The 60,948-nt window shown below is 42.0% G+C and overlaps 5 protein-coding genes and 1 long non-coding RNA gene across 6 annotated transcripts; 4 read left to right on the top strand and 2 right to left on the bottom strand.

The window, feature by feature from the left end:
* The first annotated feature begins 1,414 nt into the window (after nt 1-1,414).
* Nucleotides 1,415-2,033, top strand: LOC103721539 (mitochondrial import receptor subunit TOM7-1-like). The gene has a single exon (XM_008811806.4). It carries the CDS (start codon nt 1,491-1,493, stop codon nt 1,707-1,709), a length of 219 nt encoding a protein of 72 aa, XP_008810028.1. The 5' UTR covers nt 1,415-1,490; the 3' UTR covers nt 1,710-2,033.
* A 12,022-nt stretch (nt 2,034-14,055) lies between these two features.
* Nucleotides 14,056-21,672, top strand: LOC103721540. Its single transcript, XM_039117673.1, has 6 exons — nt 14,056-14,589; nt 14,683-14,720; nt 16,038-16,308; nt 16,661-16,947; nt 20,328-20,621; nt 20,963-21,672. Exons 1-6 carry the CDS (start codon nt 14,185-14,187, stop codon nt 21,012-21,014), a joined length of 1,347 nt encoding a protein of 448 aa, XP_038973601.1. The 5' UTR covers nt 14,056-14,184; the 3' UTR covers nt 21,015-21,672.
* A 70-nt stretch (nt 21,673-21,742) lies between these two features.
* Nucleotides 21,743-26,590, top strand: LOC103721542 (GTP-binding protein At2g22870). The gene is made up of 4 exons (XM_008811808.4): nt 21,743-22,680; nt 23,061-23,130; nt 24,771-24,933; nt 26,027-26,590. The coding sequence occupies exons 1-4, from the start codon at nt 22,155-22,157 to the stop codon at nt 26,243-26,245; spliced, it is 978 nt and encodes a 325-aa protein (XP_008810030.1). The 5' UTR covers nt 21,743-22,154; the 3' UTR covers nt 26,246-26,590.
* Nucleotides 26,591-42,196: 15,606 nt separating this feature from the next.
* Nucleotides 42,197-44,613, top strand: LOC120105325. Its single transcript, XR_005507699.1, has 5 exons — nt 42,197-42,552; nt 42,667-42,734; nt 42,815-43,392; nt 43,468-44,088; nt 44,179-44,613. It is a non-coding gene; the product is annotated as an uncharacterized LOC120105325 (long non-coding RNA).
* A 6,157-nt stretch (nt 44,614-50,770) lies between these two features.
* On the bottom strand, nt 50,771-53,128 carry LOC120105320. The gene is made up of 3 exons (XM_039117670.1): nt 52,806-53,128; nt 51,688-52,723; nt 50,771-51,598 (listed from the first exon to the last, which is right to left on the bottom strand). Exons 1-3 carry the CDS (start codon nt 53,126-53,128, stop codon nt 50,771-50,773), a joined length of 2,187 nt encoding a protein of 728 aa, XP_038973598.1.
* Nucleotides 53,129-57,741: 4,613 nt separating this feature from the next.
* Nucleotides 57,742-58,653, bottom strand: LOC103721543 (60S ribosomal protein L37-1-like). The gene is made up of 4 exons (XM_008811809.4): nt 58,520-58,653; nt 58,276-58,411; nt 58,089-58,190; nt 57,742-57,995 (listed from the first exon to the last, which is right to left on the bottom strand). Exons 1-4 carry the CDS (start codon nt 58,520-58,522, stop codon nt 57,946-57,948), a joined length of 291 nt encoding a protein of 96 aa, XP_008810031.1. The 5' UTR covers nt 58,523-58,653; the 3' UTR covers nt 57,742-57,945.
* Nucleotides 58,654-60,948: the final 2,295 nt, after the last annotated feature.

Raw genomic sequence — 60,948 nt, 5'->3', positions numbered from 1 at the left:
GCGTGAAGCCCCGGAACCGGCCAACATCTGGCAGGGGAGCCCCGTGTTTCCCCCTCATGTGGGCCCGATAGTCACGTGCCCTGCGCAGGCGGGCCGTGACATTTATGAACGTGCCTGACCAAAGCATACATTGTTTTACAACGGGTTTTGGATATATCGTTATGAAATGTTGTATTTTGCTATAACCGATATCTCCTTTAAATTGCATACATATTATGCCATGAAGATGATTAGATAAATATGCATGTCAGCTTCTCAAACCCTGCATAAACATGGTTACCGTTATGTTCGATCCGGTAAGATTATGTATGATTACTTACTGAGCCGTGTAGCTCATATCCGTTCATTTATTTTTTTTCTTTCAGATCCTCACCCACTGATAGCTGCCAGAGACACGTTAATTTGGTATCAGGGCTTTTGGGGTAAAGCAAGTATACTTTTGTGTATATAAACTACATAGAAGCTCTGTATTTGGGTACTGACCAGCATGTTGTACTAAGAATGCTTTCACATGAAAAGATTTGGTTGGTTTGACTACCCTATTTCCCAGGTATGAGGCTGCGTGCTATTGTGGGCGGTAGTCGGCAATAGCACGGCCGTGTCACGGATCCGGATCCGGGGCGTGACAGTGGGTGAAGTTCTTTATTTTGCTACCAACCAAGGCATTACTGGGCATTGTAGAATGTGATTCTCTGTCGCCATTGTTCACGTATTGAAATGGGGTGAGCGAATCCCTCGGTTCATAAGGCAGTACGTCTTTGACCTTTTACGGGTATTCCAAGGCTAAAAGATACAACGAGTATGAGCAGAGGCAAATAAGATTATCGACCACATGAATATTGAGAGGACTCGATGGCGAAATATTAACTGTTTCATGAATTATCCTCCGGAGGTGAAGTTTTGCCGTTCAAGGATATTCCGGCCGCACTGGAGCAACCAAACTTGTCTGTCACTTGTCTCGCTGAGAGAGAGAAAGAAAGAGAGGCCCTGTTTGGAATAGAGATGAATGATGTTTATTCCCGTTCATCGTCGGGATAACTGCCAGATTCTCGGAGGCGGGTAGGATAATTTTTTTCATAATATTCGGTCAAAACACAGTTTAACTCGGTTAAAGTATACAAAATAAAAATCCAGCAAAATTGGAGGCGAACCAAGCTGGATTAGATCGTTTCATTTATTACTCATTATTTTGAAAATTTTCTTTAGATCCAGCATTTCCTTATTTCTTTTGCTTTGTATAATCTTTTTACTAGTAATATAGTTGGTTGTGCTCATATGAGAGCAGTGTGGGCCGTTGATGTAGTCAGATTAAATTGCTGACTCTAATTATGAATACCTCGACAAACAAATACTCATGGCGCCACCATGGGTGGTAAGCTTACAGGGCGGTGCCCATAACTTGCCCATTCCTAAGCGGCAGGCTCGATGCTCTCTGGGTTTTAGGCAGAAGACCGATCGAGGGACGAGGGTTTTGGACCTGTTGGTCATCCATGGCGTCTAGGGTTTCTTCGAAGGGAAAGGGCAAGGCGGCGAGGGGATCCAGGGGCTCCGACGGGAGGTCGACGGCGAGGTGCGTGAAAACGTGGAGCACCTGGGCGATGAAGAAGGCGAAGGTGATTACCCACTACGGCTTCATCCCCCTCATTATCATTATCGGCATGAACTCCGAGCCCAAGCCTCAGCTCTCGCAGCTCCTCAGCCCCGTATGAGTTCTAGAAATCCCTCCGATTCCCCGATCGAATCGCTGGGAACATCGGGATCGTTCCAGGGTTGGAGTAGATTAGTCGGAGATAGTTGGTAATGGTAGGTCTATAACTCTATCTTTTGTAATTTGGATCCAAAAGAATTGCGTTTGTAATTTTCTTAGATGGGTTGTGATCGACTGTTGAAAATACTTGAAATTTTATGGTTCTGCTTCTTTTCATGATGATATAATTCAACTTTTAATGGACTGAATGGTTAACGTCCATATTGTACTTTAGTTAAAGTCAGGATTCTTTTCGATCTTTAATCCGTGATGATATTGTCAATCATGATTGGAAGTATCATTTTGTTGGTATCGCAGTTAAATATCAGAACGAGATGTTTGGTTAACGTTTTTCTATTCATTTTTAGGCGTTTTTTTTTGAAGATTATATGGTTGCGTTGCTTTTTTATTTTGAAATAAAATTCTCCTAGTTCTTGACTGAGCACTGGTTGATATGATTGTTACTATTTTCTTCTTCTGGTATTGCTGATGCGTGGATCCGTTTTACTATTTTGAACTTTGAGCCATTCCAGTTGGTATATGGTTTAATTGGGGTTTATTCAACGGAAAATGTTCCTATGAATTAGACTATACAAAACTGCTTGCTAGTTTTCTGATTTCATCTGGTTTGAATCAGTTTCGGCCAAGACATAAGCATTCACATTTGGTTTTCATAATTAGTGATGTTTTTCGAATGAGAGAGGGCTATATCTATCTGTTGCTGTTGGTATGTTTATATATGAAATGTTTCAGCAGGAGCCTGACTATATCAAAGACTTCTACAGTTTGAATTGGGTGATGATGCTAGGGGCCTCTGCACTCAAGTGTTTATTTTCTCCGGGTTTTTTTTCAACAATTTGATGATTTATATGAGGTCCATTCTCTGTATGCCCACAAACTTTGGTCAAGCAAAATGTAGAAACACTGCATCAATTGATTTTGCTATTGTTGGTTTGCTTGCTAGCCATCATGAAATCACTTTTCTGCTACCATTCATTTTGTTATGTTTCAGCAATATGCTCCATACCTTATGGTAATTAAACGTTCAAAGATTGTTTCCTGCCTTGTGAAAAATAGTGCTGCTGTTATCTTCTTAGAAAAGGGTATGGGTGAAAACTGATGTTGGTTTAATTTGGTGGCATCAAATGTTGGGCTGGTCCTTTTGGTGACTTCTTTTTAAGTTCTTGTTTATGAGAGGAATACCTTTCTCTTCTGTAAATTATGGTTTTGCAACTTTCTGTACTTCTTAATATCTTTCTCTTCTATGAATTATGGTTTCTTTTCTTCCCATAGGGGACAATGAGCAAATTTGTTTTCAGTCTGACAGTAAAACATGGTTAGGGGTTCACCAGGTTCTGTTTTCTATTCTACTTGACATGGCATTATGATTAAAATCACCAGCACCCAGATTGAAAACTTTTGTAGTCTCTCTGTTCACTTTGCTGATATCGGGTTGCCTTGTGACAGACATCCTCTACCCATAACTGGTTGTTTGATCAAAGACTGGCTCATTGCATGGTAAACTTCTGTTTGGTAATCATTCTTCTTTATGCTCACCTGTTCTCTAGTTCGAGGAAGAGAGCAACATTAGAAATGTCTTGATAAACCATTTGGCATGAAGACAGAAGTATTGGAATCCCACTTCTGCTGATGTGGTGATGTCTATGAGTTTTACTTGTTTTTTCCATCCATATTTTCATGTTTGTACTGCATATGCAACTAAACCCGACCTGTTTACCCAGAAAAAAGTTAGTTAAGTACTAGGGAAAGATTTTAAATGAAATCATGAGTGTGGAAAACTTTCGAAAGTTAGTTATGACTACTTTTCTTATACCTGGCATGCGAACTAGATGCTGTATCTATGGACATATAAAGAATCAAGTACTATACCATCTCTCACAATTTGGTTCTTGCCTAGTTGCTTCTCTGTTATCATCTTTAATGTTTGTTTGAAGTATGTGGTTCCAGAGCTCTTTTATACCTTTCCTCCATCATTTTGAAGCAACAAGGTACCCTCTGTTAAATTGGGATTTATAGGCACTTCGATGAACCCTTAAAAAAAAATTATGCATCTTCGTTACCATTTCATTGTTTCCAAGATTTTCACATACCACTATGATGAAAAAGAGCCTTGGTGCAATTGGTAAAGTTGCTCCATTGTGATATCTCCAAGGCTATCCTTTTTTATGACACAAAAAGAGGAGAAGAAAGAAAACTATGCAAGTATTTTGAGAGGATGAGAAAGTATAGAAATAAAAAGAAGTTGCTGGTATTCCAGTGAGGGTGCCATGTAACTCATCCTCTGTCTGTGATCTTTTTCTTATCAATTAGTTTCCTGAAAAATGAAATGACCATTTATGACTCTGAGACATGGTCTTTCTGCAAGCTGACCAGCGAGCATATATGTGATAAAGAGCATATGGTCTTTTAGGATGGATACATGACAACGAAAACAAGGTTCTAGTGTAGTAGTAGTAGTGGTATAACTTTGAGATCTCCATGCAAAAAGTCCATTCATCATCCAGTCCTCATATTGGAAAATCTGCATATGATGTTTTTAGTGAGCGGCCATGGAGATGCACTGTTGTAGAAGATAGGTACCTTTGTGGAGTTTTTTTTTTTTTTTTTTTTTTTTGAGAGAGAGAGAGAGAGAGAGAGAGAAGAGGACAAGATTTGAGATCCCCAAGTCACTGGTCGCAACTCTGAGTAATTTTGCCAAGTGAATCTGTTGACATCTTCGTATAGATGCCAATATTAATACACATTTATGACTGAAACAGTGTGAAGCTCTACTCCTAATAGATCAGGTGGCAAGTGGCAAAAGATGCCAATCTTGATACACATATGCTAATGCCCTCTCGCCTTCATCTTTTTTCTTCCTCTTGGCCCGGAGCGCCAGCACCGCCACGCAGCTGCCGGCGGCTGGCCGGGACCACGCCACTGGCACATAGATGATACTCCTCATCTCATCTCCCTCTCAATCTATCCAATTTCTCCCTTCTCTCATCTTCCATCATTTTGTGTATCTAATTGGTGAGAAATCTCTCTCCCCCTCTTTATTGTGATTTTGCCCTCTAATCTAATCAGGTTTGTAGGCAAATAATATGAATTGGTGCCTTCTACTTTCCTCCAAGGTAAGGTAGAAGAGTGCTTACTTTTTTTTTTTTTTCATTCTTGTAATGTGAAGAGCTCATACATTTTAAGTAGTTCTTATTAACGAGGTGTTTTATTTTCAAGCTTCCTCAATGGGTTGTGAGAAGAATAGATAAGCTCAGGAACTAAAGGAGCTCTCAATGGTTCCGCTGCTTAGTCATTTTTGGAACTCTCTGCAAAGCCAAGATGGAGAGGAGACTGGGTGTTAAGAATTTAGAAATGAATACCTTCTTTTTTGCAGAATGGGCCTGGAAGTACCACACTGATCGGTTGCGAGCCTCTTATTTCTATGGAAGATTTTTGGGACCGGGAGTGACGAGGGAGGGGAGCAGCTGCTGGTTATTCACCGATTTGGAGGGGTTTAAACAAATGTTTACAGGCATTCTGGAATTGCACGGCTTTTGAAGTCGGTGATGGGAAACTGGTGAGGTTTTGGGAGGATGCCTCGTTCGGAAGAAGACCCTTAATGTCACTTATTTCCTAGCTTACCTGGCTCCAAAGCAAAACGTCACCGTGGCTTCGCAATAAATTGATATTGAAGCAGTTGGGTTGTGTAGCAACAAGAATAATTGGATAAAAAAAAAAAAATTGCATTCAAACTTTAAACCAAGCACATAGCACCAAACTTTGACATGGTTCAGCCAAAATGCCTACATCCATATGGAAATGAGAGATCCACATATGGAACATTGAGCTAGTAAGTAATCTGAACATGGATGAACTATCGTACTTTAGATCCTTCACCTCCATACTTGAAGAGGGTGGGCTTTCAAAGGTTGAAGACAAGCCTATGTGGAAGCTGACAGCCAACAATTCCTTCACTATAAACTCCCCTTACCAGTTCATAAACTTAGGAGGCCTAATTTGTCCATTCCACAAAGCAAACATTATGGAAATCAGGTTGTCGACTTCGTGGTGTTCGTTGGGAAAGTATTAATCATCTGATGTTCCATAGCCAGTTTCCCAAAGCTATTTGGAAGGAACTCAGAGATCGTCCGGGTGTTACAGGAAGGCCTGGGTCCATGATCTCGTTGAGAACTGAATGGAGATGCAAGAGAATTAAAAGAAAATATAGCATGTCACCGGAAAAAAAAACATCAACTTTGGAAGGAGAGAAATGCAAGGGTGTTTCTCTCTAAGAAATCCTCCTTTGCAACTGTTCTGATGAAGATAATAAAACAGTTCAGCCACTGCAAGGAACTTTCCTATGAGATATCTTTATGGTGCCACATCAGGAGTTTGCATCCAAGCTATATAACCCACAAGCTAACTCAGCCAGCGCCTGTTCTGTTAGGCTTTCAGAGGCGAGTCCAAGTAGCCGGCGCTTCCGATGAACTGATGCTGTAATCGGCATATTCACCTCTTATAGCCTTTGGCCATTGTAACTTCCTTACATTAATACAAGCTGGGGAGGAGCCTTGCCCCTCTCCTTTTCCTTAAAAAAACTTAACAAAGTGTTTTAATTGCTCGATCAATTCAATTTTACAGTACAAGCACTTTAACATAAGATATCTTGGCAGATAGAAAAAGCAAATGGAGGAATTCTTTTTGTCAATGAGGTCTATGCGTTTGTGCCGAAAAAAGGAGGCAGAGATTTGGGCTTGGGGGCACTGGAAGAAATTATATCAGCAATGGAAAGCAGAAAAAATATGGTTATATTTGCTGGCTACCCCAAGCTAATGCAGCATGGAGTTTCTGCAACCAAGGATTCTCCAAAAGGAATGACAACGCCATGGAAAACATTGCAACAACTTTTTGCTCAAAGATGGCATGCCAAGGACAGCTTTGTATGGATACAAGTTGTATGATTTGTATCCCAGTTGTACCGTCCAGATTGTTGGAGAAATGTTGAGGGAGCACAGTGGAACAGCGATGGGCGATGAGTAGAGGCTCAGTAGAACCTTTGCTCTTAAATGCCAAAGAGAATTTGAATCCTAGGCTTCATTGCAACTGTACAGCTTGTATCCACTCTAAATGTCCTGAATTTTGTCCCAGTTGTCAAATGCTTGCTGGGTTCCGTCAGACCACTCCATATTCCATCACTGATTTCTTCACTAACACCATATGATTTATTCAACCAGCAGAAAACGAACAGAATAATACAAACTATAATCAAGGAATCCCAAATTTAGACAAAGCTGATTGGAACATAGAAAAGAATGCCTCTGATGCACTTGGATCATCAGCCTTAACCTTCATCTGTGCTTTTGCTGATGACGAGTTGATAATGCATTCCACAAGGAAGAAAACTGATGATCCATCTAGCTTTTCGGCAATGAAGAAGAACTTGAAATTCAGTGATTGACCACCTGAGGCAAGGCATTGGATAGAGTGGCCTTGCATATGTCGGATAAGAGCCTGAGGTGCTGTCAAGGCTGCAACTCCTTGAGGACTTATGGAGCATTCCTGCAAACTGAAACTATTTCAGTAGATTTCATGTAGCACAAAGGTTGTGAAATATAGGAGACAAACTTTTCTCACAGAAAAAAAAAGAGAACAAAATCCTTCAGTAAAGCATCGTAACTTGAGCGGACCACTCCATCTTGGTTGGTCTGGCACCATCCACCTAAAGTGGAGGTCATCTGCGGAATTCCCACCGAGGTGGTTCAAGAAAATCTTCAAACAACTTCATGTTGCTGGTCACATTATGGCCGTCGTTCATGGTGCAATCAAGGCACAGCTCAAGCAACAGGGTTGGGCGACATATGTGGGTCAGTGAGAGGGGCCAAGGCGGTATTGGCTTGAGCAATCTTATGGTAATGAGCTCAATCACTGGATAAGAAGAGGAAAAAAATAAAAATCATAACTTGGTAAAGGTTGGACAAGGCTGCAATTTACATGAATTAAAAAGAAAGCATGTTCAAAACACTTCAATATGTTCTTCCAGGTTTGATAGTTAATCACATTTTGGATTTTAAGAGAGCAATACAAAAATATATGTAACCATGAAATCAACCAAACTTTTGCATCTCCTTATCAATTTTCTTTCAGTTTTTAAGAAGCCTAAAAGGCTCAAAGCTCAACAATAGTAATGTTGCAGTACAACAATAGTCATGTTCCCTTTGGATACTAGGTCATGTTTCTAGCAATGTTAAAGGATGTGAACCCTCAAAAATTGCAGTAATTCACATGCATACATGCAGAGGATATTTCAGCCTCCAGAGTCTTGATGCTAAAAGCTAAGATGGTAAAAATGAGATTGAAATATAGCAGTTGTGTAATTGACGATTGATGAATTCAACACTATACGAATTACCTAATGGCATAAATCCTCCTATCTTATGATCCAATCATTATCTTACATGGCAGGAACATTGAGTAAGTTCCTTATTTAGTAAGGTTTCTCAGTTTGCTCTCAATTTCTTCATCTAAAGTATCCAGTTCAGTTTTATCACAATTTCATGTTTCATAAAAATATAATCGAGGAAATCATGTATGCATTCACAGAATGTTGGCAATCACTGAGGAGAAACTTATGTAAGCTTAAATTTATTGAATTTTACTATTAAATTCATGTTGCCATTCTATTCTGACTATGCAAGTATTATATGGGCCAAGTGGAAAGAAGCGTTAAGTTCAAGACATTGAAACAGAATCTGCATACAAAAATGCGAGCAATATTTGACAGCGGTAAATTTATCGACAATCTTCAAGAAGTGCTGAAGAAAGAATAAAGATGCAAAATTTCAACAGAATTTGAGTGTATTTCTGTCACAACCCAGGACCTCACCCAAAATGGCTAGTCGGAAGTTATTATTTGGGTTCCTTGATCCTATATAATTACCCAAGATCTACCCAGCGAATAATCGATATGGGACTAAACATACACCCGCATGGGTCCTCACAATTTTAATGTTGAAAAACCGTCCTGTGGGGTTCATACTGTTCTGATGCATTTGCCGGCATTAGTAGGCATATTTCTTTAACTGTTTGATTCGATCTGCACTTGTACAGTCCTCTATTTGTCTGAAGCAGCTGGCATTTGACCCTCTCAAGCTACTTCCTTTTTTTTTTTTTTTTTTTGGTAAAATCGAGCTACTACCTTTTTCTGCATTCCCTGAGCTCTATGATGTTGTAAAGCATTGTCATGAACAAAAACAGCAGTTCACCAAAAAAAAAAAAAAGGAGCAGTTGGGGGTAGTTCAAGACAACCCTCTCACATCAGATTATGGTTCACGATTCAAGTTTGCTGAAGGAGCTTGTGCTTGCGCTTGCTGGGTCATGGGTGAGGTGGATTCCTTTCTATGTGGAGGGTTCAGATGGTATCCGATCTCGAGCACGCAATTACATATCCAACATCTCAACTGCTTCCTGTGCCTCCCTTAAGGAGCCAACCTCCATCTATGCTCCAATAGGACGTTCCGTGAGAAGCGCATCCTAGGGAGTCACGTTAACCATTTTTTTTTTTTTTGGTACATCGGCAGCGCATACTAGTCTTGTGTGAGCACAGTCATCTGAATTAAACGATAAAATATTACATAAAGGTAAAGGAACAGATACAGAGCGGTCCATAGAATATCTCTAGAATGGTGAGCAACAAAGAAAATTAGAGATGGGCACTGGGCCGGGCTGCCCACGGCCCGGCACGGCACGGCACGAAGCGGGCCGTGCCTGGCACGGCCCGAAGCGGGCCGTGCCTGGCACGGCCCGCCAACTACAGTGTCGTGCCGTGCCTGGCACGGCCCATTTGATAGGTCTGTGCTGGGTCACAGGGTACTGGCCCGTGGGCCGTGCCTGGCACGGCCCGCTTCGGGCCTGGGCCGGCACGGCCCGGTCTAGGCCCGCGGGCCAAGCACGGCACGGCCCGCGGGCCAGCACGGCACGGCCCATAAGGGCCTGGGCCGGGCTGGCACGCGGGCCTGGCACGGTCCGGGCCTGGGCCCGGCTCGGCCCGATAAAAATTAATGCTTCATAAATTTTTTTAATAAATTAATAAATATTGAACACTAAGGATTTATGAATATAAAGCCACCTTAATGGTAGGGGGTTTGGCATAGACCCCTACCAGTTTATTAATTTAAATCAAAATGGTACATGAAGGGAGGTTTGGACCTTGGTCTGACCTCCAGAATACAATAAAAATATACAATTATAAAAACTTAAGAAATCTTACTAATCATCAGTGATTCAGTGAATCAGTATTCACTCTTCAGTCTTCACTCTTCAGTCTTCAGTCTTCAGTAGTGTTTGTATCATCATCATCAGAGGATGTTGTATTATGTCCACCTTTATCTTGAAGTCTTGCCTCAGCATCCAGCCAATCCTTGAAGCAGAGAAGCATCTCCACCGTTTCGCCCGTCATCCTACTTCTCTTTTCGTCAAGAACACGTCGACCTGCACTAAAAGCGGATTCCGATGCTACCGTGGACATCGGCACAGCTAAAATATCGCGTGCAATTGCAGACATAATAGGATATTGATTTCTAACACTCTTCCACCAAGATAATACATCTAGATTCTCTATTTGATTTTCATCATATGCAGACTGAAGATCATTTCGTAAATAAAATTCTAGTTCACTACTTAAAGATGAAGAAGATGAAGAGGAACTTGAAGCATGTGTGTGTCTTCTCTGTGCAATGAATGAAAAAATAGATGACGAACGAGAACTACTAGAAGGAGAAATAGAGGTTTGTATTTGTGTTCTAGATCCACGAATTTTTTCATCATATATAGCATAAATATCATAAAGAAGTTGTTTTACCTCATTTTTAGCAGATTCAGAATCTTGATTCATATTTTCAGAGTATGCATCAAGTAAAATTAGCACGCCATTTAATTTAACTCTAGGATCAAATACAGCAGCTAAGTTATGCATAGGACATATCTTGTCCCAATACTCATTCCATTTAGATTCCATTAGGTCAATAATAGGCATTAAAACATCATCATATCTATGTTCTGCAAATTTTTGACTAATTATATATGCTTGTTGTAAAAATGAACATGAAGTAGGGTAATAAATACCAGAAAGAACATTGGTAGCATTATAAAAACTAAGCAAAAAATCTTCCAAAATTTTTCCTTTATTCCAATCAGTTTCAGACAATGTAAAGCCTAATCCACGATCATTAATATATGCACTTAATAAGTTCTTATATGGGTATGCATCATGTATCATGCTATATGTGGAGTTCCAACGAGTAATTACATCAAGTTTAAATTTTTTAAAACGTTTACCATGATTTACGCATAATTCCTTAAATTCTTGAAGTCTTGATCTTGAAGCATGAATAAAAGAAACTGCATTTCTAATTTTTGAAATCACATCTTGAATCATGCCCATGCCAGCTTGAACAGAAAAATTTAAGATATGACATGCACATCTAATATGCAGTAAATTTCCATCTAATATGGGATGCAATGAGTCTTTTAATAATGCAACAGCAGAATTATTATTAGATGCATTATCAAAAGTAATAGACATAATTTTATCATTAATATTATATGAACATGCAGTTTGATAAATTATATTTGAAATTTGTTGCCCAGAATGTGGAAAATTAAAAGTACGAAAAGCAAGAATACGTTTATTTAATTGCCAATCATTATTAATATAATGAGCAGTAATGGCAATAAAACAATTACTACCTACAGATGCCGACCAAATATCAGAAGTTAATGAAATTTTTACATTTAAAGTAGAAAGTGTTTCAATTAAATTTTGTTTCATTGCTAAAAAGTTGGTCATAGCTACTCTTCTAAATGTACGCCTACTAGTTCTTTTGTAAGCAGGTTGTAGGTTTAATTGAACATATTCTTCAAAATTAAAAGATTCACATAAACTAAAAGGTAATTCATCCTTAACTATCCATTTTACAAGTGCTTTTCTTTGATTTTCATGATTATATGCAAAATTACCTACAAGTAATCCCCCTTGTATATTAAGGGTACTTTGAGTTTGAGCATGAGAATCATGCATCCTATGACTCTCTTGATGTCTTTTTAAATGCCCTGTTCCCCCACTACTACTACAACTATAAAGTTTGGCACATTTTTTACATTTAGCTTTCCAGACTCCCTCAACCATAACTCTATCAAATTCATTCCATACAGCACTAGTCCTCTTACGAGAAGAGGTTTGACCTTCACTCGGTTCACCAGTTCTAGAGGAACTAGGAACATAGGGTTGGGGATTAGTTTCTTCTCCCTCAGAAACAGGAGGAATGCCAAACTGACTTTCCTCAAAAGATGACATATCTATGATTAATTCAAAAAATAAAAACTAACCGCAAGGAGGAATTGAGTAGAGGGTCGGAGGGCAGAGGCAGAGCCGAGATTCCGAGCTTCCTCTTGTGCTCTCAACAGAAGCGACCTTCTCTTCTCAACAGGAACCTCCTCTTGTGTAGCACTTGAATAAACTAAAAATTAAATTGCTAGAAGAGCACTTTAGAAGAGAGAAATAATAGCAGTAGAGAAGGAAAGAAGGAGAGATTTGGTGTGGTGAGAATGAGGGAGGAATGGGCTATTTATAGAAGCCCAAAATTTTTTTTCCCAAAATACCCCTCAATTCAGCCGTTATTGGACTGTTGGGAGGGGTAAAAGGATCATTTTCACGAAAATAGCCGTTGAAAACGGCTATTTTCCTCCCCCCTCTCCAGACGGGCCGTGCCTGGCACGGCCCGTCTGGAGCCGTTACGGGCCGTGCCAGGTACGGCCCGTTTGAAGCCGTTGCGGGCCGTGCCTGGCACGGCCCGTTATCGCCCGTTACGGGCCGTGCCTGGCACGGCCCGTGGCGTGCCGTGCCGGGCCCGGCCCACCAATAGAGGGGCCTGGGGCCGGGCCGGGCTGGTGTTCCGTGCTGGACGGGCCGTGCCAGGCACGGCCCGTTTAGTCCTTAGGCCCGGTGGGCCTGGGCCGGGCCGGCCCGTTGCCCAACTCTAAAGAAAATGGGCCGGCCCGGCCCGTTGCCCAACTCTAAAGAAAATGATCCAATTGGCAGCTCTGTCTGCTAGAATATCTCCCCACTAGTCTCATGCTAACCACTTTACTCAGAAAATATTGCCACTATAAAATTCTGGCCAGCCAGGATTGTTTATTTGAAGTATTTCTGGATGTCAAGGTACTAGTTTGCATTATTAAGGGCCCGATGTGCTTCGAAGTTTGTGAGCTTTGCTTGGCCTGCAATTGTTGTGTCCAACTGTGTTTCTTCTACGCAATCAGGTAATCGTGTTGCATGTCTTTATCTGTGGAAAGATATGATAGACAAGCAACTCGGGGCATGGTCCATTGTTCTCATTTTACCCCCAGATTTTCCATATGAAGAACTTTTGTAATGAGGCATCCAAACGAGGTACTCCATTCTCAGTTTCGTCAATCTGTTTATAATAGATGGCATTTTGTTAGATCTATTTACAATAAATGGGCTTTTTAGTGGATCAACGATAAGGGAGTTGAGTTTTATGTGTTTCCGAGCCTTTCGTTCACCCATCATGTTCATCAGCATTTTGCGGTGGTATTCATACCCAAGTTTCACCCTAAAGATCAATTTTTGGACAGTTGATTAATCTTCTAGTCTTGCGTGAAAGTCATTAGCATATTTAAGAGCATGTTTGGTTAGAGGGCATTAGACTTTAGAATAGGAATGGAAATGGGACCCTCCATTCCAATTGTTTGATTGGAGAGATTTCTATTCTGAATTTTGATTTCAGGAGGATGGAAATACATCAATTCCTTTAAATCCAATATGGATTCTTGTATAGTATTCGATTTCTATTTTAATTACGATCATGAATCAAATGCATTGGAGAACATGGCCATTCTGATTTCTACTCCAATATATTCTCATTTTAATTCTAATTCTAATTCACGCTGCGAAAGAAATGCAGCCTAAATTTAAAATCTCATAGCAGTGTCACTATTGGTGGTCAAATATTCCACACATCTAAATCTAGGATATCATGGCTAGCGTAATATGCCAAGCGCCATGAGCCAAATGAGGATTTAATATTTATGACCTGCCATTTTTTGATGACCGTTTATATACGTGATGGTTAATACAAGACGTATGATGGAACCAAAGTTCCCCTGTCTAATTATTTGTGGCCAATATTGTGAATCATAAAAATCCAACGGTTCTACAATTTCGGACCATCAACCGATGATGCGGCGAGAGACTGCCTCTTCCTTTTGCACCGGGAGTCTGGGTGTGATCTTACCCGGTGATAAGAACTGGGAACTCGCTTGCGTTCGCGTGTGCGAGAACGCGACCACAAAGGTCATCGCCCAACTCCCGGCTTGTCTCCTCCGCCCTTCTCTCTGTCACTCGCGGCGAGGGGAGAGCAATGGTGTCCGCCTCTCTTTCCTTCGTGCTCTACTCCTCATCTTTCTATTCGTTCCCGTCCAAATCCCCTTTCGACGCTTCATCGGTTCCATCGATCCCATTCCCTCGCTCCTTGCGAATCGCTGGACCCCTAAATCCCCGGCCATTGCTCTCCTCTCTATCTTCGTCGTTTTCTTCTTCCCGCCGGATAAATTATCCGAAGGCAAGAGTGGTTGCGAAGCTCTCCGCTGCGATCGATGATGATTCCGCTGGAGCGGAGCAGTTCCTGGAGAACAATTCCATCTCGGCTTTCATGAGATTCAGAAGGGGCGATGGGGGCGAAGGCGACGGCGGCGGCGAGCTGCAGACGGCCGTTGTCAGCTATCGGAAGAAGTTTCCGTGGTCATTGCTCGATCCATTTCTCCAGGTAGTTGCCCGGATCTTTCTATCTCTGTCCCCGCTCTTCTTCAGTTTCTTCATCTTCTTTGGTTATTGATTTGTTTTTTCTTCGTCTTTGCAGGTGGATTTGGTATCGACAATCCACATTGCAGACAAAGAGTTAGTTGGCTTGACTTAGATTTTCTTTTGTAGATTATAGAGGTTTTTGCAATTATAAAATATCTTTCTTAGAAATGAACTTAACACTGGATGATGGGTTCCCCTATCTTTACATCACAAGAAGAAAGAAGATTGAAAGAAATAAGAAAACTTAATCCTGATGGTTATGACGAAACATTTATGCCACGGTAAGTTTGCTTTATTGTGACCTAGGTGTCGTGGGTTGGGGTTAAGGCTGTGTATATCTGACCCTCCTCAGACCTCTTAGGTCGCCCTTTTATTTGCAGTTGCATATTTTCTAGAAATTTTGATACTTGAACTAAGAACCCATCTACTTAAAATGGTGTTCTCATTTTTCCCCCATTCGTATGTCAGTTCGTTACATTTTGCACCACTTCATGCTCAATCATTGCAGGTTCTTTGTCTCAGATGTACTGATTTTTACCCTACTCTTCCCAATTTTAACGAACATTCATCCCATCATTTCCCATCTTCAAGGTGTTCATCTCATGAACAGTATTATTGCCAAAAATGACTCATATTGCTGTGTTTTATTGGGGGGGAGATAAATCAAAGTTTTGTCATTTAATCTCCATTTGTTGGTACATAGCAGCGTGATTAGTTGCTTCATCAGTATTTTCTTTTCATTTTTCAGGTCCCCTGGTCAGTTCCTTCACTGGGTTCCTTTAGATTTATTTATTACCCAAATTTCATATGCTATTTGTGCCTTTATATGAAAATGAAATATTCTGGAGTTGCAAAAATTTTCTTGATAGTCTTTGAAGACCTGAAGATATTAAAATCTCTAGATTTATGGTTTTCAGTTTATCCAGATTTTTCACCCATGATGACAAGAAACTAGAGAAGAAAGTTATAGCATTTTGTCCAAGTTGTCAAAGGGACTTGGTATGCCCTTGTGCTTGGAATTGCTACAGGCATACCAACGATATGCTTAATCTTAAGGGAGGCCATATGATGCTTTTGTTAGAATGGTATGCCCAAAAAAGTGCACATGTTTGAGAATTGTGTGAATTATCTTGTAGAAGCTTCCCACAATTTTGAGGTCACCATATTGTCTTTTGCTTGGCCTTCATCTTGTGTACAACAAACTTGACTGCAGGATTCTGAGAACAATTTCACACCCTACAGACTTCAGAATGAGGAGATACCTCTGCCAAAGCCGCTCTAATGAACAAGTTACTCTGTTTGCTGCATTTAAGATTGAACCACTTCTTAGTTTAGATGAGACCTAAGTTGAATATATTCTTTCATCAGCTTCCAACATAATTGAGATTGGGTTGTTACTGACACGTGCAGATACTTTGAGACCCTGCAAAAAGGACTTGAACTTTATGATCGTGTCCTCTATGAGATGGTGACAAGCAGGGATAACCTAGAGAATAGGAGATACTCAGTATCTACTAAAAGGCCAAAAACTTCACGTTCTAAGGGCTTCAATATTCTTGGATTCATTCAAAGGAAGATGGCTCAAATTCTTTCGCTGGATTTCCAATTAGATTGTCTTAATTATGAGGGTGAAAATTGGCATCACGCAGACCTTGACTATGAGACTTTCAAGCTACTTCAGGTGCTTTTCCTCTCTTAGTTTCTCCCTCTTGTTTGTATGTTTCTTCAATTCTTACCCCATCTTCTAGTAAGTGCAGAACTTAAATTCTTTTCATTATTGAGGTCCCCATAAGATTCTGTTTTCTATTTTAGAGAGTTATGGTTGTTTAATTAAAAAATTCTAGCATTCTTGTTACTTCCTTATCACCTGTAAGTCTGTCAGTAACTTAGATAATGCATATTCTTTCTATTATATAAATGTACATATTTATCTCGAAACTGCTATTTGCTGCTTTTGTGAAATTCAATGATGGTTTGGTTGCTAACAACTGAATATCTCAATTCAACTAAAACTTGTCATTGATTTCCTCTAGCATGAAAGAGGCGAAAGCTTTTTCACATTTGCAAAAGACATGACTCTCAAATCGACAAAAGCATTTGTGCAACCAGCATCCATACGAGATGATCTTGGGCCTTGGAGATCAACGCTACTTTGGGCTTCCCGGGTGCTACCCATGCCACTTGTCGGACTTTTTATCATCAGCAGCATTTGTGCACCTTTGGAAAGTCAGACCGCAGAAAAACCTGAGCTAGAAGCACTGTCGAGGCTGGATTTTGGAGCTGCGATGAAGATTTTCCTGGCCAAGCGGCTAACTTCAGAGTGAGTACTTGTCCCCTCTGTACTGTCATACACATACAGATTCATGGCATATTAATGTACACCGTCTTCAATTTGAAATCCACAGTCTTGCTCCATCTGTCAGGCTCTGTTCAAAGCTACCCACAATTGATGTTCTTTATTGTCTATCTTGAAATCTTTGGCAGAGAGGAGGGCAAATTTGCATTTCTTACATGTAAACTAACATTTGTTGCTTGTTAATTTGTTATAGTTTATGTACATATTGCATATAGTATAATTATAGGTGCTCATGCTCATGCCTATACTACCGAGGTCATCACTTTTTTTCTTTCACGTTGATGAAATTTTTCTAAAAATTATATTTACTGTGTACAAACCTTCCACCTAAAGGAAGGATAGTGCCCACAAATAGGTAGCTTGTTCACTTGCAGAAGCAGATCTCATATTTTATGAAAAGATAATATTTTATATCCAAAGAAGAACCGGAAAGACTAATATGATATTAGTCCCATGACATGTACACTACACAAACAAGAAAAGTTGTAATCAACTTGCCAGCAAATTTATAAAAGCGAACTCTCTTCTTTTTTGGTTAAATTACCTCTATCATACCCATTTACAGGAGATTGTGTCGTTGACATGTTTAGATGGACTTTATGTATTGTGGTCGACATGGAATAATTTTGGCTCTCTCCTGGGCAAATATATTGATATTGTGATGGACATGTTCATGTGATGTTGCTCCTGCCATCGTTTCTTGAATTTCTATCTTGATTCTTTCATAACTACCAATTAGAGTTTGGAAGATGGAAAATATGTTATTTCTAAATGCACAATGGTTATATTTATTCCATGATAGCCAACATTGGTAGTATGGTTAGTTGCACACACTAGAACTCGTATTCCCGGGAAGAGTTAGAATGAGGAATGACAATTTGAACATGCACAGAGCTGACCAACTTAGGTGGAAGTGTTTCACCTAGGTCTAACAATTTTAGTATTTTTTCTTTTTCTTCTTCATATCTTTTTTAAACATTTTTTCATATTTCTCAAAGTTGTCAAAGGCTCAAGGCGTTCTCTTGGAACTTAAGCACAAAGCACAAAGGCAGCCTTAACAAAGTAAGGCTATATGTGTGCGGACATGTGATGTACATATCTTTGCACATAAGTGTGTGCATACGTTTACACAAGTATGTTGGCAAGCATGTGCACAGACATGTGTATGCATATTTGCATATGCATATAAGCATTCTCATGGACATACGTACATAATATATTTGGTGGAGCCCAGAAATCGACCACAGCAACATCACATGCACAAAACAAACAATCAAGAAGGTCCTCCTTTTTTTAACATCTAAGTGCTTCAACGGAGTGAATGCAAGGCATGCATTTTGATGGGTGAGGCACTAAGGTTCTTGGGAGTGCCTTCCACTTCTAGGTGCGCCCTTAACAACACTGATATTTCCCCTTTATAGTTATATGAAACCAGTTTCAATTGCTTCAAAGTATTATGGCATAATTCGGAAGTACCAGTACTGCCATCAGCTAATTGAAATGTGCTCTGATATCAATTATTCAAACCTTGGTCACAACACTAGCTGAGAAGTTGCTGTTCTTCTTGTATCATAATTATTCCTGGCCCTTTCCTTGAAAACATTATTATATTCTTTATGAGGTTAAGTTTAGTTTTTTGTATTTGGTAAATTGCAGCAGAGCATGTTGACTGACAGTCATATCAGTTCATGGACCATTTTCTGTCTCCACTTCTTAGCCTGGAAGTAAATTATTTCTCTCAAATGTTAGTGCTGAATGAGGTGGCTTCCTTGGTACCATTATCTGCAAAATGCAAATATTTCTATTCTTGCCACATGTTTACATATGCATGCATCATGCACTATGTACACTGTTGACATGTCCTTGTATGGAAACAAAAGAAAGTCTATGTCTACATTATCAATGCTTGATCTCACATGTCAGTGCTAGCTTGTATAATGAATATAGGTATAGCATTTGATCCAGTATATGCATTCATTATTGTTGTAGCTTAGCACAAGAAAGAGTTTGTGCATCGGTCTTCAAAGTTATCCTTCATAGAGTTTTTATATTCATGTGCCTGAGTATCCTTGCTTTCCATACAGGGGATGCTTTTACTAATTAGGAATTCCCCCCTCTTCTTCTTCTTCGTCTTCTTTTTTGGGCTTTTAGGCTTCGTTTGGTTCAGGAATAATGGGAATAGCAAAAGTCATGCCTCTAGGAATATTTATGATACAAGCTATTCCAATTTCCATTTGGCTATTATTTTTGGAATACTTTTGAATGAGGGTATTTTGTCTGTAGGAAAGCAAAAAGTAGCAGAAATGACACTTTTTTGCCAAAGAATAGCCTATCACATCTCTCCCATGGAATGGCCATGCCTGTCATAAGCAAGTTTGACTGGCATAACTATTCCTTGAACATGCTGTTTGGCGGGCATAAGACTTATTCCAAGCCTTGTGTCTGCTTTATGCCTGAACAAAGTGCTTTGTTAAGGAAATCACTGCAGCTCCTTTTAGAACTCCACATCATTTATCATTAGGAATCCTGATTTTTTCCTCCCCAAAAACATAGGCTGTGAAAGATATCTTTAAAATTTAAACATCAGAGAATAAAGTACAAAGAATCAAAGATGATGCTCCACTGTATGTTAACAAGATGATCAGGAGAAGAGGGGCAACAAGCAGAAAGAAAGTAAAGCACAGAGCAGAAATTTGAAAAATTAAACCAAGAAAGTTGAGTCAATGGACCCAAGTCCTGCATCATGATGGATGCACCTCCAAACTTCATCAATCCTTGATTTTCTTGTTGCACATTTCACTCATACCTAGACTATAAGAGTCATTCTCTATCCACTATGGGCTTCTATATCTTACCTAGAGTCACTCAAGTGGTACACTAAGTTACACATCTAATAAGTGTGATTTGGCAGCTTTTGTTCTAAAAAATCGAACATCATACAGAGCCCAGGTAAACTCTTGATAATATTGGTGCTGAGAATTCCTTTTTCATCCACTGACAATATGCTTCGTCCCCTTAAAATCCCTTCTTTGGCAAAGTTTTCTGCAATAAAAGTTTATCCAATCTGGAAGAAATATGCACGCATCGAGTTATCATAAACTTAATTTTCACAGAGCCCTGAAAGAGAACCTATTGAATGATTTCACTATTGATAGACCGTTGCACTTTTATATCTTATGATTCTGGCAATCGAAGGAACTGAATGCGCATCTTTGACAGCTGTATTTTCCATCTGATATATCAAATGAAAAGCTGATTTTCCACTTGCTAGTACAGTCTGAAATGTTACTGTAGTTTCATGAGAATGTGCTCTAACGTGAAATGTCTGGAGTTTGTTTGTGAAGGTTCACAGCTATAACTGCAGCCCTAGAGGAGAAATCAGTTATAATTGGCGAAAGGAATAGAGCTGCGACTGTGGCATTGCATAGCGCAATAGAGAGTGGGAACAAGAGAGTAGCAGTGCTGTATGGAGGTGGGCATATGCCAGACTTGGGAAGACGATTACGTGAAGAGTTTGACATGGTACCCTGTCGAGTGCAGTGGATAACAGCTTGGTCGATAAGGAATCGAGAGCTTGATAGCAACTCGCTCCCGTTCCTTAGGACATTGGCCAAGCTATCAGGTTGGCCTCTGAACAGGTACGAGACGCTGGCTTTGTTTATCTTCTCATCGGTCCTTGCACTGGATCTCTGGTTTTGGGAGCTCTTCTTTGGCACTGCAGTGAACTGGGCTTCCTGGGCTGCTTCTGAAATCAACCTATTCACAAATTACGTGTGGGATGTGACTATTAGCCACTATTAATGACCTCAAACAACATTATACTCGGCCTTCTTGTAAAGGAAAACCGTAGCTTTTCTTTCCATTTCTTTTACCTGCCTTGGTGTCTCTTCTCTTCTTCAGCAGTCAAGAAGATACTTGTATATGGACATGTAAATACCATTTAGTTGACTGATTGATTTAACATCTCAAAAATTGCTAGGTCAGATATGAGTGGAAGATGGTGCATGGTTGCTGACACAGAGTCTGCCTAGACAAAAGTTGTGTCTGCCATCTAGAGTAGGAGAATGCCTCTCTAAAGCTGTTTCGATTTATAATCATCTTGAGAAGTTTATTTTAGCTGATGCTGCACAGTAAAGGTCACGGACTCACGGTGCTTTGGAGTCAAGACAATACCTATCTAAGTGTTTCAGGCATTGTCAGAGCACCAGCCAAACGGTCTGCCATAGCACTAGTGATGATCAAACTCGACACGACCTTATCAGTTTCTGAATCCTGGATGTCCACAAGCTCCTCCGGCCTAACCTCCAAATTATGCCAGGTTGAGCCCATAGACTCCCTGCGACATGGTTAACATGTTGAGAACTAAGCCCACGAAGATCTAGATCTTGGATAACGCAGCTCAAGAATGGGTTCTTTTCGTCGTAGCTCAATCAGGTACAACCTCAGCCTGCAACCAAGCAGTTAGTTTGGGTTGACACCAACATAAACCGTATCCAACCATTGTTTCCAACTGCATCCTGATTGCTTCATGAAAAATTTCTGGCTGCAAACTCAGTTTTGGAAGAGTATCTAAAAGTTATGCTGCCGTTGTGCTGCTCTTACAATATTTTTATTGTTCTCTGAGAATTTATTTAGTTTAAGCATCAGATGATCATCTACAGGACATTTTTTGATAAGAAGATTTCTTCATCTTTGTTGTTTCAGATTGATCTAGCGTCAAAGCAAAGATTCGAGCATGATTTACTCTTTCCAACACCATCCTAGGTATGGCTGGCATTAGAACCATCGTCATTCGAACACATGGATCACTATTTTGCCATCTCAAAGGTGCATTACGATCTTCTACTGCTTGTTATGGCCTGAACAGTCAATCGCCAAGCTCTCCAGCAACTCAACCAGCTTGACATCCGGAAAAAATTGATTTCCAGCAGCAACAGTTGGGAAAGTCTCAGTTCCCATGTATAACTAAAAATCACACAAGTGCAGCATAGTCGCAACTGGGGGATGATACAACGCCGGGTACGAATCGAAATCGGTCTGTATCCAGGCCACTCAGACCCGAATCCAGTAGTAATTGGGTTTTGGTAGCGGTCCATTCTCTCTCCGCCCGATTTTATCCGCGACTGAGCCCATCTCAGCTCTTGCTTGCCCCGCGGCAACTCAAAACGACGATGCTCCTCCATTGCCGCAACCTCCCCCGCTTCCTCTTCCCTATCTCCTCCTCCAACCCGCCGCCGCCCTCCCTCTACGCGCATCTCCTCCTCTTCCCCAACAAAAGAACCGCCTCTGCCTCCCTCTTCTCCCGCTCCGCCTCCTTCGCTCCCCGATCCCATCTCGCCGTCCCCCTCTCCGTCCCCGTCTCCGCCCCCTCGGAATCCTTTCTCGACACCGACGAGGACCACCAGATCAAGATCCCCCTCGAGAAGCTCTTCGTCCCGCCGGAGGTCGAACTACCCGAGGGGTCGACGGCGGCCTTCGGGAGAGTGCTCAAAGGGTCTAATATCGTGCTCGGCACCTACGCGCACGACGCCCAGGTGACCACCGCCGAGTTTGTAAAGAGCAGCGTCCGTACAGAGGACTGCCCCGCCGACGGCCGCCCCGAGTTCGCCCTCGTCGGCCGCTCCAACGTCGGCAAGTCCTCTCTTCTTAATTCCCTTGTCCGAAGAAAGCGCCTCGCTCTTACCTCCAAGAAGCCCGGTAGGTCGATTGCAACTTTTCTTTCTTCTCGATTCTTTTTTGGTTGTTGGAAATATTTATCTCTGCACCTCGTTCTCGTTTCATTAGGGTTTAGGGTTTGTGAGCATGTAGGAATATCGAAAGAATCTTATCAAAAAAAAAAAACGTACTATTGCCATTTAGCATTTTTTACTTTAATCTACAAGAAATTAACTGGCATCGTGCTCTTTACTGTAATGTTTTTTTGGTTTACATGTTATATGATTATATCCTGTTCTTGAATTTATTGAATGTAGTTTCATCCTGTTATAATGATTGATTTTGCAGCACCGCTGTACTGAAATTCTAATATTTGCATAAAGGTGATATGATTTACACAAGACTGTTATCTGGAATTGCAGGTAAAACTCAATGCATCAATCATTTTAGGATAAATGATAGTTGGTATCTTGTGGATTTGCCTGGATATGGGTAAGATCGAACTCCCAGCTTTGAACTGTTGGTATTCTAATTGTACTACTTATGATTGTACTGATTACATGCTTGGAAAGTTACTCCTTTTTCTCCTGCATGTGTTTTATACCCTGATGTACATCAACCGTTTGACTGCTTATTTAGTTTTCTGATTTAAATTTGAAACTTTGCGAGCCTATCTAGAATATAAATGATTAATCATTTGCTTTTAGCAACTATTTCTTTAGATTGAACTAATGAAGTCTTTTAACCAACGGTCAAGTGATGGAGTGGTTGTTGACTAGGACAAAATAGCAGGCTCCCACATTGAAATACTGGTTGTGTCAAGAGTGTGCTTGGGATTTGTTTTCTTAGTGGAGGCTGGGTCAATCACTTCACTCGGAAAACACTAAAGCACAAACTTTGCCCCAAGACTAATCAATGTCAATGTCATCTTTGATGATTAAAAACATATAGAATTAGCATAAACCACTCTCAGGCAAGTCTTAGGTATCATATCTTCTCGTGCCAAGGATTCTTACACAAGAACAGTAATTGTAATCACAATCTTGCTGATTTCAGTTTGATGCTTATCTTTAACTTTCGTGGCAATGCACAATGGAGTCCTTTGCAAGTTTCTTTTGTGCATTTGTTGATTTATGGAATTTCATTATTCACAATCATTTGCTAATTTCCACTCATCAGCATTATCAGCCTAGCAATGGTCTCCTATTTTTTACCTGTATAGCCGCAAGGTGTGTATGCATGTTAGTTGTCCTTGTTAATGAAAAAATAGGACCAAACTCCCTAGCTCTTAATCTCCTTAACCTAGAGTATCGTATACTGAATGGCAAGTTGCAACAGGTAAAACCTAAGCGCTTTGTTAGAAATCATCTGTGGATCCTTCAATGTGAGAACTGTTGATTTTGTTACTGCTAGAAACAATCCATCAATATAACATCCACCCTCTTATCCTGCAAAAATAGCAAATTAGTTGAAAGTACTAGCAGTTTCTAATATTTTCTAATTGTGACTTCCCTTCTCAAAACTTTCCCAAGGATATATTCCAAATAACATGCTTCTACATACTCAAAATATTAGGCAAGTGCTGTAATCCAGGATGCCTCAAATTTTCGAAGCAATCCAGATCGTCCTCCTCAAAACCTGAGATTCCCTTTCAAAGCAGGATATTTTATTCGTTCCTGATATAGAATTGAAGAACTTTGAAGAAGTTTTCTGTCGTTATAAATTTTGATTCTCCTCTCATCCCATCACGTTGCTGTAAGCCTGAACTATTTCTTTTTATGCATAAGAAATGTTATATGTGATGAATTCCTAGCGTATGTGGGTTGATGCCAAATTGCCAATATATTGCACAGTTGGATAACTGTTTTCTTGGTCGTGAGCCACCTATGACACGATGTTATGTCTGATTGTATGAATGCATAAAAAACTTTATCTAAACCCACAAATTATTGAGTTCTTGGGGTCCAAACTATAGAGGAAAAAAAATCATTCGTACAGCCTTGTCAACTAGTTTACCTGCTCGAACAAAATTGGGATGAGTAACATTTGCAGTTTAAATTCAAGTAGATGGTCTTATATTTGCTAGATTTGTTTTTCAGTTTCTAACTGTTGTCAACATGCTTGCTGAGCAGATATGCTTCTGCGCCACATGAAGTACGGACTAACTGGGAAAAATTTACCAAAGATTACTTCCTCAACCGAGAAACATTGGTGTCTGTGCTTCTTCTTATAGATGCCAGCATCCCTGCAAAAAAGATTGACCTTGAATTCGCCAGTTGGCTCGGCCAAAATCAGGTAAGATTTTTTTTTCTTGATTAGCTTTAATTTTGGGTTAGTGGCAGTTTTTTCTCCCCTCAAGCTCGGCCAAAATCAGGTAAGATTTTTTTTTTCTTGATTAGCTTTAATTTTGGGTCAGTGGCAGTTTTTTCTCCCCTCAAGCATAGTATTGGCAAAAGCTTAGAAATAAGGTTCTTTTTACTCAACACCTGCTTTGCTCTGTCCAAGTTTTGGTTTTCTGCAGCACTGTATAATGACTGTTTTAGCTATTATAATGGTTTGTGATTCACTTCTGCTGCATTATTATAATATTTAGCAGCCTGTAAGCAGTGGCTAATCTGAATATGTTCCTACAATAATGGTACTGTTCGTTCTCACTTTTACAATAGTGTTAATTAGTTGTATTTATTGTTATGTAAAAGTGCATATAATATATATTTTAATACTGATCTGTGATATGCTGTTATAAGCCAACAGACATAGTGGCTTGTGGCAGCCATATGACTAGGATTATATTGAAGAACAAGTTCGAGAGAAGAGATTCTTTATAACAGCCTCTTTGGGGAATAATGGGTGCTGCGTTTGGATGCTGAATAGCTAACCAGGGAAGATAGATTAACCATTTGTAACCACCCCTGAACCAGCCAACCAGCGGTTAAGGTCATCCACTGTTTGGTTGACATTGATGAAATAAAGGTAACCATGTTAAGCAGATGTTGGGGACTTTGACTGAATAATTTTAACCCTTGCTTTTTAGCATGTGTTCAACTGGTTAAACTGATAACCTGCCCTTAACCAGCAGGCAATCAGATATGGCGGTGTATTAATGAGGAACTTGGTAGAAATCATTTGATGTGTGTGTAATGTGAGGAAGTTCAGAGGCAAGGAAGTTTAAAGCTATAGGAGCTTCTGTGGTAGTAGTTGAAGTCCAACTCTGTTAGGGCCGCAATTGATGTTTTCCGAGATTTATGTTTATTATCTTTCACTTTGTAGGACATATGTTTGGTTCAGCTCATAATGTTTCTAGTTTATCTTGCTTGGGTAGATAGTGATATAGCTAACAATCTATTATGAAGATATTTATCTTTCCATCTTGAACTTGTTCTCTCAGATTCCAATGACATTAATTTTCACGAAGTGCGACAAGCGCAGGAAGAAAAAGAATGGTGGTAAAAGACCTGAGGAAAATGTTGAAGACTTTCAAACCTTGATACGGGAATTTTTTCAGGCAGCACCACCATGGATCATGACTAGCAGTGTTACCAACCAAGGTCGGGATGAGATACTATTGCATATAGCTCAGCTCAGGAACTATTGGCTAAAACATTAGAAGATCAAATCACAGCCATAGAAAAAGCATGATTTACTATAGATCTCCCTGTGGGTCCATAATTGGTGATGGATCTGACAACAGAATCCTTGCCATTATGATGCCTGGAGTATCATCAACTTGATCACTACGACTGCTTGACTTGGTTTTCCTAGGGCATCAAGGATCTAGTTGCTGGAAACAAGGTCTGAAGAAACCTTTCATAACACTAACTTGTTATTATCCTGTCTGTATCATCATCATAGAATATTGCACTTTTTGAGCTTTCAATTGGATCTGGCGTTAGCAACCTATTTTGCCTCAGGTAAAGCGCATCATTATATCAAAGCAAAAGCTCTTATCCAATGCTTTCATGTCACAGTAAGAGTAAAATGCATGGCGTTATACTTCAAGATCTTTACCGTGTCTTTTTGGTAAGAGATCCTTCCTGTGTTCCCCTCGGTAGAAAGATGTGCAAAACCCTGCTTGCTTGCACGAGGGTTGTACCTGGCCTTTTGTGGGTTTCATGTGATACAACGTACAGGTGGTGGGGTCTAGCGTTGGTCACTCGCCAACCACACCAAGGGGTTTCTTTTGCTCCTTTGGCGTTGGTCTTTTATGTTGTGCCTTGATTGAAGTGAGGTAACGTCGGGCTGATTTTGGAAATTTGGCACTTGTGAATTCTTCTAACTCCAAGCTTGATTTGGCTAAGAATGGAGGATAATTTTCTTTTCGGACCCTTAGGCAATTGAGGCCAATTGCAGACTACTCAAAGAGATGATTGAGGCAGCAAATGGCTGCTTTGATTCCAATTAAAGAAAGGAAATACAATGAATCTAAGAAGGGCTTGATGTCCCAACCTTAGCCTAATCTAAGGAGGGTTGATATACCCTGCCTTAGCCTAAGTCCCAAATTCCTTGGGACCGAAATTAGGCAATTTGCCTACCCAAGCCTATGCGGCTAAACACACTCTATGGTGGCTAAACAATGTTCTAAAAGTCCCCTCAACTCTCCTCACTTAGGCCTTTATACAGGTCTTTACATTGCATGGGAGGCCGCCATGTGTTGCTGCAGTTCTGATCTTCTCCATAGCTTGATAACTTGATGGCAACCACTGCAAACCTTGCTCTTATGATGGCTAATGAGATGGCATGGTTGCCATTCAGTTGCTGATTGGTTCGGCTGGTGGTTCTTGGCATTGCCTTAGCTATGGCTGTGGCATGCAGATTGGCTGGGGTTGTGGCCTTGCGGTGGTTTCCTGCTGTTGGCTGGAGCTGGCATGGCGAGCTGGCTAGATCCCTTGTGCGCGCGGTCTGCCAGACCGCGCGCGGGCGTCGGCTGGCTAGGTGTCGCCCTTTGCTTTCTTGTAGAGATGGGCACTGGGCCGGGCCGCCCATGGCCCGGCACGGCCCGCTTGCTACAGTAACGGGCCGTGCCTAGCACGGCCCATTAAAGGGGGCCGGGCTGGGTTACCACTTTTTGGCCCGCGGACCGAGCCCGGCACGGCCCATAAGGGCCAGGGCTGGCACGGCCCGCGGGCCAGCCCGGCACGGCCCATAAGGGCCTGGGCCCGGCACGGCCCGCGAACCAGCCCAGAACGGCCCATAAGGGCCTGAACCGGGCCGGGCCAGGCACGGCCCGTCCCCCTTAAAATAAATGAAAATAATTTTTTTTAATAAATTAATAAATATTGAAAACTAAGGATTTATTAATATAAAGCCACCTTAATGGTGGGGGGTTTGGCATAGACCCCTACCAGTTTATTAATTTAAATCAAAATGGTACATGAAGGGAGGTTTGGACCTTGGTCTGACCTCCAGAATACAATAAGAAAGGAGAAAAATAGAGATGACTCACTTTAACAATTAAAAAAATAAAAATGTACAATTATAAAAAATTAAGAAATCTTACTAATCATCAGTGATTCAGTATTCACTATTCAGTAGTGTTTGTATCATCATCATCAGAGGATGTTGTATTATGTCCACCTTTATCTTGAAGTCTCGCCTCAGCATCCAACCAAGCTTTGAAGCAGAGAAGCATCTCAACCATTTCGCCAGTCATCCTACTTCTCTTTTCTTCAAGAACACGCCGACCTGCACTAAAAGCGGATTCCGATGCTACTGTGGACATCGGCATAGCTAAAATATCGCGTGCAATTGCAGACATAACAGGATATTGATTTTTAACACTCTTCCACCAAGATAATACATCTAGACTCTCTATTTGATTTTCATCATATGCAGACTGAAGATCATTTCGTAAATAAAATTCTAGTTCACTACTTAAAGATGAAGAAGTTGAAGATGAACTTGAAGCATGTGTGTGTTTTCTCTGTGCAATGAATGAAAAAATAGATGACGAACGAGAACTACTAGAAGAAGAAATAGAGCTTTGTACGGAGAATCTAGATCCACGAATTTTTTCATCATATATAGCATAAATATCATAAAGAAGTTGTTTTACCTCAATTTTAGCAGGCTCAGGATCTTGAATCATATTTTCACAGTATGCATCAAGTAAAATTAGCACGCCATTCAATTTAACTCTTGGATCAAATACAGCAGCTAAGTTATGCATAGGACATATCTTGTTCCAATACTCATTCCATTTAGATTCCATTTGTTCAATATTAGGCATTAAAACATCATCATATCTATGTTCTGCAAATTTTTGACTAATTATATATGCTTGTTGTAAAAATGAACATGAAGTTGGATAATAAATACCAGAAAGAACATTAGTAGCATTATAAAAACTAAGCAAAAAATCTTCCAAAATTTTTTCTTTATTCCAATCAGTTTCAGTCAATGTAAAGCCTAATCCACGATCATTAATATATGCACTTAATAAGTTTTTATATGGGTATGCATCGTGTATCATGCTATATGTTGAGTTCCAACGAGTAATTACATCAAGTTTAAATTTTTTAAAACTTTTACCATGATTTATACATAGTTCCTTAACTTCTTGAAGTCTTGATCTTGAAGCATGAATAAAAGAAACTGCATTTCTAATTTTTGAAATCACATCTTGAATCATGCCCATGCCAGCTTGAACAGAAAGATTTAAGATATGACATGCACATCTAATATGCAATAAATTTCCATTTAACATGGGATGCAATGAGTCCTTTAATAATGTAACAGCAGAATTATTATTAGATGCATTATCAAAAGTAATAGACATAATTTTATCATTAATATTATATGAACATGCAGTTTGATAAATGGCATTTGAAATTTGTTGCCCAGAATGTGGAAAATCAAAAGCACGAAAAGCAAGAATACGTTTATTTAATTGCCAATCATTATCAATATAATGAGCAGTAATGGCAATAAAACAATTACTACCTACAGATGCTGACCAAATATCAGAAGTTAATGAAATTTTTACATTTAAAGTAGAGAGTGTTTCAATTAAAGTTTGTCTCATTGCTAAAAAGTTAGTCATAGCTACTCTTCTAAATGTACGCCTACTAGTTCTTTTGTAAGCAGGTTGTAGGTTTAATTGAACATATTCTTCAAAATTAAAAGATTCACATAAACTAAAAGGTAATTCATCCTTAACTATCCATTTTACAAGTGCTTTTCTTTGATTTTCATGATTATATGCAAAATTACCTACAAATGATCCCCCTTGTATATTAAGGGTACTTTGAGCATGAGAATCATGCATCCTATGACTCTTTTGATGTCTTTTTAAATGGCCTGTTCCCCCACTACTACTACAACTATAAAGTTTGGCACATTTTTTATATTTTGCTTTCCAGACTCCATCAACCATAATTTTATCAAATTCATTCCATACAGCATTAGTCCTCTTACGAGAAGAGGTTTGATCTTCACTCGGTTCACTAGTTCTAGAGGAACAAGGAACATGGGGTTGGGGATTAGTTTCTTCTCCCTCAGAAACAGGAGGAATGCCAAAATGACTTTCCTCAAAAGATGATATATCTAAATTGATGAATGTAAAAAATAAAAACTAACCACAAGGAGGAATTGAGTAGAGGGTCAGAGGGCAGAGGTAGAGCCGAGATTCTGAGCTTCCTCTTGTTCTCTCAACAGGAGTGACCTTCTCTTCTCAACAGGAACCTCCTCTTGTGTAGCGCTTGAACACTTGCTAAATGTAAACTAAAAATTAAATTGCTAGAAGAGCACTTTAGAAGAGAGAAATAGTAGTAGTAGAGAAGGAGAGAATAGTTGGTTTGGTGTGGTGAGAATAAGGGAGGAAAGGGGTATTTATAGGACTCCAAAATTTTTTTCCCCAAAATATCCCTCAAATTAGCCGTTTTTGGACTGTTGGGAGGGGTATTTTGGGAAAAAACCAAAAAATAGCCGTTGGAAACGGCTATTTTCTTCCCCCTGCCAGACGGGCCGTGCCAGGCACGGCCCGTAACGGGTCCAAACGGGCCGTGCCAGGCACGGCCCGTAACGGGTAGAATTTTTCTGCCAGACGGGCTGTGCCAGGCACGGCCCGTTTGGACCCATTACGGGCCATGCCTGGCACGGCCCGTCTGGCAGCCCGTGATGGGCCGTGCCGGGCCCGGCCCGCCAATCCACGGGCCTAGGGCCGGGCCGGGCTTGGGTTTTTGGCTGAGCAGGCCATGCCAGGCACGGCCCGCTAACGAAGCGGGCCGGGCCAGGCACGGCCCGTTTAGTCCGTGGCCCGGTGGGCCTGGGCCGGGCCGGCCCGATGCCCATGACTACTTTCTTGTCTGGTTCGGACTGGGCGCTGATGTCCTAGGCGCCTGGGCGCTTTCTTTGGGCGCGCCTGGTCGGGCGGGCTGCGTACCTGGTCACGAACCTCGCACGTGTGCCCACTTGTCGCGCGCTTGCTCCATGTGCGCGTGCCTGCCACGCGCTGGCCTGGGCCTATGGCGCCAAGGCCGCGCGCGGGGGGCCGCTTGCCGCGCGTTCCTTCCTTGTGCGCACGCGCTGGCCGAGGCCTGAGGCGCCCTAGCCGCGTGCCTTCTCCAAGTGCGCATGCGTGGTCTGCTGGCCGCGCACCTGGTCCTTGTACTCGCGCTCGGTCTGCCGGTCACACGCCTGCTCCATGCATGTGCGCGCGGGCTGGTGGCTGTGCGCTTGCTGCCTTTATGTGTGTGCGATCTGCCTGCCGCTTGCCTGCTCTTTTCTTGAGCGCGCGCCGGCCAAGGCCTGAATGGCCAAGGCTGCACGCGCTGTGCGGTGACCTGTGGTGTCCGAATGGATCGAGCGCCCATTGCATTGGGCATGGCCGTGCCAAACCCCTGCATGCAGCCTTTGGCCGGACGCGCAGAGCTGGCGCGTGCCGAGCCCAATGCCAATGGATCCGAATGATTTGCGCCAAGCCTATTATGAGGTTCGGCTTGGCTTGGCAATAAAGAGAAATGGCTAACCTCGATAGATATCAAATGGGCAGTTGGCGAGGTTGGTTGAGCACTTGGCAAGGTTGGGCTTGGCTTGGCCTCCGCCTCGGCTCCTTGTTGTTGCTTGTCTTCCATGGTTTGGCCGCCATCAAGGGAGGAATTTGAGGGAACCTCACCAACAGGTTGCAGTGCACCCATCTTGCAGCATATCATTTATTTCGATTTTCTAAATTTCTTCTATGCTGGACTAGCTACGATGCTTTTCAATTTAGTTTCCGACGCTACGATTGTTTTGAGCTCAACTTTCGATATGAAAGGAACCCTTGCGGGCTGCATGCATGATTTTAAAAATTTTCTAAAAGTCAGCAAAAGCAATTAAAAATTAAACTCTTTAATTTTCATGCATGCATGAGATCTGATCTCTACCATAAAAATAAATACCAAGATTTAAATGTTTATGTAAAGCATGAAACTATGATTATATGTCCAACATATAATCCTGAAATTTCAGCAATCCTGAAATTTCAGCAACCATGTTTCAAATCTAATCTTAATTTCTAATGAGATTAAATCTCATACCTGATTCGTTGGAGGTCTTCGATGACTCTTTGATCACGCTCTATAGCCGTACAAGCGTCCGGCCTCTATGGATTGTATACGCGAAGCTCCAAGAAGATCGTCGACTGCGGGAATGCTAGCTCGTGTAGAGGTGCTGCAATGGCTGAATCTTTTTCTTTCGAAGCACTCAACTTTTGATTTTTCTTCGAGAAGATGAAGGATGGAGATGAAGGAGAGGAAGGAGAAGAGGAGGACGGCCCAATCTCAGAATTTTCAGAACCCTTTTGAAAACCCAAGAAGCATATTATGAACTCTAGGCATGGAGGTTCTTTTATAGCCTTGGACCCCCCCACGCCACACCTCTATTTTTGCCAACTTATTTGGCTGATAAAATTTCCAAAAATTCTGAAAAATACGGCACCTAAGAGGAGAATAATCCCTCTTAATTTCGTGGAACACTCATTCTCTAAGAAGGATTACCAAGCGGATAAGGATGAGGTGTCAATCTTCTCCAAGAGATTTTTCTTATCCAAGCTAGACTCCTAAAATTTTGGAATTCTTCTTCTTATCTAATTCTGAATTTTTGGACTCATAATCCTTATCAAATAAGGACTTCTAATTGACTTGGGTCAAGCCCAATCCAATTGGGTCAAGTCCCATCAATTGGGTCGAGCTCAATCTACTTGGGTCGAACCCAATCCAATTAGGTCAAACCTTGATGTAGCACAAATTGAATCCTATTCAATTTGGCTCAACCTAAGCCCAATCATTCAATCAAATTGAGTTCATTAGCAATCTAATTGCTAATTAATCCTTCAATAATTCAATAATTATTTTATTGCAATCTTTGCTTAGGGTAATTTGTCAATCGAATTGACCGATGTACCCCTGGACGGTTCTTAATCGTCTGTTAGCCATTTGATCAACCTGGAAACTTCTATGCGTGTGACCCCATAGGTTCGAACCTAAGCCGGTAGCACAAGAACAACTTTCTGTACTAATCGAAATGATCATCTAGCAATGGTACCTGACGTTCGGATAGGCCGAATGATTGTAAAGCAACATTAAAGAACTCTTGGACTATGGTTATCGTATAATTCATTCCTATGACTCCAAATGCCTAGGATGACTTCAGAATTCATTATCAACTCTTTAATCAGTTCATCCAATATGTGTTTCAACTTTACAAATCCTGTGACTCCTCACAAGGATTACCGTGGCCAAGGTTTTGCTAAATTGAACACAAGGGCTTTATCTCCTGTCACCAGGAGGGGTCAATTCCATCTTGACTCACATACCAACTTCGCAAGTACTTGACTGCACCCAGTAACCTTCTATCACTGAATTAGAAACTCAGATAGTCCGGTACCAAAGTACAGTGAGTTGCTTTCTAGTCACTGTTGTGATCTCAGATCGGAGGGACACATATACACATATCTACTCGGAATATCTCTTGACAGCAGAGCGTTCCGAAACTGCTCACGTTTAGTAAAATGTACTCTTACACTTTATCTGTGTGGCATATCAGTGTCTCTATACTCCTTAGTTAAGAGGACAATCAACAATATGGCACACAACAACCTCTTCTTGATAATGCTATTGTCCTAGTAATAACACATTGTTTGGTCGTGACTAGATTTAAGGACTCATAGACAAATCCTCCTTTATCTTTTAAAAGAGTCCTAAGGACTTCATCACATTACAAGAGTTCAAGAAGATGTACAAAATATATGCGATGAATAATGCCAAATAACCTTTTATTAATTCATTAATTCATATACAATTCAATCATCAACAGGCTGACGATTGACTTTTAGGACACAATTCCTAACAAATTTGTAGGTGGCAGATGCTTTAGAAGTATTATAGCCCTAATAAGACTGAACCTCCAGAAAAGCTTGGCTAGTCATGTACATTCGATCAGTTCCGATACACATTTTGTTGTCTGCATCTATTTGAGTCTCCTTGGCCAAACACTAGTTGTGTGGTAGCTTTGTAATTTCATAGAAAAGATATATATATATATATATATATATATATATATATATATATATATATATATATATATATATATATATATATATATTGCTACAACAGGTAGCTCGTATACTTCTAATATCCATATATTTTTAGTATAAATATATTAAAAAAAATTAAAATACAGCAAATCTCAGAGTGCTCTAGGAAATTCTCTCTTTTCAACCCACAGGCCTCCCCCTTGAGTGGTCGGTTACACGAGGTCATTCAATCTGCAGCCTCATTAGCCATGTGTAAACACATGCTTGGCCTGGAAAACAACATCTTCACTTACCATAGTTCGAATATCCCAAAGCAAAGGGTGGCACCTATCTACACCATTGGTGCTCTCTGGATCCAGCTAATCACCATGGCCAAGTCATCTGCGAGCAAAATCGTGCGGGCCTGCAAAACGTGTCACACTTGACATAGCCCACCCAAGCCACCCTTAGCTCCGCCTCCGAAATAGAGATGTCAAAAATCTAGCACCCACCGGCAACCACCATCCTAGAGTCCGAGTCTTTGATGGCGAAGCCTGCACCACCATTTCTGCCACCGTCTAGCATGTATCCATCAAATTTGACCTTGAGAAAACTCAGGGGTGAGGGCTCCCAGATGAAAAACATCGTCCATAGCACTACAAAAGCAGATGTAGAACCCTAGATGCCCCGAGCTATCAAGGCCTGTCCAATGGACCTGCATGGGTAATCTCCGCTCCACGATGAACCTAGGTGTAGGGTAGCTCTCTCCAAAAGTTCAGACATTCCACCCTGAGCTGCCCCACCTACCATTGTTGGTCCATAGCGAGTAGTCATCACCTGACTCCAAAAATATTACAGCTCAAGTACAAGTTTCGCTGCATGCCGAGCAATCAACGCCTCTCTCCTCATAAGCAGAGACTAGACACCCAATCCTCCCTTACGAATCGGCCGACAGAGCGCCTCCTACGCCGGCAAATGCACCTTATGACCACCGCCATGTGAGCCCTAGAGGAAGTTTCAGAGAAGCCGCTCAATCCTCATCAGCATAGTCTTTGGCATGATAGTGTTGGACATGAGATAAACTGACATGGAGCTCATGACCGACTTTACTAGTGTTAGCCTACCCATCATGGATAACGAGGCCGCTCTCCAACCCTCCAGCCACTTCTATACTGAGACACTCCGACACCTATAGTCTTCTTCCCGTAATGGGGACGCCCAAATAGTTCCACACCCCTCTTGCTCCCTCATGCCAAGGAGCCTTGTGATAATCGGCTTCATCCGCAGCTTTGTCTTTGAACTGAAGCAAATGGTAGACTTGTGAAGGTTTACCATCTACCCTAATGTCTCGCAGTAGTCCTCCAGGACATCTTTGAGGGCTAGCGTGTCCCTCGTCCTCATCCTGACAAGGACGAGACAGCCGTCTACAAATAAAAGATGGGAGATTGGTCGGGCACCGGGGGCTAGCACGTAGGCGTCCAACTTTCACTCCCAACAAGGAGCCCACAGGGCATTAGATATTACATCAACATATATGATGAACAAGTAAAGGGACAAGGGCAACCTTGGCGAAGCCTAATGGTGGAGTGGAAGAAAGGCGACAACATTCCATTGATCATGATGAAAAAGGATGGCCTCTACACATAGCCAAGCACCCAGACTATCCAAGTCTCGTGGAAGCCAAAGCTCTCCAACGCAAACCAGAGGAAGCCCCAACGGACTCTATCGTAGGCTCTCTTCATGTCCAGCTTCACTGCCATGTAGCTTCGTCGCTTCGAGGCACGCTGCATATCCCACATCATCTCTTAGGCAATCAGGACATTGTCGGTGATGCTCCAACTCCCCACGAATGCTCTTTGTTCTTGGCAGATGAGACCGGACATCAAGGGCTTCATCCTGCTCACCATAATTTTCGCCACTACCTTGTAGAGAGTAGTGCAAAGACTGGTGGGCCTGAAGTGATCGGGCTCTGCCATGTCCTGAAGCTTCAGGATGAGGGTGACATAGGTCGTTTTCCAATCATCAGCCATTGACGTAGTGCTAAAAAACAACTGGACAACCTCCACTACTGCCCTCCGAATGATGCACCAGTACTTCCTAAAGAAGAAGAGGAAAAAACCATCCGGCTCCGGGGCTTTATCCTCCACCAGAGCCCAAACAGCCCTCGCACCTCACTTTCTGATACCGCTTGGATCAGGTCTACATTCTCTGTTGTCCCAACTTCGACATCCGACAATGGAAACTGAGCGGCCACCTCTGAGTTACTGTCCTTCGTCCACCTGGATATGAAGAAGTCATTTAGAGCTTGTCTGACTCTACTCTCCTCCTCCACTCTCTACCCAGCCCTATCTTCCATCAGATCATGTTCCTTTGCCTCTTGATAATGGTCGATCGGTGAAAGAATCGAGTATTCTTGTCACTTTTTCTGATCCACCGGACTCTGGACTTCTGTCTCTAAAAGACTTAGCCGATAGCCTCCGATAGCTCACCGCTGCTATCCTCCCTCCCCTCAAGGTCAGCAATGGATGCCTCCACCTCTTCCAACCATTTGAAGATGTCGCCCACCACCTCAGGGTTCCATCTGTGCAGCCTTTGCTTAGTGAACTCCAACTTGTGAGAGACCCTCTACATGGCATCCCCTCGCACCAGGGTTCCCTAGGCCTCTCGAACAATATCCAGGACTGGGGGTACGAAAATCATACCTTCTTAAAGCGGAAAGGGCTACTATGCTTGCAGTTGGAAGCAATAGTGATTGAGAAAGGACAATGATTATAAACTATGCAAGGCAGATGGCGAACCTGATAGACATGGAATCATTGGATTTAACATGCAAGTGCAACGGCCCTGTCGATCCTCTTCCACACCCCAGCATGGCCTGAGCGGTTGTTGTACCAGATGAACCTCAACCTAGAGAACCCGAGATCCACCAACCCATTCATTGTCAAAAAGTCTCGAAACTCCTTTCTCTTTGCCTTATCAGTGTAGACCCTGTCACCTCTCTGCTCACTAAGTTCTTGGATGTAGTTGAAATCGCCAGCGACCATAATCGAGATCCCCTGAGAAACAAGGTTGGTGACCTCACCCAGGAGGGCTCTCCTCATCCTACAGTCAATACTAGCATATACACCAGACAAAATGTAAGGAGCCTCATTTGGTTCCAAAATTACCATTACAACTTGCTGGGGGCAGTTGTGGAACATGCTCACAATGGCGACACCCCGCTTCCATAGAACCATGATACTCCCGACATGCCCTGAAACTCCACAGCAAAGGACTCCTAAGCAGCCAAAAGGCGACACTCAGCTTGGCAGAGGTCATCTCCAGAAAGTCGCATCTCCCACAAGAAGCAAATGTTTGGGCTGTTCACCAGGACTAGTCCTCTAAACAAGGTGTTGGAGGGCTTGGCCTCTCCCCAGCAGTTCCAAATTAGGATTTTCATTTCGCACCGCGGTGCAAGTTTGGCCCCTGCTCCTCACCTCACGGGGCCCCAACAACCTTCACCCCTACATGGGTCGGCCCAACACTAGCCCCTTCTCCCTCAATAGATCTGGAAGCTCCCTCCAACAATGTTGTTCTCACCTTCCTCACCGTCGATTGGTGGTCCAAGGAGCCCGCAACAGCGCCGGAGTTTGGTTGGCTGGCCGCCATCGGCTTCCTTCCCGGCCACCTCCCCACCCGGCCCGGAACTCAGGGGCCTCGCATCCAACCCACCCGGGGCGCCACCTCCTGGCATCATAGTGCCTGAAACAGCCTCGGGAGGCCTCACCGCCGACGCCCCCGGCGGAGTTGTAGAGGAGCCGAGGATCGCCTGGGCCGAGGTTGCCCTCACCGAGGAGGATGCCGAAGTTGAGGCTAATGCAGGGGCAGCCCCCTGCTATCGCACTCCCGAGCATCGGTCGGGCCCGGCCTGTCGCTCGGGCACGCCCGACTCGTCTGCACAGGTGGCCTAACCCGCACTTTCGGGCTGGTCCACATCTGCCTGGCCCAATCCCGACTCAGTTGAACTGGTCGTTGGGCTCCTGGGCCATTTGTTGGACAAGCCCAAGCCTGTGTCCACCATTAACACTTTTAGGCTGGCCTGCACCTCGGCTGGCCTAACGCCACTCGCGTCGTATGTCGAGTCAACCAGGTCGATGAACAGGACGAAACTCGACCCGACTCGGCGATAGCCCTAAGTCACTCCCGACCTTGAGCCCGAGTCGCCTCCCTTGCTGGCCAGGCGATCCTTTGAGGGGAGCGTCGTCATGCTACTTTTACCGGTTTTTGCCAACCGTTCATGTTTGGTGGCGAGCCAGGGGAGCTCGGGTGGTTAGGCAGGGACTGCGAGCCAGGACGACTCGAGCGTTGACTCGGTTGTCTTCCTCGACCATAGTGGCCCCTTCGTTGCTCCCGGCAGCCGGACTCTCGTAGCCGCCAGCTACGAGCCAAAGATCGGCCGCCGGATCTCCTCGCCAGAGCTCGAGTCTGGCTTCCTGTGGTCTCCGCCAGGTGCAGGGGACCATGTCTGCTCCTGCTCCTCCTCCAACATTGGTGCCGGAAACCTACAAATTGCCTCGGCTTGCCCAATCCACTTGCAGTCATAGCAGAAGTCGGGCACATGCTCGTAAACGAAGCCCATAACACCATTGCCTTCTTTTTTATTTGAATGCCCTGAAACAATTGTGTGGTGGCGTCGATGGCCACCTTGACTCTGACGAAGCCCATAACCTTCTGTTATATTGTTATCCCGTCGACAGCAAGTGGCCGGCCTGCCACTGCCGCGAGGTAGTCGGGAGCTGAGGTAGCCAAATCCAGACCATCGTCATCTTCATGGCATCTAGACCCGGCACAAAATCAAGAGCCCACGGCTTCATGGCCAGTAGCTAGCCTACCACCACCCATGGCCAGTAGCTGCTCGAGGACTGCCGTGAAGTGACGCCAGAGGTTCTCCACCTCCAAGATCGAGTGTGTGGCTCCCACCAGCAGCAGCACCACCCACCACCTTAGCTTTGTTCTTCTCTGCTATCGCTGATTGCACACGGATTTGAAAGTGGTCACCGCTGTTGCACTAGGAATAGGTTTTAACCATCCAGACTCTAGAAACGATGTTCTTAGAAGCAATGACGGGGAGCTTGAAAATATTCGTCTGATGGTCTGACAGCCGGATTAGAATGAAGCCTGACATGGTGGCCCAAATCCTCACCTATTAGTGGTTCCGTGAACCCTTCCAAGATAATTTAACTGGAAGAGCTGGACATATAAACATCCTGGTGATCCAAACTCATTTTGGCATGTCCCATTATAATTGTCCACTTCGTACAATAGTTCAGAAATCGCCCTGGTTTGAGTGCGCTGCAGCATGGAGTTTGTCGAAGCCCCAAAGTCTGTACAAAGTGACAACAGTGATCAAAATTCGCGGCAGATCGAATTCATGCTTGTTCAAACAGCTGATTCGCACTTCCGTGTGCACCGCAGGCTCAAAGTCTGCCATGCATCATTTACTCACAAGATCTTCTCGGGGAAATAAGAAATTGTTGCTGCCGACTCTACGTGACCTGTTCTGTTTGAATGCACCATTCCGGCTACATGCCGATCGCACAAAGGCACCAAGGATGCGTTTGGTGTTGCTTAAAAAAAATACTTTCATGACTTTGAAAGCAAAAGGACACTTCCTAACAAAAATAAACGTTTGATAACATCACTGAGATAGTGCAAGAAAAAAAAAATCAACAAAACAAATGCCTTACTTCTAACCAAATGATTCCGAATTCGAAACGTACAGGCGTCGATTAAATTGTGAAGACCGAATGCTCTCTACTTGGACACGGAGTTTGAAAGGACGTATTAGGCTACTGGTAGCCTCGATAGTACCGGATGTGACGTACTCATATAGAGAATTCATGCCAGAGCTCAGAGGGATAACCGAGCCGGACCTACATATGGAGATAGTATAAGTAAAATTGGCTGGAATGCAAGCACGCACAACTTCAAAAATCAAAACCAAACTGCTCCAGCTGGTGATCCGAAGAGAAAGCTACCGAAGTGATAATATGAGTTCGATCAAGGAGCACTGCATTTGACCGCCATTGCAGGCAGGATAAATAATTTACAAATGCCTGAGCAACTTTGGAGTACCAGAATTCTACATTAACAGATACAGAGGGATGTCTTCTACTGAACTACAACACCCAAGACCCCATATATTATTGGGGAAGTTGCTTCGCGGTCCAAAGTTAGACCCCTGTATAACGAATAGTCCCTGTTGACTGTGCTTTTAATAAGCGGTCCATTGACATATGAAATCTCATAAGGAGACCAAAATACCCCTGACCTGTTTCCTCTTCCGTCGTTCCTCGTATGCTATGTGTTCATTTGAACGAGCCCTATTCAAAGTTTACCAATTCCAGCCCTCGTTCGTCCCCAATCTTCGTATCCTAATCCTCTCTTCCGACGGAAAGAATTCCATAAAAATCTCGTCCGATTCCGCTTGATTTTTACGCCCCGGTTTCGAACCCTAGAACTGCAAACCACTTCCCAATGGTACTCGATCTTCCTCTTTTCCCCTGTTAAGCCGTTCCCCTTTTGGAAAAGTAGAACCCTTCCGACCCGATTCTGAGGAGCAAGGAGATATTTTCTATCCCGCCTCGGAGTCGACCTTCGAACCGACTTCGCCCTGTTCGTTTGTAGCGGAAGCTTAGGTGGACATTGGTTTTGCGGGATTAATGGACAGAGAGGTTGTGATAGCACATTTGAGAAATTTGTTGTGAAAAATTTTTTCTATTCCGTCCTAATTGTGTTATTTGTTTTAGTTTTTAGGATGATTTATTTTTCGTTGATATTATTAAAAATATAATTTGTAACTATATTTGTGATGCAGAAATCTAAGATGGCCCCAAAGCAGAGTATCGGCAAAAAATCCTTTGTTGGCCCGAGTACTATGGTTAATGGAAGATATTATTTCACCCACTTTGTAAATTTTATGGTCACCCTAATTCCATTCATGTCTGATGAACAGAAGGAAAGAATACGTGGCACTCCATTTGGGCACATGCTAGGTCTACCGTATATAAAACAGAGTAGGCATGTCTTGGACACATTGCTCTCCCTTTGGGATAATGTTGAGGAGGGTTTTTGGTTTGGTAGGGTTATAGTGCCTTTTGTAGGGACTGATTTCGCACTAATCCTTGGTTTGAGTGCGACGGGTGATGAGGTGCAACTGCATAGGAAGGGGAGGGTTACGTGTGACCTCATCATCCAGTTTTTTGATGGTGACCACCAAAAAGCCAGTAGAGATGCAATTAAAAGTAGATTACAAGTCCTTGTCGGTAAGAGCAGTCGATAAGATGTGGAGGATTTTACAAAATTAGGGGTTCTTTATCTTTTTGGGACTATCCTCTTTCCAACCGTACGCTACTATGTCCCTAAGACATTATGTTCATATGTCGATGATTTAGACTGCTTAGGTTCGTATAGTTGGGGTCTTGCTGTTTTCTCTTTTCTTCGGCAGCAAATACCTAGTCTAGTCGATAGTGTGAAGACTAGAAACGTCACAGGCCAAGGGGTTGGTAGATACATGGATGGCTGCACGGTCGCCTTGGTGGTAAGCATCATAAGATGTTTTTTTTAAATTTCATTGTTACGATATATATATTTAGATGTAATTTGATGTTTACAATGCATTTTTGGCAGGTATGGGCTGTTGAGCATGCTAACAGCATTGTTGGAAGGCACCGGCCACCGTTCATGTATCCACGTCTCGTACGCTAGAACAACACCCCATTTTTCCGCAGGGTGGACGTGATTGCGGATGTTATGAAAAATTTAAAACGATTTGAGGTTTGAATGTTGAATTCTTACATTGGAAATATTTTAACTTGTACGTTAATTTAACTGTTCGAATGCTTTAGGTTATTGAGAAGTTAGAACCAAGAGAGGAGGAGTTGCACCTTCTCTCGCGAGGAAGGCCACAATTACTACGGCCTGATGAGAGGCGTACGGAGACAGAACATCAACAATCCGTGCATGTCGGAACTCAGGTATTAGCAGCTTACTGTGACATAGCATTTACAAACACAAATAAATGCACTTTTGAATTGGCATGCACTTTTCACTTGTCGGCACATAGTTCAAGTCTGCACACATGGATGTATGCCTACAGTTTGTTCAATTCATACACCACATTCATTATTGTGTTGTTTTAGATTCCGTCATCCAGCCAAAGTGATCGACATCCACTGCGAGAAATTCACACACGTATCACAGTGCTTGAGACGTGTTTGCTACAACATGGCTTTAGTTTACCAGACCCTCATCCTATTGGGGATGTCGAGAATACCCGCATAGAACAGCTCGATAAGAGGGTGTCGACAATAGAGAAGGTCCTACGAGATAAGGGCCTTCTGGTTGATGACAAACCTGGTGAGCATGCTACAGTTCCTCCTGAGGTAAGCATGCTTCCTCTGTATAAGGTCTGACAAGTTAACTACCAGTTTTAGTATGAATCGACTTGCTTGATTTAAATAACCTCTTCCTTGGTTACGTGAATGAGCATACTACAGTTGATCCACCTATTCACGACGATGCTCTTCAGAAAGATCATATGCAGCATAGTGCTGATTCGGTGGAGGTATGTAATTTTTTGGTACGTAGTGTTCGCAGTTTTTAGAATGGTAGTATAAATTGTCTTGAAATGCATTTTCTTATCAGGTTATTTCGTCCACTGATGCTGAAGCTACAAAGAAAGCTGGAGCTCAGAGCTCATATTTGTCCTCCTTATGCAAGCGCGTGAAGCTGGGAGCACGCGAGCGCAAGCCATCGGAGAAAGCGAAGGCCATATCACACCAGCCAAAGACTTATAAAAGGGGTAAAAAAAGGGTCAAAGTTGCCCAAATAGGTGAGGTTTGTACGGGAATTACTATTGTTTCCGAGGATTCGCCCGCTCGGTCAACCAACATATTCGACCCACCGACAAGTTCATTAATGAAGCTCCAAAAATCTGCTCCAACATGGGAGGAAACCTCTCCCCCGGGAGCGGTATAGAATTGTTGTCTCGTCCATATGTGTTTATTTATCCATATTGAATTTGCTAAGTCTATACAGTTAAGTTTCCTAACCAAAATATCTGTCGTCACCATTTATTGAACTTAGCATATAGTGTCGTCCACTAAAGTTAACGATGTTCAGAGAGTGGCACTGAAATGTAGCTTTCATGGGAAGGGGACAAGTATACTCCCTATTTGCTATGAAGAAGCTATTAAATTCTTCCTTGAAGAACATGAGTTTGGGTAAGTTAATTATATTAACTGACCGTTTTTCACAATTATCGCATTTAAAGTTGCTTAAACATTTGTATTATGTAGGGATATAATATGGGAGGACGAAGATCGTACCAAACCTGCATGCAGCCCTGATGCCTTAGTGCAGCTCCTGCATGACAAGGCACTACGGAGTGACGTATGCTCCTACAATGAACTACTACTGAAAATTATAATTTGGTACTGAGTGCGTACTTTTTTTATTGCGTACAGGTAATCAATGTGTACTTTCGCATTTTAGAGCTTCTGCCTCGTGCGTATAATGAGATTATTGACAATATGTATTTATATTTGCGCTGCGAGATCCAGGTTTTGAATTACTGCTCATGATGTCTCGTTCTTACATTTTTCCAATTGAAATTCAGCGTGCCAACGGGGCTGTAACAAATAAATTGTATGCAGGCTGCCGTGCTCCAGCATCTACCATTGGATTACCTCTCAATTACCACTGATGTTACCAAAAGAATCATAGAGTCATTGGTGCCCAGTATTCAAACATGGCTTCGGGAATTCAGATGTGCCGATCTTCAAAAGTGTAGATATCTCTTCATTCTGATGAATACGGGATGGCATTGGTATCTACTTTCTCTGGACTTGAAGGACCAGCGTTTCGAATGCTACAACTCCTTGTGAAGTTTCGACGTTGGGGTGGACGCTGTTAGATATGTTCGTATCACTTGTGAAATTTGATATTACTGAGAACCTTCTTTATTAGGCGTATGTTCTTAAAATTTTGCATTCTTCACATTATTGCAGGCATCTTTTGTGAGATCGTGGCTAAACGACTATGTCGGATTTCGTATCCCTGAATTAGCATATTCTGAAATTCGACAATGTGCACAACAACGAAATGATAGTGTTGACTGCGGGGCATACATGCTTATGTTTGCAGAGGGACTTACCCGAGGCAGCACGAGACCATTGCAGGAAGAATTGAAGGATCCATCTTTATACAGGAGCTGGGCTGCAGGGAGTATTCTATTACATTCCGGGAGCGTTGCCAGTGTTAGGTTTAGGTCAATGTACCCTGCGAAGACTTGTATAGAGAAATCGTAGACTATGTGTTGCATCACATGAATGCAAATTAGTTATAAAACTTGATTGTAAATGTGTTCTAAAGGATGTTTGTCCAACTGTAATTTTCTTGTTCTGTGTAATATAACATTTTCATAGATAATATCATTATTCCCTGCAAAGTCCTTATTTATTGGCAATTTTTCCAACTCCCGTCATGCTCATCGCTTAACCGAAAAGTCTACGGTGACTTATTAAACTAAGCCACTTAAACGTATTTTGAGGTTGTCACGTAATTCATATTGGAAATTTCTCGTAAATCAAATGCAATCTCAGACAACTTAAAAATCGATTTGTACAGTGCGAGTTTATCGTAACAATATCATCCCGCACTAAACTAACAATGATATGCATCAACATTTCTGGTTTCATAAAGCGTGTCGGAGTTTGAGAAACTGTCTTCGCCCAATACATTCATGTGATCGAATCCTAAATTCAGAGGTCGACACTTGTTCGCCACGAGTCGACTCTGGCACACCAGCCACTCTTAAGGGTCGACTCCCTGAATGTCCGGAGGTCGACTCTGGCACACTAGCCACTCTCTGTCTTAGCTCTATACCACTTAAGGGGTCGACTCGCCATTCACTGGGGTCGACTCCCTTAGACTGGAGTCGACCCGAGCACACCAGCCACTCTTAAGGGTCGACTCCCTTATGTCTAGATGTCGACTCCAGTCTGCCTGAGGTCGACACTTAGGCTTTGACTGTTTTTGGGTACTCTCTGTCTTGGCTCTGTGCCACTTAAGGGGTCGACTCGCCATTCACTGGGGTCGACTCCCTTAGACTAGAGTCGACCCCAGCACAGCAGCCACTCTTAAGGGTCGACTCTCTTATGTCCAGAGGTCGACTCCAGTCTGCCTGAGGTCGACACTTAGGCTCTGGCTGTTTTTGGGTGTTCTCTGTCTTGGCTCTGTGCCACTTAAGGGGTCGACTCGCCATTCACTGGGGTCGACCCCAGCACACCAGCCACTCTTAAGGGTCGACTCCCTTATGTCCAGAGGTCGACTCCAGTCTGCCTGAGGTCGACACTTATGCGCTGGCTGTTTTTGGGTGCTCTCTGTTTTGGCTCTGTGCCACTTAAGGGGTCGACTCGCCATTCACTGGGGTCGACTCCCTTAACTGTGTTCCCAGACTCCTTAACTGTGTTCCCATACTCCTTAACTGTGTTCCCAGACTCCTTATGGGTGGTTCCCAGATAAGTTAACTGTGTTCCCAGACTTCTTAACTGTGTTCCCAGACTACTTAACTTACACAAGTTCAGTTTTAAATTTTAATCTAGTTAACTTTTATTTCTTTCCCCTTTTTTAGCAATCTTCTGGATGTTACGAATACACAATTACCATAGAATAAAAATATCATTATACAAGCCATGTTGGTCAAAAATAGAACATTTCATTGCACTTGTAGACATTACAAAAATATATTACAATGAGTCTCCTCGAGACCTATTAAACTCTTACAGACAAAATAACCTAAGTTTCTAGAAAAAGAAGAAATCAAGGGGCAGTGAAACTCAACGAAGCTCTTGCCGGTCTCCCCAATACAAGACTTAGAACCTCTGAAACTTTCTGCAGAATGGCTGCAACTTCAGAATTGGACTGGAGATAGGACTTGTTCAGCTCAGCTAAAGTCTGATTGTTCTTATGAAGTCCTTGTAGAAGTTTGTCGCATACATCCTATGCATTTTCATTCAGATTCTCCATATCCTTTCTGACAGATTGTTGAAGCTTTTTTGTCTCCTCTTCTATGTCCACAAATCTCTGGTACTGTCCTTGAACAAGACATCAAAGACTGACCATTTCTGCCCTCATATTAGCGACCAATTGACACACGGTTGCGTTGGAAGGTACCAAGTCTGTACAAGCAACATCTCTAGAATTTCTTAACTCTTGCACGATATCTTCCCTTAGTGCTCTGAACTGCTCAGCACTAAGTCTAACTTCAGTGGGCTGCTGAGGTTGGGCAATTGGTTCTTTAGTGGGAGGATGAAATGATTCTTCATTTTCGATAGGTCGCTGCTCTTCTCTATGACACGCACTGGTCTTCCCTTCATCTTTTCTTATCCATTGACCATCTTTCTTACGAAAACCCATTCGATGTAGCAACCGGTCATTGTAAGTATCCTAACGTGAAAGAGTTGTAGATGGCTCCCCTTCAGTATTTACACCGAACTCCTCGAAGACTAAGGTTAAGAGCATTCCATATGGCAAGGATGCCTTAGCTCTAGAGGCAGACTCTAGCACGTGTCTAATCATCAGGTGAGGTAAACTAAGGGGGCTACCGTTCAGAATGTGGAACATAACAAGAATATCTCTTTCGGACACAAAATCAAACCTACCTGTTTTCGGAAAGAGGATTCGGCTAACAATATGATGTAATAGTCGATTTTCCACACTAAGTCGGTTGGCTGAAATTTGCTCAAGTGGACTAACATTTTCTGTACCTAGAAGATATTGAATGCCCAACACTCTATTTTCTAAAAAATCTTCGGTTGAACAAGAGGTTGGCATGTTCACAACACTCCCTAGGGTTTCCGGGTTTAGCAGAATTGGCATTTTGTTTACCACACTTTCAAAGCTAGCAATTCCGGTTTTGAGATTGGCATAGAATTGGCGAACAAGGTTCGGGTACGTCGGAATGTTAAGGGAACATAGGGTTTCCCAACCCATGGCTTTGAGCTTCAGACCTATGGTAAAACCCTCGGCTTCTAAGAAGTCGAAATCTATTTTCCTACCGAGAGAAACAAGACGAGTTACCAAGGGTACTTGCCTAGGAGGAGAAGGTGGAGCATGCGGACGAGGAGGAGGAACATCGTTTTTTGCCTTGGACCTTCGCTCGGTAGCTTCCGGAACATTACTTCTCTTCTTTGAAGACCGCACGACTTGCTTCCTCGGCATGGTGATGGATGGATGATAGATAGAGAGGAGGGAAGTAAGGAATTGGACGGAACGAAGAGACGCAAGGAGCACGGGAAGGGAAATTAGGTCGACTCCACGAAAATAGAAGGGAAGAGGGAGTCGATTGACTTCAGGTTTTATTTCGTTATTCGAGTTACGGGTCGACTCGAATAACTGCCCGAGTCGAATAACTCCATAACTGTGTTCCCAGACAACTTAACTGTGTTCCCAAAAACTAGCTAACTGTGTTCCCAGACAACGTAACTGTGTTCCTAGAAACTAGCTAACTGTGTTTCCAGACAACGTAACTGTGTTCTCAGAAACTAGCTAACTGTTTTCCCAGAAACTCCATAACTGTGTTCCCAGACAAGCTAACTGTGTTCCCAGATAAGCTAACTGTGTTCCCAGAAACTCCGTAACTGTGTTCCCAGACAACTTAAATGTTCCCAGAAACTAGCTAACTGTGTTTCCAGAAACTCCATAACTGTGTTCCCAGACAACGTAACTGTGTTCCCAGAAACTCCATAACTGTGTTCCCAGACAACGTAACTATGTTCCCAGAAACTAGCTAACTGTGTTCCCAGAAACTCCATAACTGTGTTCCCAGATAACGTAACTGTGTTCCCAAAAACTAGCTAACTGTGTTCCCAGACAACGTAACTGTGTTCCCAGAAACTAGCTAACTGTGTTCCCAGAAACTCCATAACTGTGTTTCCAGACAAGCTAACTGTGTTCCCAGATAAGCTAACTGTGTTCCCAGAAACTCCATAACTGTGTTCCCAGACAACTTAACTGTGTTCCCAGAAACTAGCTAACTGTGTTTCCAGAAACTCAATAACTGTGTTCCCAGACAACGTAACTGTGTTCCCAGACAAGCTAACTGTGTTCTCAGAAACTCCATAACTGTGTTTCCAGACAACGTAACTATGTTCCCAGAAACTAGCTAATTGTGTTCCCAGAAACTCAATAATTGTGTTCACAGACAACGTAACTGTGTTCCCAGAAACTAGCTAACTGTGTTCCCAGACAACGTAACTGTGTTCCCAGAAACTAGCTAACTGTGTTCCCAGAAACTCCATAACTGTGTTCCTAGACAAGCTAACTATGTTCCCAGACAAGCTAACTGTGTTCCCAGAAACTCCGTAACTGTGTTCCCAGAAACTAGCTAACTGTGTTCCCAGAAACTCCATAACTATGTTTCCAGACAACGTAACTGTGTTCCCAGACAAGCTAACTATGTTCCCAGAAACTCCATAACTGTGTTCCCAGACAACGTAACTGTGTTCCTAGACAACGTAACTATGTTCCCAGAAACTCCATAACTGTGTTCCCAGCAACTCCATAACTGTGTTCCCAGACAACGTAACTATGTTCCCAGACAAGCTAACTGTGTTCCCAGAAACTCCATAACTGTGTTCCCAGACAAGCTAACTGTGTTCCCAGAAACTCCATAACTGTGTTCCCAGACAACGTAACAATGTTCCCAGAAACTAGCTAACTGTGTTCCCAGAAACTCCATAACTGTGTTCCCAGACAACGTAACTGTGTTTCCAGACAAGCTAACTGTGTTCCCAGAAACTCCATAACTGTGTTCCCAGACAACGTAACTGTGTTCCCAGACAACATAACTATGTTCCCAGAAACTCCATAACTGTGTTCCCAGACAACGTAACTGTGTTCCCAGAAACTAGCTAACTGTGTTCCCAGACAACGTAACTGTGTTCCCAGAAACTAGCTAACTGTGTTCCCAGAAACTCCATAACTGTGTTCCCAGACAACGTAACTGTGTTCCCAGACAAGCTAACTGAGTTCCCAGAAACTCCATAACTGTGTTCCCAGACAACGTAACTATGTTCCCAGAAACTAGCTAACTGTGCTCCCAGAAACTCCATAACTGTGTTCCCAGACAACGTAACTGTGTTCCCAGAAACTAGCTAACTGTGTTCCGCAGACAACGTAACTGTGTTCCCAGAAACTAGCTAACTGTGTTCCCAGAAACTCCATAACTGTGTTCCCAGAAACTAGCTAACTGTGTTCCCAGAAACTCCATAACTGTGTTCCCAGACAAGCTAACTGTGTTCCCAGAAACTCCGTAACTGTGTTCCCAGACAAGCTAACTATGTTCCCAGAAACTAGCTAACTGTGTTCCCAGAAACTCCATAACTGTATTCCCAGACAACGTAACTGTGTTCCCAGAAACTAGCTAACTGTGTTCCCAGAAACTCCATAACTGTGTTCCCAAACAAGCTAACTGTGTTCCCAGATAAGCTAACTATGTTTCCAGAAACTCCATAACTGTATTCCCAGACAACGTAACTGTGTTTCCAGACAAGCTAACTGTGTTCCCAGAAACTCCACTGTGTTCCCATGGTGAGTTGGGTCGAACTGCCACATTTTGTGTCAACCCCATTTCAAGGCGAGTCGACCCCTAAAGTGGCAAAGAGCGAAAACAGAGGGCAGCTGAAATCTGCGAATCCCAAGTGTCATGCTCACGGTGTTTTGAGTCGACCTCCGTGCAGTGGGAGTCGACTCCTTAGGTGGCACAGAGCAAAGAGAGAGAGCAGCCGAAATAAGCGAAGCCTAAGTGTCGACCTCACCGAGTTTTGAGTCGACCTCCGTGCAGTGGGAGTCGACTCCGGTGAAAGACGAGTCGACTCCTTAGGTGGCACAGAGCAAAGAGAGAGAGCAGCCAAAATAAGCGAAGCCTAAGTGTCGACCTCACCGAGTTTTGAGTCGACCTCCTTGCAGTGGGAGTCGACTCCGGTGAAAGGCGAGTCGACTCCTTAGGTGGCACAGAGCAAAGATAGAGAGCAGCCAAAATAAGCGAAGCCTAAGTGTCGACCTCACGAAGTTCTGAGTCAACCCCTGGGCAGTTCGAGTCGACCCCAGTGAAAGGCGAGTCGCCCCGTTAAGTGGGACAGAACAAAGACAGAGAGTGGACCTTAGCTCAGCCAAGCCTAAGAGTCGACCTCTTTTCCTACCGAGTCGACATCGGGACAGCTCGAGTCGACTCCAATATTTTCGGAGTCGACTCGTTAAGAGTCTCAGATTAGGCAAAATCGAAGGGAAGCCGGAAAACGGGATTTTAGGTGTCAATATATATTTTTCCATGCCATATTCAACTATTGTAATTGTCAGAGCTGACGTCGAATGCTATGCCAACTGTTGATTAACTGTGTATCATTACGTGTTTGTAACAATTTTTTAACTGAATTCCGGTTTGAAGTAACTGAATTAAAATCTAACAAAAAATCAACATATACAATTCAGTTTGCACTTCATTAACATCAATACAAGAGATTCCCAGTTAATATGCTGTGACTAACATGAAAATACATTGCAGGTATCTCGATACATTCTTCATAATATCCATATTCTTTACATGATGACCTCATTACAAGTCCTTCTATTGTGCCCAACCTTCCCGCATCGTCCACATCTCATTTCACGTACTGACTCCACTTGCGAAGGTCTTCTCTTCTTTTTAGGCCTGCCAGGACGTGTCTTTCTGATAGGGGGTAGAATGTGAATCTCTTCAGAGGCACTTTGGGGCTTCTCCATGTCAGGAATTGGACTGATTGCTTCGGCATATGTTACTCTATACAATTCAGCTTGGAAGCAATTGTCGGTGAATTGGTATAGTAATCTGCCGGCCTTCTCGATGCATGCACAAGCATGCTTACATGGCATGCGGAAGATTCGCCACTCGCCACAAGAGCAGCTACACATCTGCAGGTCAACTTTGCATGAGTAGTTGGTATCCTTTACGTCATGTATCATTATGTTGGACGTAAATACAGCTAATCTCCAACCATCTTCCGCATTTTTATGCAACACTTTCTCCGCATCAGGACAAAGTTGAGATTGAATGCTATATCCTCGATTACGCCGTTCATGCATCATCTGCATTATTTGGATCCTTATATGGTCAACCATCTGAGGCACAGGGAGATGACGAGCCTCCAGGACCCAACTATTAAAAGACTCTGCCACATTCGATTTCATGATGCCCCAGCGTGGACCTGGAAATACAGCATTCGCCCAATGCTCCGGCTTTGCATGTAGGAGAAAGGTGGTAGCACCAGGGGCTTCTGATGTAAGCTTTGCAATTAGCTTTCGGAATACAGTAAGCCTTAGTGTATAGGCAGCAGCATTTAGTAAATCAATGAGCCTCTTTCTCTCAGCTGCACGATAATGGACAAGGACCTGCATTGATAATTAAAATCAGATATACCACATGCTACATTACTTAGATACTTTGTAGTTTAAATTATTCATAATATGACGATGCAAACCTGATTCTTGAAGTTTTCTTTCACATGACGTATACAATATGAGTGGTAAGAATCAGGAAAGTACTTCGGCACGGATTTAATAATACCCTGATGTCTATCCGTCATAAATGTGAACTGTTGACTACTATACTCAGTACAACTATGAATAGCTTCTTTCAGAAACCGGCAAAACCATTCCCAATTTTTATCACTTTCTGTATCTACAACACCATAAGCTATAGGAAACATATCATCATTTCCATCTTTGGAAGTGGCTCCAAGCAATACACCTCCATCCTTATGCTTTATAAATGTGCCATCCATAAAAATCAGAGGACGACATCCTTTTATGAAACCCATTAGTGAAGCATGAAAACAAATGAATAGACGTCTGAATCGACAATCAATTGTTTCATACTCTGCAATGCTGTCGGGGTTGATCTGACGAATGGCATCGCAATACCAGCGAATCCGTTCATAAGATAGCCGGCTATTACCATAAAGATCCATCATAGCCACCTCCTTACCACGCCAAGCTTGATGATACGGCAATTCAACACCATATTGTCGTCGAATATCCTTTACAATATCACTCGGCTTATATAACGGCATATCTTGAAGTTGATCTTTAACAATTTTGGAAACCCAACGTTTTGAAGCCTTTGGATGAGACCGCACTTGCAATCCTCCTCCACATGTGTGGTTACAGTGCATTTTTTTAATTGCAAACATTTCACCATTCCCAAGGCGAGAAGCATGAATACGCCATTCGCAACCTTCATAAACACATTCTCGATCACAATCGTTCTTCACGAAGATAAAATCCCTGCAATTTGCAATGCAATAGTTGCGAATGGTGTCACATAGAGTTTCCACATTCCTGAACTCCTGACCAACACCCTCTATACTATTTTTCCAATCATCCAACGAATTTTTTTGACTTGCTTCCTCTTCAATTGCGGCTCTTGTTTCTTCAACAACTTGACCAAAATTACTTGAGCTACCCTTCAAAAATTTTTTTCCTCTCGAACTAATTTCAGGACAATGCGATGAGCCACTATTCATACAATAGGATAAACATTATTTTAGCAAACTTACTAAAATCCGTTGCGCAAAATAAAATTTTAAAAACGGAATACCTCTCAATTACCACAGCAGCACCTTCGATCAAGGTTGGAGAATGAGTAACAACCATCTCGATCACCTTGGCATTTAAGTTGACGTGTATTTCATGCATGTTACGAACATCCTTATCGCTCATGAGCGTAACAAGCATTTTAGACTTGTTTGGAATATAAAACTTAACTTCTATCATTGTAGAAGATAAATGTCTCCACCTTTCAACTATTTCCTTAAAAATTTGATCAAGAATTGTGTCTTTTGAGATGGAAATAATCACAGCTTCGCTACCATAACAACAAATGGCCATAAAAACAGAGCTAGCAGTGTCTTCCGAAGCCATGACAATGGAAAAAAGAGGAGACAATGAACAGATAATTCCGAATTGCAAATAGACTTAGGAATATAGTGGAGCAGAGTCTCACTACACAGAGAAAGAGGGACTATCAGCGTTCTCTCAAACAGGGAACAGGTAAAGAGTAAGAGGGAGTCTCAACGTTTTTAGGTCAACATAAAGGCTCGACATGCTCTCTCCCTATCCATCTAGCATCCATCCTAATGGGTGCTTGTCTCTTCCCAGACCAAACAATCTCCATTGGCAAAGACAAAACAGAGAAGAACGGAGACAAAACGCATACCCTGTTGCGGCCTATTTTTACACATTTTTTCCCATCTCAAAATCTTCCTCCAAAGCCATCTTCGATAAACATCTTCCGTGGGATCACCAGGGGCATCCATGCTTAAGGGCTGCAAGTGGGATTTTTACTTGGGAGCATATTTGGTAGACAAAAACAGAATGTCTTCCGGTTAGAAAACAGAACGCGGTACCTATTTTTTTCCCGCTTCCGGTAGCATGGGGATACTTAAGTAATCTGGGGGCACTTTGGGTACTATATTTTAAAGGAAACAGTAACTTAAGGACCGGGAATTAAAGATCCATGAAGCGGTGGACCGGAATTTTTTTTTTGGGTCAACCGGGACCTCCTGTTACAGTGGGGTCTTTAGAGGGATGGGAAAGTAATTTACCGTATATTATTCACATGGATGGCTACATGGTACCCATTGAAGAACGTGATTGTATGACAACCCAAATGCTAGCCGCTTGAATTGCTCACAACCAGCAGTCCATCCATGCCATTGCCATGCGCACAGGAGAGTGTTAGTAGCATCATCTGAAATTCATGTACTAAAAGAACACATTACCAACAACAGTGGGCTCGAGCATTCTTTTCCAATGGATAGGAAGGCTCCGAAGCTTCCCCATCTCCTTTCAAAGACCAAGAATAGCAAGGAGATTGGTAGTTCAACAACCAAGAACCATGGGATTACAAGACAATGTGATCCCAAATCCCTCTGACAGTGCCACTATATTATAACTAAACCTCCATGGATGTTAAGCTTCAGTCAGCACGGGTGAAGGCCAACTCAACATATGATGGCATAATCTCAAGTCAATGACTAATTTTTCTTTAACATTATTGCAGTGAACCTTTGAGGCATTGCAGAGATGACAGCACGAAGAAAGCAGGACATCAGTTGATGCAAAATGCAAAACAAATCCTAACCATAAAAAAATTGCCCCTGCTAACCTAAGCATCAACATAACATCAGCACAAAAGCTTCCCCACACAATTTACTCCAAATGACAAGTCATATACTGGTAAGTAAAAGGTATATCCATTTTAAACTAATTTGCAATCAAACAGGTGTAGCCATTTTTACATTATGTGGAAGTACAAGTGTCCATAAGAGCAACATTCTATTTCTACCATTAAGCAATCCAAAAGTTACATGAAACACTAAACATATCTCATAACAATCTACACCTGATCAACATTGCCCCCCAACTCCTTAACCACCGATCTAAAAGATGATTACAGAACTCCTTGGCGACATTGCAAAATGGAAAAAGAAATATATATCCCACTTTCCCTCAAATCAGTCCAAAATCTGATAATAAATCCAGCCAAAATTAATAGGAGCATAGATCTTCAACACCATTTACCTTGTGACAAGAACATTCCATGCTGGCTTCAGATGCAATCCTCCCCATCTCACATTTCTACAATATTTATGACTTACAGTAAATCGCCAGGCAATTTCTGACCTTTTATAGCCTTCTAACCCACAACCTTGATTTTTTTTCACCAGTCTAAATCCCAAAATCCTTGACTATATATGCCTTTTCCTACCGTAAAAAATAATATTCCCCCTCATATTAGGATACTAGGAATTTTTGGACAATATTCTGTATAAACCCATACCTACACATGTAGGTATGGTTACCTGCAAGGTAAGCATCTTGAAACCTAAGTGATGACACATTAGATGAACGAACAGAATAAACATTGATTTCAGATATTGAGAGAAGAAAGTTAGCCAATACAATTTCTACAACATATTGGGATCCATATTAGTAGGTGGGACAACCATCGAGAGCACATAAAGAAATTTGAAACCAAAATTAGGAAGGGAGAAAATCCAAGAAACCATCCTCCCCTACTTGTGTCAGTCAAAGTAGTCTTACTATACTCACTTCCATACAGGATCTAATCATTGAAATAGAAGAAAGCTTGATGTTCTATATTCTTCCCATCTGAGTCTTTCAGGGTTTCTGTTACCCTGTTCTACTGCTTTGACTTGAACCAAAAAAATTCTCTCACTAGGACATCTCTGGCCTACTTCATAATAGCCCAAGACATATAAGGCTCACCCTCACTTTCTCCTCATTCAGTGTTGCTCATAAGGTCCTTTTAACTCATTTCTAACCACTGTTCATAGTGTTATTCATAAGCTCCTTTTCATAATCATGTAGCCTAGTTCAGTCAAGGATGAGAAATTGTTGGAGTATCTAATACCCACACAATGCTATCATTACAAATCTAGTGTTAGGCATCCACTATCTATTCCATGATTTTCATCATGTCAATCTTCTCGTGCATATCACGCCTTCATGGCATAACAATAACCTCATAGCTTAAAATTATAACCTGTACAACAAACACGGTCGTATAACTAACCTACAATATAAGTTCAGAAAGTTTACAAGGCAGTCAACAATCTGCTAATACACTAGATAAGCAACTCTCAGCTCCACTAACCCCAGCAATATTCGATTTGATATATACTCATGTTTTAAGCAATAATAAGATGGCAAAGATGCAATGCACGAATATCTTGTACTTGATTTTAATTGCACACTTAATGAAAACATAATCCTTCTAAAACTACATGCTGTGCACTTTGTTTGATCCTGATTTTTAGATAGCCATCATGTGAGACTTCCCTTGTCAAATTAACAAACCAAAAATCCTCATCTTGGATATATATTGTACATGCATCTAGAATAATGGATGAAATGAAAACTACAAGTACTCAAGGAACAAGCCTTCCCCCAATAATTTGAAGTCTGATGTAAAAACATTTAATCCTAAAATAGGGTGCACTGACCAAAAATTGCAAGCTTTTGTATAACCCTTTCACAATTTTCATCCAAGTAGATGTATTCCACTCTTTCCAGACCCTTACACATGTATCAAAGATCCTATGATTATTGAGGACTCCTCATGTCATTGTTGGCAAAGAAGCATAATATATTTAGCAATTTTCCAACTGAAACCTCAATCAGCGCAATTCTTACACTTCCTCCTACATATTCCTCATCCTAACCTTTCTGTATTAGCATACCCAATGTACAAAATCCGACACATATATTCCTAGCCCTTCTTTAATACCAGATTTATATAAAATATTGCAACCTTTGTTGTTATCTTACAAATTTTTACTCTCCTCTTCAAAAACATGTTTCAGTCATAGAGCACCCCAAAGGCATCTAATTCCCTCATCAACTTAGCTCAATTCAATCAGATGTTTCCAGCCATCATTTTGTTTTATCATTGTCCTGTATAGCATCATGAGCATGGGAGTAAGTTTCCACAATAGTTTCTATGAGACTCTACATTGCAGTCATTCTCATAAATGGATTCCAAAATTTCTAATATCACATAATGTTTTCTTATTTCCCATAGCCCAACTGCTAGTTCCTTCAACCACAATTATCCTTTTCAAAAGCATGCTCCTTCAGTTATCCAATGGTCATGTCTCACTTAGTTATCTAGTGGGGTAAGGCTATCTACATTTGAGCCCCCCCCCCCCCCCCCCCGCGCTCTTCTTCCCACCCACAAAAAATCCTGCAGTGGTGGGAGCCTCATGCACTGGGGCTGCCCTCATCACCATGATTCAACAATCTTTGCTATCTGTGTTCTTAACAAACCTAAAGTTTACATCTCTCATTTCTCCCCTCGAGCTTACTAATTTGTAGACCGCTTTTGTAGTTTTTTATCATTCCAATAAAATTGAAAAGGGTTTCGGGTTTAGGGTTCAAAATTTAGGACAATCTTATGGTGTCTACTTAGCCTTAAGAGGGCTTTGGCCTACCTAGACCAAAGGACAAAAATGAACAAAATTAAAGAATTATCCAAACCATCTGATGTCTATGTCCTCCCCATCGCATCTGCAATATCTGTAACACCATTAATCAAGTATCCCCAATGCATGACCATTACAAACAGAAAACCAAAATCCGAGAAGCACCATATTCAGAATGTGCTACAGAAGCATTTACCAGCACACGACGTATTCATTGAATATTAAATGACCAATTTCCAACTAATAGAAACAAACTTGAGAAGAAATTGCTTGTGCATAAGACTAGGACAAGAATTAGAAACATTACTGGACAATCTACTCTGTTCTAAATCTCATTGAGCCATGAACAGATATAACGTTACCTGCCAAACAATATCATCACCAAACACCCTGAATCATTCAACCAACATGAGTGGCCTAGTAAGCCAGCTCGAAGAAACCTATGCCAGCTAACAATTTTTATAACCTTCAGCTTTTCTAGGACATACGAATTTGCTACAAATCTCTACAACCACAGGAGACATGATGTAAGTCGTAACATCCCAATTGTGTGCATATAGAATTAAAGAAGCAATACTACCTTCATTCAGTAAATCTCAAATCAGAAGACTTAATCCATAATCACATGCTCATTAAAAAGAAACCCAAACAATAGCTAGCACTCGCAAGGTTTCAGCTAACTCACGGAAAATCACAAAATTTTGCAAATAAAGTTTCACAATTTTTCGTGCATTAAGAAGATATAGAGGCCGCTGCCGCCTTCCTCGGAGTCGCTTGGGTACCTAAATCAAGTCCAAGAACCATTTTTAACAACAAAAATTAAAAGAATCAAGAATACAGAGTGCTTAACATAGGAGAAGTATCCGGATGAGTACCTTCAAGGAAGTTGCTCTTGAAGCGGCGAGGGAGGTGGCGGAGGTACCGCATCCTCCCGGTCCCGGTCGTCTTCCTCCGGATCGCCTTGACGCTCCAGTTATCTACAAATAAAAAAAAATCAAAATCCTAGATACGATCCCAAGACACGGAGGAGGAAAAGAGAGAGAGCTATTGAGAAAGCTGTACATTTGCGGATCCGAGCGGAGGGGTAGCCGCAGGCGGCGCATCGGCTCTTCTGAAGGTGGAAACTCCGGCGGCCGCAGCGGACGCAGAGGGTGTGGGTCTTGTTTCTCCGCTTCCCGAAGCTTCCCGTTCCCTTCCCCTGCGATCACAGGCGCCGCCACCATGACGGGCGAAGTTAGGGTTTCCAGGCAAAGGACGAAGAGAACGGCGACGAGAGAAGGAAGAGAGAGGACGAAGGGAGGCTTACCATCTTATTCTTGCCTCGTCCGCTGCGGATTAAACCCTAGCCGAGGCCTCCGGCATTCGATGTTGAGGGTTTATATACGAGAGACGGCAAGTCGGCTATCGAATCAGAGCCGTTAGATGCAGACTTGTGCGGTGGAACAGATTGTTCCATATATCACCATTATGTGGTTGCTCGCGGTTTGATTACATCGTCGTGAAGGTCCCTCCGGCCGTGCGCACGAGCCAAGCTGTGAGTTGCCCGAGCTTGGCTCGATATCGGACACGTATTTTTTTTGTTTTTGTTTTTTCTTTAAAAAAAACTACCAGGTGTGAAAGGGACTTGGGGATGATTGCACCTTACTACTTCTCCTTCCTCATTGATTCGATTTTTTTTTCGCTTAACTCTATTGGTTGTGCTCGTGCAAAATTAGTGTAAACAGTTGATGTACCAAAAAAAGAAAAAAAACAACACTTGAAAGCATCATTGCTAACAATTTGGCATCAAAAGTGCTTTATACTCAAATCCACCTCTTAAATTAGTGTTTCTTGGGTAAGTTCAATTTGACAACATGCTTGTTCAAACTCATTTAGAAAAGTGCATTCAAAGGAAAAAAAACATTTGGAAATGGACCAAGTTTTAATGTTTGTACTTAAGTTTGGCTCGTGCTTTTTGCTTGTAAGCTTGATTCCGGATCGGGTACATACCTTTTTTTTGCATCACAAGTCCTAAGTAACTCAGGATTTTGCTTATCTAGGAGTTTTGATCATATTGAAGATTTATACATGCACCCATTCCATTCACTTTTGGGTTGCTTCAAGCTGGTTGTGTTAGATATTAATAATTGGAATTTTTTATTATTGTTATTATAAGAAAGAATTGACCGTTGAAGGTCTAAACACGAGATATCAAATATATTTTTTCGTGTTGAACCTAATAAAGTTCTTTGAAAATGAAACATGCTCCTCGCCAAGAGTTTGGTATTTGAGTTTTAGAGAAGTGATTTGCAGGATTTCGTTAAGAATTGACAGCAGAGAGGAAGAGATCTAGCAAATTACAACATAAGTTTCAAATGCTGGCAAAAACAACATTGAATAAAATGCAATATAAATGAGTTCCTGAAGCTAGGCTTGCAAATTCTTTTTTTTGGGAATCTAGAGTTTTGGCTGCTCATTCTCTTACCGGCATTCTTAACTCTAACCGGCAAACCAATGCCATATCTACAGGCTTGGCTTATGAATCCAGACAAGACTCATCAGAGGTTCAGAACATTTACAACCAATGCCTACTCTATATGAATTAATGTGAAATTTAGAGTTCATGTAACTGGCATTCAATCAAGATTATGCAGCAGTAAAGATTCATTCCATAAGCACAAAGTCTTCGCAAACCAGTCCTCTCCCCTTGATGCCATGGTCAACTTTGTTAACGACCATCACTGACTGGAGGAATTATGGTCTGAAATCCATGTGGATTCATGACAAGGCATGGCAAATAGTTCCCTTCTATTAACTTAAGTCATAAAATTTACTCCTATATGCTCTATATTACACGGGCTGCTAATAGGAATGGGAATTCATGTTGTCCAAGAGTAGACAGAAAAATTCCTCCTCTCCTTTCCTACTCAAAATTTTATGCTTGTCTCCATTACTGGAAATTGAACAACCATGATTAGGGAAATCAAGCTAAAACTACTGGCGGCTTCCTCCAGTTCCTTGTTACAGAGATCAATAGATAACAGAAGACATGATGGGAACAAAATAATAATAATCATGAGAATAACACTCTATATGTTTGTGGGAACTTGAAATCCTGAGAGGGTAGCATGCGTTCATACACGTATATTGCCGAAATTTTGAGTTGAGGAAGTTTTGTGATGCTAATTGTTGTCATTCTTCTGCAACCATGGAAGTAACTATTATGAAGAGAAATTGGAACAAAACTTCTTTTATAGTTATACTGTTCCTGCTTTCTGTGAATATAAGGCTGACAAATTAATTTAAGGCCAGCCCAGGAACACTTTTGACACTGGATATCTATTTTGCTCATCAAAGTCTTCTTAGTCCTTGATGATGGAGATGAGTAGGGAATCGATGCTGGGGGTAATCTTACGACTCGAATAAAGTAGATGAAAGCATAGAAGAAACAATAGTGGAAAAAACACTAAAGCTTCAAGGAGTAAACATTTGATGAAATACTTCCCTAACTAAAGTGCAGACATGACATTTGCAGTTATCATCAAACTGGGGGAGGAGAGATTGAAAGAAAGAACTGGAATTGAGACGTTTTTAAGTTAGTGATGATTGAGGAGCCCACCGCCAGCCATGTCACAACCAGGAATAGCCTGCATCAACAGAATTTCCTGATCCCATTAATCAACTTCAGCGAGAAAATGAAGTTAAAAAAAGAAGCTGAAATCAGTCAGGCAGACTAACCAACACTATGTTCAAAAA

Source organism: Phoenix dactylifera, unplaced genomic scaffold, assembly GCF_009389715.1.
Source record: "Phoenix dactylifera cultivar Barhee BC4 unplaced genomic scaffold, palm_55x_up_171113_PBpolish2nd_filt_p 000257F, whole genome shotgun sequence".
Classification (NCBI taxonomy): Eukaryota; Viridiplantae; Streptophyta; class Magnoliopsida; order Arecales; family Arecaceae; genus Phoenix; species Phoenix dactylifera.
This window is presented reverse-complemented; position numbering and strand designations above follow the sequence as displayed.

Coding starts and splice junctions, on each gene's coding strand:
- LOC103721539 (XM_008811806.4), top strand. CDS start 1,491: ATGGCGTCTAGGGTTTCTTCGAAGGGAAAGGGCAAGGCGGCGAGGGGA.
- LOC103721540 (XM_039117673.1), top strand. CDS start 14,185: ATGGTGTCCGCCTCTCTTTCCTTCGTGCTCTACTCCTCATCTTTCTAT. Junction 14,590..14,682: donor TGCTCGATCCATTTCTCCAG/GTAGTTGCCCGG, acceptor TCGTCTTTGCAG/GTGGATTTGGTATCGACAAT. Junction 16,309..16,660: donor AGACTTTCAAGCTACTTCAG/GTGCTTTTCCTC, acceptor GATTTCCTCTAG/CATGAAAGAGGCGAAAGCTT.
- LOC103721542 (XM_008811808.4), top strand. CDS start 22,155: ATGCTCCTCCATTGCCGCAACCTCCCCCGCTTCCTCTTCCCTATCTCC. Junction 22,681..23,060: donor TCTTACCTCCAAGAAGCCCG/GTAGGTCGATTG, acceptor CTGGAATTGCAG/GTAAAACTCAATGCATCAAT. Junction 23,131..24,770: donor GTGGATTTGCCTGGATATGG/GTAAGATCGAAC, acceptor CTTGCTGAGCAG/ATATGCTTCTGCGCCACATG.
- LOC120105320 (XM_039117670.1), bottom strand. CDS start 53,128: ATGGCTTCGGAAGACACTGCTAGCTCTGTTTTTATGGCCATTTGTTGT. Junction 52,724..52,805: donor GCTGCTGTGGTAATTGAGAG/GTATTCCGTTTT, acceptor TTGTATGAATAG/TGGCTCATCGCATTGTCCTG. Junction 51,599..51,687: donor AAGAAAACTTCAAGAATCAG/GTTTGCATCGTC, acceptor TTATCAATGCAG/GTCCTTGTCCATTATCGTGC.
- LOC103721543 (XM_008811809.4), bottom strand. Junction 58,191..58,275: donor CTCCGCTCGGATCCGCAAAT/GTACAGCTTTCT, acceptor TTTTATTTGTAG/ATAACTGGAGCGTCAAGGCG. Junction 57,996..58,088: donor CAAGAGCAACTTCCTTGAAG/GTACTCATCCGG, acceptor GACTTGATTTAG/GTACCCAAGCGACTCCGAGG.